The sequence below is a fragment of the Mauremys reevesii genome, linkage group 5 (genome assembly GCF_016161935.1).
Source record: "Mauremys reevesii isolate NIE-2019 linkage group 5, ASM1616193v1, whole genome shotgun sequence".
Classification (NCBI taxonomy): Eukaryota; Metazoa; Chordata; order Testudines; family Geoemydidae; genus Mauremys; species Mauremys reevesii.
The window spans coordinates 99,611,348-99,683,436 of NC_052627.1; the positions used below are offsets into that span (position 1 = coordinate 99,611,348).

Below are 72,089 nucleotides of genomic sequence, written 5' to 3' on the forward strand. Positions count from 1 at the left end.
AGTCGGCTGTAGGTATTTTGCCACCCCAAGCACGGCAGGCAGGCTGCCTTTGGCAGCTTGCCTGCGGGAGGTCCCCAGTCCCGCGGATTCGGTGGCATGCCTGTGGGAGGTCCGCCGAAGCCACGGGACCAGCGGACCCTCCACAGGCATGCTGTCAAAGGCAACCTGCCTGCTGCCCTCGCGGCGACCGGCAGAGCACCCCCCATGGCTTGCCGCCCAAAGCACGCGCTTGGCATGCTGGTGCCTGGAGCCGCCCCTGTTTCCAGGTAACCCAGAGGGTTTGATTCATTGTCCCAGCCACATTTACCAGGATCCTTCTCTGCACGATCTTTTCTACTTTCCTATGATTTTTAGCATCATGGAAACATTAAAAGTATGTATGAAGTTGCATAAAAATTAGTTTTCTGAACTTATCTCAAGTAATAATAAACCTAGCTAAACCAAGGGAAAATAATAGAACTGGTTAAAAAAGGGTAGGGGTAAAAGCAGCAAAGAATCCTGTGGCACCTTATAGACTAACAGATGTTTTGCAGCATGAGCTTTCGTGGGTGAATGCCCACTTCGTCGGATGCAAGACTCTTGCATCCGACGAAGTGGGCATTCACCCACGAAAGCTCATGCTGCAAAACATCTGTTAGTCTATAAGGTGCCACAGGATTCTTTGCTGCTTTTACAGAACCAGACTAACACGGCTACCCCTCTGATACTTGGTAGGGGTAAAGTTAGTTACCATGATGATTAAGGTGGAAGAGTCAGCAAAATACAGACCCTTTGTTTTTCTCTATCAAATTGTATAACTTGACCATTTTGATGTTGGTGATATAATATTTTATCATCTATTTATTCTTTTACCTTGTGGTGGGGTGAAACTTCATCATGGACTGGGAAGCTGACAATAGTCAGTGAATTACAGCACAGCTATAACTGATATATGTAAGGCCTGGTCTACATCTAAAACTTAGGCTATTTACCTGCATCGCTCAGGAATGTGAAAAATTCACGCCCCTCTGAGTTGTAGTTATACTGATCTAAGCTCTGGTATAGAGACCCCCGGGTCAATGGAAAAAAAAAATTCTGTTGACCTAGCTACTGCCTTTCAAGGGGGTGGATTTACTACAGCAATGAGGAAAAAAAAACTTGCACTTGTTACAGCAAATATCTGTGCTACACAGAGCAGCTGCAGCCATGGAGCACTGTGCTGCTGTAGTGCAGATGTAGCCTAATTAATTGCTTCTCAGCCATAGGGATAGGACTGGGAGGTATCAGATGATAATTTAATGAACACCTGGGCCTCATGAAAGGGGAGAGAGTTCAGTCTGAAGGAAAGAACCACAGAAAGTAGAGGTATTCCTGTGAAAGGGCCTGAGCCACAATGAGTGGGATAATGGACACCTCAGACATACACAATCTGAGGGGCCAGTGCTCAAGAGTAAGCTGGGGGAGAAAACTGTGGAGTAGCTAAGGAAGCAATTGGAGATAGAGCCCAGAAGATGGGCAGAGTGGTTTAGAGAATTTTTGGATATTACTTAGAGCTTTGGTTGCCCTAAAAGGATTGGATTTTGATGCCTCTCAGCTGGAGGGTGAGTTGAGCACAAAAGAAGATGACCAGCAGGAGGTCTGGGAAACAAAGATTCCAGCAACATCACATCTTGATGCCAGGAGAGTGTTCTGGTGGTGAGGAAAGGGCATAATACACCTATCAGTTATTGCTATTCATGTATTAACTATACATTTTTAAATAGCTTTCCCCCTACTTCTAAGTAGGCAGAGAGAGAGAGAGAGAGAGAAATATGAGACAGAAATTACACTCTTAGACTGTGATCATGTGATTGCATCCATGTGGGCATATCTTGCAACTGGATCAACTTGGAGTCCTTGGGCCTTGATCCACCAATACATTTTGTGTGTGGGCAGGGCCCTGTGCTCATTTGGTGCCCTGATGAGCACAAGGCAGGATTCAGGGCCCTAGATTGTAAGATGTTTGGAAAGGGACAATGTTCTTGAAGTTGTTTCTATTTAAATGAACATATAGCAAATTTGTTATTCAAGTATGTGAAATATTTCAATACAGGACTAGATATAAAACTAAAACATCAAATAGAATACTTTTCAACAGACAAATATTGAGAAATTGCTCCCTCTTACACTGAAATATGACTATTTTAGAATAACAGGAACATGATATTGTTCTGAAGATAGAGTATGGTGTAAGTTAATATTGTACCTTGAGTATAGTTGGCAGTGAATATGAGTCTTGCATTTTATTCACCTTAAATCAATTTACCACCTGAGCAGGCATAGATGAGCTGTTGTGGAAAAACCAAGACTGAATCATAGAAACGTAGGGCTGGAAGTGACCTCGAGAGGGCATAAAGTCCAGCCACCTGTGCTGAGGCAGGACAAAGTAAATCTATACCATCCCTGGAAGGTGTCTAACCTCTATTTTTAAAAGCCTCCAATGATGGGATTCCAGAATTTAACTACCCTTGTAGCTAGAAACCTTTTCCTAATATCTAACCTAAATCTCCATTGCTGCAGATTAACCCCATTACTTCCTACCTTCAGAGGACATGGGGATCAATTGATCAACATCCTCTTTATAACAGCTCTTAACGTATTTGAAGACTGTTATCAGCTCTCCCCACCAGTCCTCTTGTCTCAAGACTAAACATGTCCAGTTTTTATAACCTTTCCTTGTAGGTCAGATTTTCTAAGCCTTGCATCTGGATTTTTCTCTGGACCGTCTCCAATTTGTCCACATCTTTCCTAAAGTGGCACCCAGAATTGGGGACAGTACTCCATCTGAGGCCTCACAAGTGCTGATTAGAGCAAGACAATTACTTCCCATGTCCGACATACAACACTCCTGTTAACCTGGAGTATGCTGAATTATCCAAATAGCATAGGGGACATGGATTTTATTTGAATAACTAGGAGTTCATACAATTGAGAGGGCAGGAGCCATTAAGCCATTCAGCAGTAGGGTGTAGCTGCAGTCTTGTCCTCCTCCTCCTCCTCCTCACATTCCTGGCCAGGGGTCTTTGCTCTGCCCTGCTCACTCACTCCCTTGGCAGCAGAGTCGCAGAGGCCTTTCTGTGATGCCCCAGGATCAGTGACACCCAATCCCTGCAGGTGCAAGGTGTGGTGCAGAGAGGAGACCCCTGGCCAGGACTCTGCTCTGCCCCACCAGGACTGTAGTCTTCCCTGCATCTTGTGCCTGCAGGGCTCAGGTGTCACCAGCCCTGCAGAATTGAATGGAGCCCTCAGCAGCTCTACTGTGATGGCCCAACTCACTCGCTCCCCTGACAGCGGGGCTGCAGAGGGCTCCCTGCTGTGCTGCAGTAGCCATTCTGCAGCAGGTCAGACTCCCCAACAGCTGAGGACTCATTGTCACTTTCCTCCTCGCAGTGCTGACCAGGGCTCTCTGCTTTGTTATCTGGGCTTCCATTTTATCTGAATCCTTTCCTTGTCCCTCAATATGAGATACATGGGGACAGATAAGGGATTTGGTTAATGGACCTTCAGGTAAATGGGAAAATACTGTACACCTTATGGCAGTTCTCGAGATACCCAGAACTATGAGTTATTTTTGTTATGCCTGTCTCCAGCAAGCAGTCATCTTGCCTGTGGCAGCTGGATGTGAGCTCCCTACCACCACCAGTCTGCACCATCCAAGCACTCTCCTCTGGGCTATGCTATCCTTGACTTTGCATTGTAAGTTAATAATAGGTGCACTCCAGACCCCGAATCCCTTAGAAGCATTCCCCTGTGATATCCAGCCCCTGACACTAGCTGCTCAGAGAAATCTCAGATCCTCTGCCTCAAGGGAGCAGAGTACCCCAGATGATTAGTTTTACAGGGACTTTTGAGATGGAGTGTATAGGGTATGAATACAGGGATGTATTCTGACACAGGTACCTGGCAGTCCCATTAATTCTTATGGGGTAGAGGTCTGACAAATGAGCCTTTGCGACCTTTCTGTAATCTCAGATGCAGGTTCCAAGCAGACATCTCCTGTGACATCATGTTAGGTAGGCAGTTGGGGACTCCCTTCTGAGGGGGATAGAAGCATCCAACTACCAGCATGCTACACCACCACCACACCACAGCAGTGGCTGTGAATTTCCCAGCCTTGGGGGCAGGTGGCTCCTTCTTCTCAGACATTGGGGTCTGCTCACACCTCCTGTTGTCAGTACTATATACTAGTTATTCACTGCAGTGGACCTAGTTGGGGATCTCTTGCCCAAGACCAGCAACCAGTCTCCTTCCTGCCTGTTCTCCTTCCTCTTCTAATGCTGCTGTAGGAGGCTAGCATCCCAAGTCCCAGATTTTTCCATGTGTTCTGTCAAATTCTATCTAGCAAGGGCCCCCACAGGTGCAGACAGAGAAAGAGCTAGCAAAACTCAAATCAAACTGATCCTAAACTTCTTTTTGATGGGTGGGGGGAGTAGAGGGGAGATTTGTTTAGATGATTGTTTAAAAATGTGTCCACTGGCTTGCTGAGGCAAAAACACCATGACAATGTAAACATGGGTACAAATACGGAGCTTGGCTTCTTGTGGTAAACGAATGCACAGCCTTACTGTAGAACGAATAGGTACAAAACTAATAAGGAAGAACAGATGTAAACAGGATTTGCATAATAGTCCTTATGTGAGGGAAAGATGGGGGGGGGGGAGAAAGTAATACTCCAGTATTTTAAATGAAGGCTTTCTTAACTTACAAATTTCAATTGTGCTAACTTTATCTTGGTACCGTGCAAACATATTACATCAAAAACTAGATAAATGGATCTGTGATAACAAGAAAATGCATCATCTTACTGAATAAATTTAGAACATCTGTCTGGTAATATTTACTACAAACTGAACTCAACAAATGTGCTGTTAATGGCAATGTTAAATTATTTGTCATTTTCAGAAGTTCTTTGATACCATTTGTAGACCTCTGTGATTTTTTTTTCTTTCCAAATTGAATAAAGGCTGTTACTGGCAACAATTGATGAAGTTCACATGTATCAAAACTGTTCCTATACAGTTCAAACACTCTTCAGTTTTTCAGATCCACTTTCCCCAAAAGCAATATTAAACTAAGTTGCAATGTATGCTTTACATTTTATTAGACAACCCATACCAGCATAATATAGAATATATAGTAAATCTATGATACATCATTTTATATAGTTTTGTAGCTTTAGATGAACAGAGATCATTATAATCACATTTTCTCTTTCTTTAGAACATTCCCGTGTAATTTTGAGAGAAGCTGTAATTGAATTCTCATAACCAGAGAACCCCGGGAGATTAAGATATTAGGAATAAGAACATTGAAATTTGTTGACATATTAAAGTAAGGTACATGCAACAGTATATCTTATCTAGAGGGAAATATTACAAAACAATCCAAGTCAAACATTTATCAAGAGCTTTAGTTTGTTTCCATCTCCATTTTTGCTTGCATTATTCTGTGGATGCTTACATTTTAATTGTACTCTTCTTGCTGGTGTCCATCATGACAGATCATTGTTATCTGACTTAAGGGTAGCTAAACAGTTTTCTTTAGAGTTTGTGCATCTCCTACTTATGGATTTGTCTGTAGGGAACATTCTATTAGCATGGCATCTGGCATCCTTCCCCAGAAAATGTCTGGGGCCATTTCATAAGGCATTTACCTTCCAGGTGTAGGAAGAAATATCTTGTTTTATGTACAAATTGACATAAGAGAGTTGGTGAATAGAAAATATATAAAATATTTAACTGTACACGCATTTCAGTAGTGTTAAGACTACGCAAGAAACTCACAAACCCAGACATTTTATAACTCAGTGAGGCCTCAGACCAGTTCCTAATATGCCAGTTTTGATGATGGTTTTTGGTGAATTGGTGGCACCCTGGTCTTCAGCCTTAGCAGAGAGAGAAATTTATTTACTAGCATGGAATCTGAACTATGCTCTCATCTTTCAGCTGAAGGATAAAGCATGCAGACAGGTCAAAATAAAGAAATTTATACTGCTGCTGTTTAGGCTGTATGGGCAGTGTTATGGGTATTTTATTTGTTTGTTTGGGTAAATTGGGTGTGTTGTTTGCCTGGGGGAAATTGAAGACTTCAGTCCATTAATCTGGCTTCTTTCAGAAGAATGTAACAATTTTAAAAAAGAAAATCCAAAAATGTTAAGTCATGCCAATGCACAGTTGTTCACTACAGTAACATTGAGTCAGACAGGAAGGATCATCACTTTGCATTTCTACTTTTGAGAACTTACACTTCCAACTTTCACATTCATGTCCCTAATTGCAAGGGTGATATATTTGCTTGGTATTTTAATTAGTGTCTTTTCAAGTTGCTCATAGAATTAAACAATTGAATCATCAGTTCCTGTTGTATGAACATAAACCTGTATGATAGACATATTGTCTGGCTTTGTTTGAAAACTAATTGTAATGATTCTTTCACTGATTGGGTTATCTCCAAGCATACATTTTAATGTCTTTTTAGATAAGATAAACATGACCCCATTTTCTCTCACTTTCTCAGATCCTGAATAGTACACTGCATATTCATCCATTGTCATGAAATGACTCCCACCAGTCCATCACAGTTCTCAGATTCCTTTTATATCTCTTATATCTTTCCAGTTTTTTTTTGTCATGATGGTGAGATTCCTGTCATACATACTCCTCATATTCTGATGATTCATTTATGAAGATTCAGGTCACACCTTTTTTTCCCCTGGGTGCAAATACCAGGCACTCTGCTTTCTAAAGGATTTGGTACGGCACCATTAGAACAGTAACCTGTACTCTTAATGGCTGGAAGCTCCTCCCAGTATAATTTTGTCATGCTTTCTGGATTGGGGGTTTCACCCTCTTGTGACACACATGAATTCAAGCTTTGCCTTTATTTCCATGGTAGTTCTCATAGGAGAAAGTACAGAGGATAGTTTCCCATTGCGTTCCCTCTGGTTTGTGGCTGACAAATCCATCATTTAACTCTTCTTCATTTCTGCAATAATTTCTCTGCTGGGGTCCTAATAACATGCTCAGGTGCTCTGTCACCTGAAGCCATTGGCACTTCCCAAGGTTTGCCAAGTTAATTGAATACCGCTCTGCACTTGGCATTGGCCATTCATGAATGGTACCATCTACTGACATTATGGTAGCTGACTTTAATGCAGCCAGATCTGACCTTTCAACAGATTGTACCATCCACTAAAACAGTCTGCAGTATTTCCTCCATTTGCAGTTTTCTCTACCCTCCTATATACTACGGGTATTTCCCTACCTCTCCCTCTTGGCACCTGTAATTACATCACTCTCTCCATCTCTCATTTCTTTTCTATTCTATCTCTCACTTCTTTCCTCCCTATCATGTGACTTGCTCTCTGTATATTTCTTTGCATTCTCTGTCACTGTTGTTAAGAAGTCTTGATTATAATCATACAAGCATCAGAAAGCTCCCTAAAATCTTGAATACAATGTATTTGTGTTTTGAAGCTGTTATAATAGAACAAATGCTCACTACGCAGAACGTATTGTTTCATTATCCAGATACATTGCCCTAGTAATTAATTGAAACCTCCAGTGAGCCTTTGTCCTTTGCAGTAATAATGTTTTTATGGATCATTAAATGCATTCTCTAAGCCATTTCTCTCATAACCAAAACTTTGTTCAAAAATAATTATAACCAAAATCCTGGTGTTTTCCAACATTGACTCAGTCTATTGTGTCAGGGCAAGACCATACAAGGGCTCATTAGGCTGCTTTTCATACATTTTAACCAATAAAAGCACCATTTCACTGTAATTGTTTGATGTTACTATTTGAATCAATTTCTACTGCTTATACTTTTTTTTAGACTTTAATCATGCAAAGCATGATTAATTGGTCAGATGATTATTTGACCTGTACTCAGAACCCCAGAGAATGAAGCATTTTATTTTGTCATTTTTTGAGGAAAATCATATTTAGCCCTGTTGCATAGTGGATGATCTATGCTATATCTGAACTCAATCTACAGCAGTGGTCATAACTGAGGTTTTTATACTTTAGATTTCTTACTGTATACACTGTAAACAGAAACTAAAGAGTATCTTGGCAAGGTTCTAAACATAAACAATCTAATATCAGTTTTACAGCTCTATGCATCCCCATCTCCTCAAAAGAAACATAACATGATTCTGTACCATCTGTTGCATTTTGTATTCATTTTTGTCCCATCTCTTTAGTTATACTGTTGATCTGTAGGAAGCCTTTGGTGGGATATAGCTACCCTTCGAGGAAATATGGCCCTCTGCTTTATTTCTCACATGACAGGGTGCTTAAATTACAAGTGGGGAAGTCTGAGGGGCAGCACTGGTTCTAGGGGGTGGGCAGTGGGTCATGTTGCACCTCTCAGGATGGAGTTACAGTTAGAGGATGTGCACTCAGAGAGTTTGCCTAGAGACACCAAGATTTGGACAGTGCCTGGGCTCTGTTCACACTCTGGAGGCTTAAAACCCAAGGGATCTAGCACCTTGATTGCCTCTGTATGGCCAAGAAAGGTCACTCAAATGGATCTGAGACATACATGTCTCCATGTTCTCCAAAGAAGCAAAATGATATTTGTATCTATTGCATTTTATATTTAGATATTATCTATCCCATCCCTTAACCTATATTGTTCCCCAGTAGGCAGCCATTGGTGGGATGCAGCCACCCTGCTAGAAAGGACAAAAATCGGAGACAATTTTTCCAAATGAGATAATCTATAACAGTCCTTCCTTTTCGCTCCTTTCCTTACCCAGATAGCTGGTGTATGAACAGTAACTTTTCAACATCTGGCCAGACTCTGCTTCAACAGACTTAATCTTTGCCCTAACAATTGAATAATTGTCTCAGAAGAGCATCAGATTCTGTATGTTCAGTCCTTTGGATATTGAATTTACCTATGAAACCATTTATAATGAAAGTACATATTTTTTTCCTTTTGCCCAGTAGTGAACATAATTACCTAGCAACAAGATTATTCCTGTGGGGGGCTTCATTGTCATGCAAGGTGATTAAGAGGCTAGGGGCATAATTTATAAATAATCACCATTGTACCAATTTCCGCCCAGAACTATTAGTGTTCCACACTTTTTTAAACTTCCTTCATTTAATTACAGATAAGCACCGTTAGCGTGCACTAGTAGTAGAAAAGATAAAAATAACTATAAACATTATCACAATATACAGGAAAAACAGCTTTAAATCAGTAAAAATGAAGAGAATAAATAATCCCTTGAATTTATAGATTATGTTTAATGCTTGCTAGATTATTTCAATAATGATTACATTTGGTGAATTTTGTATAATCAAACAAATGTAATTGGATTAATTTTAATATATAAAATGACATGATTGCACTTTTCATGGAGTTGCTGGATACCAAATGCTAACTGCATTTTCCTGTTGCTGGACAGGAGGTATGACTTCTGATTGCCAGTGACTGCATAGTTACAAATTATCTAGTGACAGATCTTGCTGATAATCACAGAATCTTAGGTCTGTTTCTTCCAATATATACCAGAACACAGAAGGTCTTACTCCAGTTGTCCATGCCTATAAAGCAACTACTCAAAGTTTTGCCTTTCTGACCACATCCTCCTAAACAAGCAAAGTCGTATAATGCTAATATCCATTTGAAAATGTTAATGTAACACTTCTAATCAGTTCTCAAACCACTTTTCAGAAGTAGTTATCATTATCCCCATTTTACAGATGAGGAAACGGAGGCAGCAGCCCACTGTCAGACAGTAGTACAACCACTGTCTTCTGAGTCGCAGTCCAGAGCTCTATCCACTAGGCATCACTGTCTCCCCGTATGCTATGTAAAATATAAGCTATATGAAATATATAATGGGCAACTTTAAATATAGAATGGTGCCACTGTCTTCACATATACTAAAATCTTCCTCTTATGGGAAAACTGAATACCTGATGTTTCCTCAGCACACAGAGACACTGGAGAGATGTGGCATGAGGAACTGCAATCAGAAAACTTTACAGTACAGAAATGCCATTCTTCCATGTTAACATGAATGTATATAGAAACATCATAATTGCCGTAGTGTATCAGACATACTAGTTGTCTACTCAGGTATCCTTCCACCATTGCCAGCAGCACCTTCAGAAGAAGGTGAAAGAAAGTCCACTGTATGCTGCAGCAGCCTGGTATCTGTTGGGGCCCTGAGAAGATACAAGAACAATGACAATTAGTGAGAAGTGGGCACAGCAGTTGCTGGGTATTGTAGCTTTATGCGACAGCTAACATCTGAAATCCCACTGCTTGAACACATAGCTAGAGCCCAGGCTGCTTTGCATGCTCACAGCAGGGACTGAATTTTCAAAACTCCCAACAGCACCCACTCATCATTTGAAAATTCCTGTAGTTTTCCAGAATGTTCAGAGCTGAGGGAACTTGGTCTCTATTGCATGCCCAGATCTCCCTTTTAAAAACCAGACAAAGCATGAAGGACACAAAGCATGAAGGACTCTTGTAGAGTCACCTCCTCCATCCAGCATAGACACTGGGACTGCCAAAGTGTTTTATCACAAACATATTTCTATGATTTTCTATTATGTGATTAATTTTCTATGGATTTTGAATATGTGCATGTTCTGAATTTGATGTTTAAAAAGGTTAACTTATTATCCAGTATTTATATTGGGGGAGAGGGGACTATAAACTAATCCAAATATTTAGAATTTGGATGGCTTCCTGATTCTCGAACTAAGTACCATTATATCCCTGAAAATAAACACAACAAAAATGATTTTATTTTCCTTGAGACAATGAGAGCTAGGCTTCTCCCAGCTATACTCCTTAACTGTAGACCATTGCTATTGTCCATAATTCCCAGTTGGTATCAGAATTTAAAGGTAGGTTTAATGGGCTGCTGCATTTAATGTTTCATAATCACTAGCTTTCTGTATTTTACCACGTACAAAGCACCCTCACAGAAACACTTATCAGCTACATTTTGTTGACTTGTTTGATTATAGAAAATATGCTTTTGTCCCTCTATTTTTGATGAGTCAGCAGAGCGGCTAATCTTGGGAATTGAAGGGAACAGTAACTTAGCCTGTTGGGCTTCTCATATATACACATTTTTTTACACTAGTGTATATGCAAGATTCTAAACAATGACAGTTTTCTTCTGTAACCTGTCTCAGAAAAAGACAATTGCATTGTTATTATGTATGACACATGCACTTGTCTTGTTTCTCTATTATATTTAGATTGTGGAGTTGATGTATCTTTCAAGCTCTCTTTCTCCCACTGCTAAACTCATTCAGTCAAGACTCTCTTGTATTTTATAATAGTATTACTGGTTGTCACTTGTATGCCTTGGTATTTGAAGTAGTTCATCCATTTCATTGTTCGATTTCAAACTGATTATTTCTTGCTAGCTAACTGTCATTTTGGTCATCATATGCTTTTTTCCTCTCTGCTCATCTGAAATCTAAATCTTGAACTGGTTTCTTGGATTTGATTATCAGGCCTTAAAATTCAAGTTAATAGGTTAATATGGTCTAGAAAGCAGAGATTAGCACTTGGCAGTTCTGTTTAAACCCTCATCTCAGACGTACTTCTAAAACATGGTTGACTAGGTGAGGTGAAAATAAGTGTCTGAAGAGAAGCAATTGGTGACTGAACCGTTAACTTTCGCCGTGCTTTCTGTATCCTGGCTTAAGTCAAGGATAATTGTTGTTAGCTTTCTGAGGTACTGTAATGCTTCAAGATGTGGAATAATCCTTTTTGACACACACTATCAAATGCCTTTTTTTTAAAATCAATAAAATGTTATGTAGCTCCTTGTCTTTATGTTCAGGAAATTTCACTGTTAGTTGTCATACCACAAATATTTTCTTGATTGTTCTGCTCCTGGCATGAAACCCCACTTGTTGTTCTGCCAGTTGACTCTTGATGTGTGGCTTGAGTCCACATCATATCCCTCATAGGAATAATCTGGCTGGCATGGCTGAGATACATAATATATTTGTGCATTTTTAATATATAATATTTTGAGAAGGAAGTGAAAACAAGATTCACAGTCCCATGTTTGAGCTATGTAGTCATGTCATACTTGGTACCCTGCCTTTAGATTTATTGCATTCCCTCTGTGCATTTATTTCTGGGATCTTCTAGTTATAAATCAAGATTTCATTTAAAAATTGTTTTGAAAGCACACTATAGTTCCTTTAATTCTAAAATAATAATAATAATAATAATAAAACAAACTTAATCCCTCTGTGGATTTTACACTAATGTAATTGAGTGCAGACTTGCACCTGTTATTTTGTTAAAATTAAAATATTTCCAATCATATTCCCACTCAGACCTATTATTTTTCCTGATTTTTTATAATAAACATCTGACTAATTAATTCTCCTGTCCAGCCATAGCTTTAAAGCCAGTATTACTTAAACTGTTAAATAATTAAACAAATTATATATAAATGCTTTAATAGAACAGAGTTAAGCTTATAAAGTTGATACACATTAGGTGACCATGCCAGGAAACAGCTGCTTAGCTATGATGCATCATTGCAACAATGCATATATTCAAAATATACGTTGAAAGAGAAAAATGCCTTTGCGCTTTTCCCTTCTGTTTATTTCTCCAACACATCCTCACCACAGATGGCCACCGCAGCTCACTCAAACTGAACCACACTCAGTGTCACCTCAGCTTCTACACCCAATTTACCATGTATATAGTCTCTCCCTTTCTCTCAGAATCCTCTCACCAGTCTCACAGTGACTCACCCCTAGATGAGGGGAGATAAGCAAACTGGCTAAAGTTTTCTTCCTCTTCTACAGGCTCGCTTTTACTTCAAGAGCACGGCACTTCATGGAACAGCATATGTACATACATAATGATAACGAAGTGATATCGATGAGGGGTTACAATAGCAATTATGCTAGGTTGTCTCGGCTTATGCCTTCAGTTAAAAAGGACTTTTACGATTATCTGTTATAGTGCTATATGGTGACTGTCAATAATATCCCACCTTGAATTAGATGATGTATGATCCGGTATCAAGATAATTATATCAGATTGTCAGTCACTCATTAGTATTACTACTAGTAATTTATGCTAGCATGATACAGAAAACTTGAGTTCTGGAGGTGTGTTCCTGGTTTAACACTTCTGATCAGAGGCTCCCAGGCACAAAGAACATTTGCTGCCCCCCACACACACACACTCCCTGCCACAGGGTCCCAACTGCTACTCCTCCCCTTCCCCCCCCCATGGCCCCACCTCCGTGCCTGTCAGAATCCAGATGGCGGTAAGAGCTGCCCAGGGAACCTGGGCTGCTGTGTGGAGTCCTGGACCCTCCACTTGCCCTGGGCAGCACGCCCAGGTGGAGCAGGGACATGGGAACCCTGGCACTTCACCCTGGGCGGGTGGAGGGTCTGGGGCTCCCCACAGCTGCCTGGGCTACCTGGGTGTCTCTTACTACAGCCTAGAGTGACCATGCATTCCCTTTTGGCTGGGACAGTCCACTTTTTAAACTCTGCCACAGACATCCCAACTTTTTTTCCAAAAATGGGCATTTGTCCCATTTTCTCTTGCCAACTGATCATCAGCTGGGAGTGCCATGCAACAGTGTAGATAGAGGTGTGCACTGCCAGTGTAGAGTCAGAAACTGCTCCCAGCTGGCAGGAGAGTGCTGTATGTCGGGGAACCTAGATTTCTCCACATTTCCTCCCAGCGGAGGAAAATGGGTGGGAGGGAAGCAAGTGGTGACAGACAGATACTGCTCACCCCCAACATTCCTTCATGCTCCCTTAGGAGTCTGTGAAGAGGAGAGCGAGGAGCAACACTAAGTGCTCTGTGCATCTGGGTACTTTCCCCCTCTGTGCTGTGAGGGGAGCATCAGGAGCTGCTGCTCTCTTTTTTCCCCTTACGCAGTCGCAGTCCAGGTGGGGAAAGTCACCTGGATTCATGGAACCCTGATGACACTCCATGCTCCCCCCCCCACCCCCAGCCCTCTATGGGTTCACAAGGAGGAACAGCATTTGAGGGGGGAGTGAACAGCAATGCTAGCTGCTCCATGCATCAAGGTGATTTTCCCCATGTGGGTGCAGGAGGGGGGTTCAGGGGGTAGGGACAAAGGGGAAAGTGCAGGGGTTAGGGGTGTAGGAGGGGGTACGAGTTAGGATTGTAGGAGGGGGCAGGGATTAGGGGTGCAATGGGCACAGTGCAGGGGTTGGGATGCAATGAGGATGAGGAGGCTAGGAGTGCACTGTTTTCCCTAAGGCCAGCCCTGGGTAGGGGAGAGGCTTGGGACCGGGCAGGGTGGCAGGAGAGGAGCTCGGGCCACATCTGCATGGGAAGAGGCTCAGGCCAGATCCATGTGGAGAGGGGGCTGGGGAGAGGGTTTTGGGTGAGTGGCTCAGCCAGCTGTGTGCATGGGTGGGGGGAAATATACTCACCCAACTACAGCCAGGGTGTGATGCTGCACCCCATATTCTTCATAGTGATATCATTGATGTATTTTATGCAAGATAAGGTATGTAAGGTGTCATTGGAAAGGTTATGGTTTGCTGAATATGATTATCTTATTTGTATATATGTATCATTTTTGTATCCGAAGTTATGACTATTGACTATGTAGCTATTTCACATGTAGCTATTCCTGGCAAAATATTCTCAGTCTAGATGACTGGCTGGGAAGGGCCCATTTAGGTTATTAACACTCCAAACAGCCAATGGGGGATTGCTGCTGTGACTCTACAGGGACATGTGACCAGCTCACCTGACGCTGGACTTCATCTTGGGATGTCAGTATTTTTCCACTGATTGGTGTGGTAACCAAGCTTTGAAACAAAGGGTTCCCACTATATGCAAAAGCTATATCGCAGGGGAGTGACATCATCTAGGTTCTTCACTGACTCCCCACCCAAGAAGACTCCTGGAAACACCTGAGGGGAAAAAAGGCTGAACTGGTGAAGTGCTGGACCCAGACTCTTTGAAACATTTACAAAGATGCTGCAACTACAGTTGGCATTCCAGCCAGGAATATACAGAATGGAGTCCTGGTGGTACTTCCTCCAAAATCATCTTACCTGCAACTTGTTCTGCTCCTGCTAAATTCCATGCAAATTGCTACATCTTTTCCTTTAATATATATATATTGCTTGGGTTTTGTGTCAGTGTTTGCTGACTTGCTGGTGCCAGGTGTTACTATTACATGGCCATGTCCCTAAGGTGGGCATTTACTGCCACCCATAGACTTCCAGGTCAAAAGGGATCATTGTGACCATCTAGTCTGAGCTCCTGCACATTGCAGGCCATAGAACCTCACCCAACCACTCCTGTAAAAGACCCCTAACCTCTGGATGAGTTACTGAAGTCCTCAAATCAAGGTTTAAAGACTTCAAGTTTCAGAGAATTCACCATTTATACTAGTTTAAACCTGCAAGTGACCCCTGTGCGCTATGCTGCAAAGGAAGGCAGACTTCCCCCCCTGCCGGGGTCTCTGCCAATCTGACCTGGGGGAAATTCCTTTCTGACACCAAATATGACAATCAGTTAGACCCTGAGCATGTGGGCAAGACCCACCAGGCAGATACCTGGGAAAGACTTCCCTGTAGTAGCTCAGAGTCCCATACCGACCGTTCCATACACTTATCAAACTCAGTCTTGAAGCCAGTTAGGTTTTTTTGCCCCAGCCATAGGTTTCGACCCCTGAGTTTACAGATTGATTAAAAATCTTTGTTGTTAGGCTTGCAATTTCATGTGCTAGTTCCTTTAATTTTCATAGATGAAGGTTATCTGGGACCCCAGATTTCATACCTTTAAAATGTTGAGTTTGACTTCCACCTTGGATGTGCTAATCTCTACTCTCATTTAAAAATGAGGCAAAGTATTTGTTTAGGTGTTGTATCTCCACCCCATCCTCCGTGCTTAGCAGTCCCACTTTCCTCATTTTCTTCTTAGTTATATGGCTATAGAACCTTTTACTATTGGTTTTAATTCCCTTTGTAAGGTCCAACTTTGGGTTTTGGCAGTTCTCATTTTATCCCTATACTTTCTTACCTCCAAGAGGTAGCTTTCCTTGCTGATACCTCCCATCTTCCATTCCTTGTAGACTTTCTGCTTTTTATTAATCACCTGTTTGAGATGTTTGCTCATCTAGCTTCGTCTGCAAACCTTCCCTATCATTATTTCCCACTTGCTTGGGATGCAGGCTTCAGATAGCCTCATATTTGTCTTCATGGGAAAAATAATCATGAACAGTGAACACTTTGCCCTGGATAAATTGGGAAATATGTCTTCAATCATTGGTAGGGCTCCGTGACTTCTCGCGACCTCCATGACTTCTGCAGCAGCCAGTGTGGCTGACCCCAGGGCTGCCCAAGCAGCTGGCCACAGGGCCAGCTGCTCAGGTGGCCATAGGGAAAGCCACACCATCTGCTGCTGGAGTGGCTCCATAGCCTGCTGCTTGGGCAGCCCAGAAGCCAGCTACAACAACCTGAGCAACCATCCTGGGGGAAGCAGGAGCATCTGCAGCTCGGTGGCTCCCAGCAGCAGTCTTGGGTGGCCAGAATGGCAGCACCCTCCTCCCCCCAGGACTCCCTCCACCCCGGCAGTGGCCAGAGTAGCAGCGGGGCTGCTGGGGCTTCCCCCCTGATGGTGGCCAGCAGCATCGCCCCAGGCTTCCCCTTCCCCCCAAGATTCAATCAGGGTTATTTATGGTATAAGTCATGGATAGGTCATGGGCATGATTTTTTGTTTCTTGCCCATGATGTGTCCACGACTTTTATTAAAAATACTCGTGATTAAGGTTGTGATTTAATCATTGGTAATGGGTAAAGACTTCTGTTTAATGCTCTGTTAAATGATTTTTGGATCAGTGCAACTCCTTGGTTTACCTGAAGGTTCTCACCACTACAAGGCTACCAATCTACTCTTTGCTAGTTTCAACAGGTGTAATGATGCCTCCTCTTTCCAGGCTTGCCAACTCCTCCTTCAGTGGCTCTATCAAGGCTAATAGATCTCTGCATTTCACTAGTCCCATGGGCTGTACATGAAGATTTATTTCTAATTTCAGCTTGCTCTCCACATGTCATCTCCTTGAAATATGTTCTTATATTCTATTAGAATGCTGGCCAAGAAGGGCCATAGCGAAAGTTCTCCCTCCTCTCTCACGTTGAGGATGTCCTGGTATTCTAGTGTGATCAAATCCATGGCTTGCACAGCATGGCTGCCTAGCAATGGATGGTACTCCTGTGTATCAACAGATATCAACTTCCAGTGATAATGGGTAAATATTGGTTACTTATTGATAGCTTTTGCCCACTGGTGTCAGAATGGTTTTATTGTATGTCACCAGCACTCAGTCAAATTTTTGCATTCTGATATTAATTAGATTGATATTTTTTCAATGTTACTAGGACTACATTGCTGTTGGCTTCTCAATCTATCTGGAATTGAATTGGTCATTCATCTGATTGGTCATTTATCTAATAGTGTAACTGCAATATGGCAGTTGGTTGGCAGCCTTCTGCAGTGCATGTATATTAAAACTCTTTGTATCTGCTAAAGTCACGCTGCTGACTTTTTCGTCCTCCTTTTCATTTGAAAAGTCTATGTGCTCAATCACTGCATGAACAGCAGCTTTTTGTCTTCCTGGAATAGCTTTGGAACTGGGACCTAAAGTTTTTTGTTTCTCACATACTTTGTAACCTTGGGGGTTTAATACAAGCCTGGAGTGGCCAGTATTAATTTTTAGAATCCTTGTGGGCCCCCACCTGCTGCACTCGAAGTGCCAGAGTGGCGAATCAGCCTTGACACCAAGTAAAAGATAAAAAGGTAGAGATGGTAGAGATACTTTGAACAGTTACACATATGCTGGCCATTTTCTTTCTGTCTCTTATGTTGCTTTCCACCCTGGACCATGAAGCCTGCATTCTCGTTTGATCTGCCTCTGCCTTGCTTCCTGAATTCCTTTAGTTTGAACGCATGTAGCGGCTATCATTGTTTTGCACCTTTTTTTGGACGACTTAGCTGCATTTGCTATTTGGAGGCATTTCTTTAAGATTAGATCTGAACTTCACTGGTAGGCTGGAATCATGACCCACGAACAATGCTGTTTCTAAATACGGAATCTTTAATGTCTCCAAAATTGCATGTTAGATGGGTGTTTTCACTCTTATTTGCTTCTAACCATCTCTACCTTTTTATCTTTTACTTGGTGTCAAGGCTGATTCGCCACTCTGGCACTTCGAGTGCAGCAGGTGGGGGCCCACAAGGATTCTAAAAATTAATACTGGCCACTCCAGGCTTGTATTAAACCCCCAAGGTTACAGCTTTTCACTGACCTTGGCTTGATAAACACTCCCACCACCCAAGTGAAAAACTGCCTCCTGCAAATCCTGGAAAAATTCACTTGGGAAGTTTTCCCTGAGGCCCCTCGCCTTTTCCACCCCTCCCTTGGGGAAGCCAAGAAAGAAAACAAACAAAAGTGAAACCCAACTATCCACCAGGTAATTGAAAAACATATGCACAGACCTTTTAAGACACAAAACCAATTAGGTTTTTTAAAAAGGTAAATTTTATTAAAAAAAAAGAAGAAAGGAAACATCTGGAAAATCAAGCTATTGCTAGATTTTATAAAGCAACTGAAAAGGGGTTAAACACCAGGCATGGCTCCCTGGTGTCCAGGTTAACATTGCAAAAGAAAACAAAAATACCTGAACTTAGCACAGAAGAGATCCACAAGCCAAAATAAAGAAATAAACCTGATCACATCTATCTAAACATTCCCTGTCCCAATGAATCTTTCTAGGTATGGAAGATAATTTTTTCATACCTGGTTCAAACTTTACACAGCATTCCTGCTACCCCTGTTTCTTCAGCCAAGAGAGAACAACTGATACACAAAGGGAAAGCTTTTTTTCCCATTTAAAAAAAGTTCTAGCCACCCCATTGGCTCTTTTGGTTAGGTGCCCACTCCCCTTCCTTTAGCTGGGGGACTTTGTTAACCCTTTACAGGTAAAGCAAGCAGAGAACAGCCATGAAGAGGGAATTTATAGCTAACTGGCTGGCTGGGTGTCCATAAAAGGGAGCTATCCCCCATCCTCTTCATTTATCACACTTGGTATCACTTAATCCATGCTCTTGTTAATAAACATTTTTTTGCTTTCATTGTAAGTCATCAGTGCTGCATAATTTCAGTAAAATGTGTGCTTCTAGAAAGCAAATAGGTTGGAACGTGATACTTTCTGTTTTATAGGGTAAATATTAGGTTTACTGCTAAGTGGGAGGGACTGGTCCCTGCAGGAGGATGTTTTCAGAACTGGAAGGGTACTAAATGAGCCTACAAGAAATAAACATGATGTGCTTGTGTGCTGCTGGCAGGCTGTTGGGGATAAGAGCTCTGAACCAAAGCTTCACACCCACAAATCACCCAGGGTTACAAGACAGATGGTGACTGAACCTCTTACTGGCCAGGGTAAATACCAAGACATCACAATTACCTGGTTTTTGATTGATAAGAAGAAAGCAGCATGGAGCCATTACAAACCAGACAATAGAATGTCCAATTTCCAGGAATCTCAAAAGTTTTATACAGAATGTATAATTATAAATTTGAAGATTCTGAATTAAAGAGCAACAGAAACCTGTGCATTACACAAAACACGACTTATTACTGAATAAAATTTTTCAGCATGTAAGCCTTTGTATTTAGACTATAAAATGGTGATGCCACTTTAAAACACTATGTTGGTGGATACTAAAGAGATTCTTTACGAATACACTGAACATATATGCTGTAAATGAATGCATCTAATAATATCACCTAGTCAGAAGTATCCTCTGATTATTTAGATTTTTGCTGTCTTCTTTAGGGTGTGAAAGGGAAAAAAAGTACATACAATAATTACATAGGTGGTATTGCCCTGAAACGCCTCAGGAGACTGCCTTTTTTTTTTTAAATTAAAATAAAATGCTTGATGTTACTGACTCAGAACCACTTGCCCCAGAGAGAAGTATTTAAACCTCAATATTTTTACCACCACTTTTTTTTCATACCAGGTGTTTAAATTAGGTAATAGTGTTCATTTAAAACACCTTCCTCCACACACAAAGGAGTTAAACAAAAGCATTGATTTATGATGAAAGAAGAAGTCTGTTAAAAGATGGGTATTTTCACAGATTAACTTTCTGAAATATTGTAATACCTACAGGGGTAAGTCATTTTTCCCATATGAAAATTCGTGTATGATGTATAGTATACAATGGGAATAGCCAACAATAAAAAGCATACAGTATTGTACTGTACTGATGCTATAGAGAAAGCACAGGTGGAATGTATTATGTTAGGAATAACATAGGGCGTGAAGTTGTGAGAACCACACATCTTGAGTACAGAATGTGACAAAAGGCCTCCAGGCACCTGACAGTGAGGATGCCAGAGATAATTGCACTCTGAAGTTAGCTTCAAAAGTGCTATTTTTCGCTTTGAATGAAAACACTGCTTTCCAATGGGCAAATAATTCCAATTTGTGGGTCGTTGCCACTTAATCATTTAGCCTGGATTCTTAGTTTGATTCTGCCTTCAGACCCATGGGTTTTCTAAGATATTAATGAATAGGTCCACCCTGATATCTGAAATGTGTGTTTGTGGTTTCAGCTGTGCACTCCTTTCATAATGAATGAGAATTAGCTGTTTTTGCAAATACCAGTACACCAACATTTCTGAGTATCTATTGTAAATTAGCACTTGAGAACAAAATCAAGTCCTTCTTTTTTTTTTTAAAGCCTAAACATTTGAAGGAGGAGGAGTCCACTCCCTTTCTTCTCCCTAGATTTTACAGATTCATGGCCCATTGTTTCATACCAGCAGAACCTGGTTATAGACAAAAGCTGAAAAACATGCAAAAGCACTGAAGTATTCTACAAGAAAACACCAAAAGGTAAAGTCATTACATCTGAAAAAAAAATCAGATTAAAACTGATTGGGCTTTTATAGCCATTTCCAAAGTAAGATTTTTCCTGTAGAACAGCAATCTTTAATTCTCTGTTTTGTCAGTATGCATAATAAACTTTGCAGTTTAATCACCTAACATACTAGTGTACCAGAACAATCTATCTTTGAGTGTTTGGGGCTAACGCTGTAGTAGGTTATATGTATCTTGTATCTGTTGTGATTTATTTTCCATTCGTGGGATATTTAAGATGAAGTATCTCTCCCTGCTTGCTGCAATTTTTGTGTTGATTTTGTTATGTACTATTAAAGCATATATACTTGCTGTGTGCTTTCCCAAGGAGTCTTTACTTATGTTTGGGTTTGGTACCCTCAGTATAAAAAGTGGATGATTGTATGTAGAAAATATCACATAGGGCCCTATGTTCAACCTTTTTAACCAGGATTAATTTCACCCTTTTACCTGATTTGCAATAAGTTCATTTTCTATAGAGTAAATTCAGCTGACACAAACAGAACACCTACTGTAAGTGTTGTATTTTATTTTAGCATGATATAGAGCACAAACATGTATGATAGAATAATGGTCTAATATACAAAGTGTAAAATGTAAGCTTGGAAGAACAATGTAAATAATGAGTAAATCATGCATGTATAATACTAGTCTTTAGAGAGGTAATATACCAAGACCAGGATATGCAATTATATCTTTGAATAAACAGTGAAACTTCACTCTGCTACTATTTGTTGGATCACATTGTTCATTACTTACATATTTTTAGGTGACAACCAGGTACTCATTAAGATGTTTGCAGAACCTGAGAAAGATTCAGTGATTTCAGCACAAATGCTTATTCAGGCAAAAATTCATACTAGACATATTTGTACTAATCAGTATATGCAATTCATTCTTCACCTGTTTTTAAAGGTTTCAATCAACCAATAAGGAAGCAGAACCAATATCATGAATCAATTCTCTTGCCCTGTTCTTGCTGCTTTACGGAGGCTATATAAAGCAGCCAGGCAGATGCCCTAAGGGGTAGCTGAGGATTCCCATGGAGGAATCCTTGGATGGCACAAAGCTGGTGTACTGGCTTTATGCCACCCTTCCTTTACTTCCTTCCTAAGGGGGTGGAGCAGAATACTCCATTAGATATTAGGTCAGTACAGTGTCTGTTTGTGCTAGTGTACCTTAGAACAGCCTTGCTTGCCTTAGGTGATCAACTGCCTATCTCATGATTAGTGAATATTTAAACTGAGCTGGTGAATGCCCTTATATGTATTCACAGAAACTAATTAGTTTGTGAAAGATTTGTGAATAGAAAATAGGAACAGAACAGAAGTATTAATCTAAAGGAATAATTAGAACAATGTACAATGCTGATGATGACAGCTTCTGCTCGCTAATGATCCAAAGCGGTGCGGACTGATGCACATTTATTTTCAACATCTGTGTCAGATGCCACCAACAGACATTTCATTTTCTTTTTTGGTGATTTGGGTTCTGTAGTTTCCGCATCAGAGTTGCTCTTTCAAGACTTCTGACAACACGTTCTACACCTCATCCCTCTGAGATTTTGGAAGGTATTTCAGATTCTTAAACTTTGGGTTGAGTGCTGTAACTATCTTTAAAATTCTCATATTGCTACCTTCTTTGTGTTTTGTCAAATCTGCAGTGAAAATATTCTTAAATCAAACAACATATGCTGGGTGATCAGAGACTGCCCTAACATAAAATATATGGCAGAATGTAGCTAAACAATGGAGCAGGAGACATACAATTCTCCAAGGAGTTCAGTCACAAATTTAATTAATGCATTATTTTTTTAAGTATCATGAGCATGGACACATGTCCTCTGGAATGGTGGCCAAAGCATGAAGGCCAAAGCTAATCATATAAATGATTAGCATATCTGGCATATAAATACCTTGCAATGCCGGCTACCACAGTGCCATGCGAAAACCAGTTCTCACTTTCAGGTAACATTGTAAATAAGAAGTTCGAAGCATTATATCCCATAAATATAAACAAACTTGTTTGTCTTAGAAATTGGCTGAACAGGAAGTAGTGCTGTTTTTGAGTTCAGTTATGTAAAAAAAATAAATCCTATATTTGTAAGTTGGATTTTCACAAAAAAGAGATTGCACTACAGTACTTTTGAGGTGAATAGAAAAGGATTTAGTTACTCTTTTTTACAGTTAAATATTTGTAATAAATACTACTATAAAGTGAGCACTGTACACTTAATATTCTGTGTTGTAATTGAAATCAAATTTGAAAATGTACACAAATCCAAAAATATTCATAATTTAAATTGGCATTGTTTAACAGTCTGATTAAAATAGATTAATCATGACTTTATCTAGTTAATTTGTTCTGCATTAATTGCTTGAGTTAATTGTGATTGACAACCCTACTATTATTCCTACTATGTTCAGAATGAGCAAACAAAACAGGAACAGATTTGTTTGTGAGTTTAATGGCAGGCACTGGTATGAGCACTCTTTATTCGAGTCTAAATGAACTTTTTGGAGGCTGGTGTTTAAAAGTAAGGCTGAAAACAACTGTCAATTGTATAAGCTAGACATTATAGCCTTTGTAATGGCAGAACCATTTCAAACAAATGACTTGCTTGTGGTATGAGTGTCTTGAAGAACTGCATGGAAAACCAGTTCCCCCATTTCTGGAAAATTTGATATTTTGAAAAGATTACCAGTACCACAGGGGGATGAAAATTTAAAAAAAAAATTGTTTGTTTGGTGACGCAACAAGCCAAGAAACTCTAAACAAAAAAACAAACCCATTGTTGATTTTGATATAGTCAAAACTTTTTAAAACTATAATTAACTTAAATTTTGAACTAAAAATCATTTCATTTTGAAAATATCAAAAGGGTTGACAACATTTGACCTTTTTTCAAAACATCTTTCAAAATTAGACATTTGTCACAACTGACCCTTTTCCATGAATAACTTCAGTTTAAATGACTCAGCATTTTCCAGTGATAAAACATTTAATCAGAAGTTTCCCAGCCAGCTCTTCCTGAAGGCCCTCTGTCAACAAAAGCCCTTCAAGTTAATGAAAGGAATGATTTAGATAACTCTACTGATCTTGAGCAAGTGTTGTGAGATATATGGATGAAAAGCACTGAATAGGAGCTGATGATGACTATTACATGTAGTAATTGTGTACTAGTCCTGGATTTGTTTGTGACAGAAAGAGTCACTGTATGTAGAGTGTAATAAAGGCTAGAACAATCTTAATACATTCAGGAAAAGGTCACATTGTATTACATGATCCAGTACTGAATCTACTTGCTTGAAAGGAAGTTAATTAGCCAAATGTTAGATTGTAGTAGGAAGGGACCTGTAGTCACCAACACCCTAAACAGTACATTTAGGGTAGCATTTCAAATGCCATCACCGTTGGCCAAACTGTTCCCATTGAAGCTGAGGGCTTTTGAAAATCCTATCTTTAATCGCAGAGAACCTTAAGATCTCCAAGAGAACTTAGGGTTGCAACTCAGCAGGCTAACCACTTCAGTAAATTTCTGATTGTATGTACCTGATAACGGCTATTTCACTTTAAAAAATTACCTTGCAGATAAGTAGAAATGGGCATTTAACCAAGAGAGATTTTGGATGACTATCAACAAAGACACACCCATTGGTATGGGTGAATGAGTTTTGCAAACAGGCATATTTTGATGGCAAAGTATTTAAGTACAAGTGTTTTGCCCAGCCAGCACTACTGCTAAATAAATCACATTACACTCTCTGCTACAAAAATGTAAATGTTAATTTTATTTTATGACAGTTGGTCAGATTCATCCCTGGGGTAACTCCTTTGAGATGACTGGAATTATCCCAAGTATAAATTGGGGGGGGGGGTTGCTTTTTTAAAAAAGGTTACGTTTTCTCAATTTGCTTAGATCTTAATAAAAACTTATTTTAAACCCCAATGTTAAATCTTACACTCAACACTATAAACTAATACTGTTAAAGTAAAATGAGGAAAAAAATACTATTAGTTTGTCACACTGCTCTACATGCTCCCTCCTGGCCATTCTGGTGATTAGGTTCACACGGTCAATGCCTCTTCCTACAGTGCATGCCATTTTTCTGCTTTGCTTCCTCAGTCTGCAGCCTCTCTTTTGCAGGTCACTATACACATTTCCCCCGTCCATAGTATGTCATTTTTTTAGCAATTTTAGTCTATTTTCCCATTAATTGCCCCATAGTGCCAAATCTTTAGTAGCTGGCGGGGGAACCGGGGCATACACTCAACTCCAGGTTCTTAGAGACCCTGTAATCAGCAGTCAAGATCTGTTCCCTTCTAAATCTTCCTGCCTTTCCCTGTGTCCTTTCCTTACCATCTGACACTCCCCCTCTCTGGGTTTGCCAGCCTCCCAGCTCCCTCCTCCCAGGGAGTAACTGTCAGTTATCTGCCTCTGTAGCCTCTACACATGCTTCTTTTCTCCCAGGGAGTGATTGCAGACTTTCCCAGATACCCCATTTGATTCCAATTTCCTGTCTTCATACATCCAGCTTTATACATCCATTGTTCCGCTTCAGCTGGATTCCCTCCTTGAGTCAGGGGATTGTTTAGCCACCTGATTCCTCTCAGCTGTGGCCTGTGGGGTTAATTTGCCCCCTTTTCACTGTACATTAAACTTTTTCACAGGCCGTGTGGGGTGAACAGCCCATATCATAGGCCAACTTGAATTTACAATATAACAAAGGTCTTTTTTTTTCCATCTTCAGAACAATATATTCAATTTGTGCTTGTGTATAATCAGATGAAAGCAGATAAGAGGAAAAATGCTGCTGTACTTTGCCTCCAGCCCTGTAGTGTTTATATATTTATTGAAAGGACAATAGGTCAATGTTATAAGCCCAGGAAAATCTATTCTTAGCAAGTTATTAGGAAACACCACTTAGCTGAGGGCCTCCTGAGGATTACAAACCTACCAGTCACTAGGACAAATCTAGAATATAATGACAAGTTTGAGCCTTCTGTGTATACCACCTCCTCATTCACCTTCATTTAAATGCTTAATTATGTCTGAATACTGTGATTTTTAAAGGTTGCAAAATGGTATTGAATGTCCTACAGACACTTCCTCTACCAGCTTTATTCTGTAAAATACTATATCATTATTCCTTTAAGTTTTTTTGTATGCAAACCAGCCATAGGCAAATGTTATTCACTTCTTATCTCTTAAACTGTTTCGTGACTTATCAGATGTGTAGTCCTAGCCAACACTTGTTAAATGATCAGAAAAAGGGAATTAACTGACAACTTTCCTTGTCACAAGTGGGGTAAACATTCTTTCCAACCTCTCTTAGCTTTCATTCGCCAAAGATATCATTAACAGTAAAATGTTGATTAAAGATAAGCCTTCTGAAAAATTATTATAACCTAGCAATGTATTCAGGTACCACCAAATACCAGGAGGTATAACAAAACACCACTGAAGGGCAATATTCTCATTTGTGCCACCATGCTCACTCATTCATGCAGATGAGCTTGTAATCTATATGTAGACAAATAACAAATTTCAAAGAACACAAAACATGTACTATCCAACCCTCTCAAGCAGTATGTTACAACTATTTTTCTCAAAACTAGATGTCATTTATAATACAATGCATAGAATTCTAGAGAAGTTTAATAGGTGAGGAATAGTCTTTCTATCCAAAATGTTTGTAACTCAGAGGTAGCTTCTCCCCAACATCCAGTTTCCAAACTAAATATCCCTATTGCCTTACAAATATCACTTCTTCCTGACATGTACTAGAGTGAAAATTAAGGAGCAAACATTGTTGAATAATATTTTTATATTTTGATTTGATCTGTTAGATAGAAAATTGTGGCACATGTACAATCTATACAACATTAGTCATCTAGAGCTGAATAGTTGCAAGATAAAGGGGCAAGCCTGAGGGAAAGGGAAATAATACAGCAGAGTTCTCTTTCTCCCTCTCGTCTCCCAACTAAATATTTGCACATTTTGGGTACCTTCTCCTTGCAGAAGTGGAAAGGAGGATTGAGTTTCATCCAGTAAAAACTGTTTTGCAATGCAAGTCCCTTGTACGTTCTTTCTTCAGCAATATGAAAATTGAAGGACATTTGCCTAAATGTGGTGAGCTCTAGTTTAAAAAAAAAAAAAAAAAAACTATTTATAAAAATAGAGGTAGGATGTCATAAGCTTCCATAAAATATCTAAACCAGCATTTTCTGTAGCCTATTACATAGCAACTTCGGTGTCTTCCCTTACTGGTCTTCCTCCCTCAACAAAGGAAGTAAGTGCCTCTGTTCAAGTAGATAGTTAACAGTTAAGAAAAACTATTTTCCAAAGCTGTAACTGTAGCGGGGTGGTCACCCACTCCTGTCAAAAAGGGCTTAGAATAGCCCTTTAGAGGGCCGTGGCTGGAGGGAAGCAGCCCAGGCTGACTGGGGAAGCAGCCTCAGCTGTGGCCATGCCCCAATCAGGGCCCAGCTGGCCCTTATAAGAGGGCAGTGGGCTAGGCACAGACAGACACTCTCTCTAGCCTTTGAGAGGGAGGGGTCTGGCTTCTGGGGAGTGTACGTGAGTAGGAGCAGGGCTTGGGGAAGGTTAGAGGAGCTGGGGAGCTCTGGCCTGGAAACCCCCCAGGCTGCAGGCCTAGTATAAGGCCAAATAGGTACTGGGGTTACAGGGTGCAGCCCAAGTAGGCCAAGGCAGCAGGTCCAAACCCCCCTTGCTGATGACTAGATGGGGACTGGGTAGTAGCTATATTCTGAGCTGGGGATAGGGAGTGGGGGTTCCCCTGGAAGGGGAAGACCCAAAGACTGAGGGGTTACTGCCAAGGGGCAGCACCCCAGTGGAAAGGGGCACTGGGGTCCAGGAGGGTAGTGAGACAGTAGCTGACAGAAAGCGTGCTGGAAGCTAATTCCTTGAGAGACCAGCAGGAGGTGCTGCAGCAGCGAGTCTCACACTGTGACAGTAACCAATACATACTACTTAACCACTGATTTCATTGTGTGCTTCACAGACAGTGATACCATTGAATGGATTTCAACTTTGCGCCCATGCTCATTGACTTTGCTTAAATAGTGTAGTATATAGAACTTTGGAAGGAGGAGAGGGTGTTGAAATAAGACTAGACCTGTAAAACAAAATTGATATCTAAATCTTGAAACCAGACAGGGAAATTAAGGTGCTGTTCTAAGTCATTAGTAAAGTACTTTAATTAAAGCTGCATATGGAAATTTCAACATCACATGCCTATAGCCAGTTGGTCATCACTCCTGCAAAGATGTATGCACATGTTAAATTTTACAGGTTGTGAGTTCAGCACAAAGCTATACAGGTGCAGTTGTTGCAGGAACAAGACCTTAGTTAGGTTGAATTTTGAGGATGAAATTGATTTTAAAAATGAAAGATTATGATTAAAATGGAAATACTTGCAATTAATTCAGTTTTCATCCATAGACTATCTTTATTAAATATCTAATCTGCCTTCTAAAAAATGAGGAGCTAATTATCCATTATCTTTACTTAATTGCAATGAATTATGTTAGTCTTTGATTTAAAACTATCCCAAATACTTCTGAACTTTTTATTTGGTAAAACACACTTTCTTATGTAGTTAATACATTCTAATTGAATTGTAGTCATGGAAACCATTAAACTGTATACTCTGTCTAAATTTTTGAATCTATTCAATTTTTGGTATAATATACTTAATTCTTACATACTGCAAGAAATATTGTCATAGGGTCACATTTAAAATAGTTTTAATTGCAAGCAAATAATTCTGCCTCTGGCACATTCCATGCCATGATCACACCATTGTTTCAATTTGGAATTACTTATCTGTAATATTGAGATTTGTTCATAATTCCGTAAGAAAATAGGCTGAAAATGCTTTGGGATAGGTAAATTGGGTTAAATTCTGGCTTTTTTTAAAGTCAATGGCAAAACTCTTTGGTTTCAGAGTAGCAGAACAAACTCTTTGGGTTTGTCTACACTGCAATAAAACAACTGCATCTGGCCTATCGCTGCTGATTCAGTGTCAGGCTGTGAGGTTATAAAATTACAGTATAGATGTCCAACTTCAGGCTGTGTTTCCCTGATCCTGGATTCAATTTCATAGCCCCACCGGCCAGAGCCATCCACAGGTGTTTTATTGCAGTGCAGACATAGGCACCAACTCTGTGGGTGCTCTGGGACTGGAGCAACCATGGGTGGTGGGGGGCAGAATGGTGGGTGCTGAGCAATGTCTCCCACCCGCCAGTGGCCCTGCCAATCAGCGCTTCCCCCTCCATCCCAGCGCCTCCTGCCCACTGCGGATCAGCTGTTCCGTGGTGTGTAGGAGGTGCTCGAGGAGAGGGTGGGAAGAGGGAGCATGGGGTGGGGCCTTGGGGGAAGGGGTGGAGTGGGGGTAGATCCTGGGGCAGAGCGGGGTTTGAGCACCCTCCAACACAGTAGAAAGTCAGGGCCTCTGAGTGCAGACATACCATTAATGACTTTAAAAGGCCCAGGCTTACATACTTACCACTGAAAATGGAGCTATGACACTTTACACTACTATGCACAGTACTTAGCATACTAATAGGGTAATATTTCTTGGTACACCTGTCTAATACATCTATTTAAAAGGGAAAGAGAAGCATATAATGTACATTTTAAAATAGTGTATGCAGAAAATTCCACCACACTAATAATGGAACCAAATATAAAGGGCCTGATTTTCATAAAGGTTGGCTCTTGGTGTGCATGTATCTGGATATCTACTGCTAAACACACAGTTATTGCAATTATGTATCTAAATGCATTTGAATGTCCAAATGTCTAGCTGACCTATGCAGTAGTAATAATTGTGAATACCACAGTGTGTAAATACACAAGCACCTGTATCTCTATATAAATAACAAAATAGAGAGAGAGGAAGAGAGAGAGTCATACTCCAAATGGCACAGAAAGAGTGGTAATTCTGTGAAGTGGATTCATTTTCAAATAGCTAGGGTTTACTTCTGTAAATGTAACTCCCATCTCACAAAGAGCAGTCCGTAACCATTTCAAACTAACACAGCTAAGAGTCCAATAATTAAAGAGCATTTACATGAATAATGGTGCCTTTTAACATGCTAGGCAATTAATAGTAGACACTTGAGTTCTTCTGTTTTAGGTGGGAGGTTCATTAGTTGTATTCAAGTGGGTTTCCTTTGGGGTTGTAAAGCAGCCACAGTTTAAGAGGGCAACCCACTTGACCAGTTTTCAGAACCACACTGCTAAAGCATGCTCAGTTTTTAACATACATAAGTGACTTTTTTTTTTATTAAGAGATTTAGCAAATAATAGTTAGTTGGAATGGTGTTTCATTATGGGAGAAGGTACAAAAATCTGTCTAGCGGTCTGAAGTTCTTGAAGTTCTGTGACTTTCAAATTGAGTAGGCGTTTTATCCAATATTTCTATTAAAAAAGTGTACATTTTATAAGCAGACTGGCCAGGGGTGTGTGGCAGGAAATAATTTTGTGTTCATGGCCACGTTTTTTTTGCCTAATAAGGATATAAACCAACCCAGGAGCCTCATCATCCCTGATCACTTCAAAGCTGTAGTAATATTTGATTCAAATGTATTCATTCAATCTTTTTAACATGTTATCTTTCGGGAGGGGGGAGGGTGTTGGTTTTTTTGCACCATCTATAAATAAGACCTGGTTTGATGATCATCGCTCAAGTGACCTCTTCAAAGTCACGCAAAAAATCTGGAGCTGAGTTGGGACTAGAACCCACGTCTCACGATACTGTGCCTTACTCATAAGACAATCCTTCCTCCCAATTTAAAGAGATGGGCTAATCTTTTACTGGGGTACTAGATCACCTAGGAAGGACAAAGGAAGATATTTAAAATATAAGTATTTTTTTAAATAAGATATTAGTTCTAAATTAAGAAAACATCTAATAGAATTATTTTAAAAAAAGAGTTAAAACTCCATTCTTATCCAAATTCAAAAGCTGAAATAGATGCAAAGAATCCAATCATCACTTTAATTCCAAAATTCTTCTATTCCTTCCTAACAGAAAGAAGGCAAAGTGGACACCGGGAAGCAAAAAGGAGTGAGAGAATGAAGAATCCCTCTCTTACTCCTGCTGTATCTCTTCTTTGCTCCTATCACTGACCTGAGTTAGACTGACCTGAGTTAGACTGATTTGCATGTGAATGGAAGTTGGGGTTGGGCTCAAACCTCAGTCAGAACCTGGACTTTTTGCGCAATATAGTCATAGCCTTAGAAGCTGTATTGGATCATTGGATGTTTCCCACCCCTGGCTGAGCAATAGAAGGAACAGAGGGAATTCTGTAGGATTCATGTTACTGAAAATAGCATTACCCCTTATTTAACTCCTACAAGAATCCTGAATAATCCCACAGGTAGAGCTCAATGTAAATGATGGGTGCAATAATCAAATGCTCAACATTGATATACTTCTCCGCCTACTGAAGTAAACAGTGAAACTTCCTCTAATTTCAGTGGTACCAGAGTTAGTCTAGTGCAGACGACTATGAAAAATCCCACCCTTGATGCTTAAATATAATAATGATGAGAACTGTCTCATATTAAAATGCTTATTTCATCCCATTGCTATATGGAACTTTTGTATGCATTAGGCAACTCTTCCCCCATGCAGATTTGGAAGTAAAAACCCCTGCAGATATTTTCAAACTCCCCTCAGAACATCTGCTGTCCTTGACAATGACTCACCTCACCACTCCAAGTCTGTCCTCTCTTTTTCATGTAACCCGTTAATCCATTTTCTCTTGCAGTAATTGTTACTATTACAGACATTCTGTTAACAGAGACCACCTGGGGATTACTATATGGCAATATGTTGATAAGGCTTACGTTCTGTCACATCGTGTGAACAATCTTCAAAACTTTTGGATGCATGTTCACTACATTTTTCTTGATGCTCTCATCTTATGTTTATTTTCAGTCTCACCTTGGCTTTATTTTTATGCACTTCATGGTTGTTGTACATTTTGTTTGTTACTTTTTTGTTTGGTGTTCAGGCAAAGCCTAAAGCTGTGATTTTCCCCCCCCAAGAGGACCTAAGGGAGTTAAACACCCAGCTTACATGAGTCTTTTGGAAAATGCCACAGTAAACCATGTGATACCTGATTTGTTTTGAGTTTTAACTATCTATTTTCATAAGAGTTTGTTTTTCCTTATATAGCTCTTACCAGCCATAGATCTTTTATGCTTTTCTGGTAGAAAAGTCTGGATTTAATGAGCCTGGATTCCCTCCCACTCACCTGCCCATCCCTATATCCTCCCACTCTCCCTCTATGCCCCCAGTGTATAAGTAACTCCAATTGATGTATTTCTGGGGAAGAATGGGGCTGATAAGTCTGCTTCCTCTCTAAGGCTATGTCTACACTACCACTTATGGTGGCAAAACTTTGTCGCTCAGGGGTGTGAATATTCCTTCCCCCTGAGCAACATAAATTACTCAGGCATAAGCGCTAGTGTGCACAGCACTATGTTGGTGGGAGAGCTTCTCTCGCTGATATAGCTACCACTGCTCATTGGGGGTGGATTAATTATGTCATAAGGAGAGCTTTCTATGGCTACATGAGAGATCTTACAGCAGCGCAGCTGCATCGGTGCAGCTGCGCCAATGTAAGATCTCTAGTGTAGACATAGCCTAACAGATGTTGCTCCAGTAAAAAATATTACCTCATCCACCTTGCTCCTCTCTAATTATACAATTTCTTATTGTAATTTCCCATTGGTATGGCTCCATGTTACAGTGAATTAAAGTTGTGAAAGTAACAAATGCACCTTGAGGTGTTGTGATGCCACCTCTTACTTTCATTATTTTTCCTTTATTTATTATTTCAGAAAGCACATTATCATGCAACATTTTTAAAGCATTTTCCAGACCACAGACTAATTGACAGGAATACCTACTACATGAATATAGAAGATCTTTTAGTTTGTTACCTAGAAAATTACTGTATATACTCATTCATTAGCCTGTTCGTTTATAAGTCAACCCCCCCCAAATGGATAGGAAAAAATAGCAGAAACTGTATGACTCTTTCATAAGCCGACCCTATATTTCAGGGATTTGGAAAACGTTGGCTCCCAGCCCATCAGGGTAAACCGCTGGCAGGTTGGGACATTTTGTTTACCTGGAGCATTCAGAGGTACGGAGCCCCTCAGCTATGCAGTTTTAAATCATCAAATTTTGGTGTATATCCATTTATAAGCCAACCCCCACTCTTTGTGTCACTTTTTTACCAAAAATATTTGGCTTATGAATGAGTATATATGGTACACTGCAAGGTAACCTTCTAGCTCAGGAGGAGCACATTTCTCAGTCTTATTTCTGAAAGATCTGTAAAGTCCAGTTAGAAGGTTTTTGGCTGCTTACATATCCATTTAAATAAATGCATGTGAGGTGGGGAAAAAAATCGCCCCCTCCCTCAATGTGGAAAGAGATATGCAACAGCTTTCTATCCTAAGTTGTTTGTCCAGTGTGTGGAAATTACAAAAACAAAGTTTATTAACTACAAAAGATTTAAGTGGTTACAAGTGATAGCAAACAGATCAAAGCAGATTACCTTAGTAAATAAACAAAATCGCAAACTGAGCTTAACACAGTAGATAGGTAGGATATGAATTAGCAGATTCTCAGTGAGTGAGTGATAAATAGGCTGGCAGATTCTTAAGGCACAAGCTGCCTTGGCTTTCCCAGGTTTTCAGACATAGGCTAGCAATCCCTTAGCCTGCGACCATCAATTCTCCCTGTTCAGTCTTTATTCCTCTGGTGTTTCCAGGTGTGTTGTTATAGGGAGAGTGAAGTAGCATCATGATGCCATTGTCCCCCTTTTATATCTTCTTCTCACTTGCTGGAAAGCTCTTTTGCTGTGACCTGGGTCAAACAGTTCCCGTTGTGTGGTGCTATCTCTGAGAGGTTTCTATTGTACACAGTTCCTGGGGTAATCCTTGTGCTTGTGTGCATTTCCTCAATGAGCCATTAACATTGTTTGGCCTTTTTACTATTGTATCTAAAAGGCTGCTTGTGGATGTTTTCAACCTCACAACATGTTTCAGTAATACATACATAGCCAAACTTCATAACTTCACATAGGACAATAGCACATACCATCCAACGAGATATTAACGTCTAGAGGATCAAGACTTCTAGAATGATGCCTTACAAGACATACTTAATAGAAAAAATAGCCTAATTACATGACAATGGTGAATATTTGGGTGCCAGGGTGTCACAGAAAGTACACAGGAATCAGAAGACAAAGGGTTTTTTATGTTGAAGACTAGAGCTTCAAAGTAACTAAGTATCAGATATAAAACTTTAAAAATACTCTGAATCTCACTCATAGTAGCCTCTCTATTTCTTTCTTTACATTTGGTCTGAAGCTGTACTATTTTCTTTAATAAAATTTACTACTGAAGATCTAGCAACAGGGAAACAAATCAGCTTGTTCATTTAATCTACTGAGCATTAGTGATTATTTTGAAGTTCATTCTAAACTGCATAAACACCCAGACATTCAGATTCTCATCCATAGTTTGTCCATATCTTTTTTTTTGTTTGTTTAGAAATGATGCTGAAGAGACCTTAAGAGAAGTTTGACTATAAATATTTATTTATGCTTCCGCTTGGCTGAAGCTAGGAAATGCAGAGATACTCACACAAGGGAAGAGTAAAAAAAGTTTAGATTGTATTCAGTTTGAACTATTGGTGGTAGCTTAAATTGTTTTTTATCTATATGGGATTGCCCATCTTTTGTGGTAGGCAAAACAATTGTAACTGTGACTTGCTAAATCCTTCATCCTGCAAGAAACAAGGATACTTCTTAGAACGAAGCTGCTATATCCTTTTAGCTAAAGAAGGCTTAATATGCTTACAGGGTGAAATTCAGCCCTGTGAAGAGGGCAGTATTAGATCTCAGACCATTGAAGAACACTAGAAAAGCCCTAATTTGGTGATTTAAGAGTGGCTTAAATGGTACATGTGCAGTGGGCTAGCCCAAGACCTGGGCTGAATTTAGTCCAAGCAGAATTACTTTGTAACAACGCATGGCTGAATTTTCAAACAGGAGAAAAATGCAATCGGATACTTCAGTATATGAAGTAATAAGCATGAGGGCACCATAAACCCATCAATTTCAGAAGGAAAAATGTTGAAAATGTTCAGCTGCAGAGAATGTCGGTGAAGTCCCAGCAGTAAGTGAATGTAAGAGAAAATGCACTGGCTGTGTTCCATCTGCATTGTAAACTGATTGTGCCATTGACATTTACAAAAATGCACAGTTGATAGGAGATATTATTCTTGTGAAATTAAAAGCTTCAAGGCCAGGTCACAGGGAAGACGCCAATTTTCTGCCTCTGCTAGTGAACTGCATCCACCCAAAGAACATCATCGTCTCTATGTCCACAAGAAGGAGTTGCTCCCAGATATCAGTTTCAGATGTTGTGCCAACTGGCTAGGAAGTTAACAGGAATGAAAAAGCACCACTTCCCTTGTCGTTTGCAGACTGCTAAAAAAGAAAGGATCCTCTGAAAGTCTCAGGGAGCAATTGCCAGCCATTTAGTCAGTGACCCAGATCCTACGCTGCAGCCAAGGAGTTCTAGTGCAGGCCAGCAACTTTATCCTTTCTACTGTAGTGATCAGTGTACACCAGTTTGTATCTACCAGTGTATTTTCACAAGTTAAATAGCTAAAACTTTTGAAAAAGGCTGAGATTCTTATTTATATTTCTTGTGGGTTTTTTCCCCCCAAGTAAGAGGATTGGTTGGGCTTATGGCTACACATTTATTTTCATTATTTTCTAGTGGCAGGAGAGATCAGTGTTAACTATGTTTCTTCAGGATTCTAGTCCTCTCTACAGCTACATTTTTACAGCCATGAAGAAAGATCTTTTTACATAAAGTAACATTTGATTATTTCAAAGAAAACAAACCCAGTTTATTCTGTGTAGAAATGACATTTCCAAATCAAATGTTTTTTTTTTTTTTACGTTATCAGGACTTATTTTTGTCCTTATCCTGACAGAATCTGAATCAGATAATAGAAGCCATATGGACTCTAATACTAGTCTCTCTTACCTCTTCAATGAAGCACATTTCTCCAGGAGAAAACAAATACAAAAACGTAAGTTTGATGCTCCTGGTATCTCTCTCCCAACTCACTCCTTCCCCCGCTCCCCAAAAAAACCCTCATATTAAAATACCAGAGGTAAAAACTTAGAATTTTTTTTAAAGCAATAGGAATACAAAATTTAAAGTAGATCTCAGATGTTTGGGCTGCGGGACATTATGGTCCCAATCCTTCTTTCACTGTAGTTAATGGGAATCTTTCTATAGACTTCAGTGGGAGCAGGATCAGACCCCATATGCGCAATGGCGTTTTGATGTATTACACTAATGCATCATCCTATGCAGCTCTTTGATGATGTATTGCACCAGTGCTTTATCAAAGTGTCATATCTCTGATGAAGGTGTAGCACCTTCTGGCAATGGCCTTTTATGAAGACTGCTCTATTGTAAGACTTTAAGGAGAAATATGAGACAAAGGGGAATATATTTCAGAAATATACTGCAGGAAGGAAACACTAAGTAGTAAAAATAAGGAACAATTAGAGAAAAAGTGCTCAGAGGCCTTTAGCCTGGTAGGCTGCTGAAATGCTAAAATCTAAGGATCTACACTTTCCCATGATAGCTATTTGGCTGGTGTTGATCAGAAAAATATGAAAGAAAAATGGTCAAGCCTTACAACAAAAATGCATTTTTTTCTTAAATATATAAGAAACAAATTCTTAAGTTAAGCTAATAAAGGCTAGGATAATTCATGTTACCAAAGTGCCCATGCAATATCTCTTTCCTAAGTGGGTTGCATGTACAATATTATGCATTTGGAAAGTCAAGCTAATACATTTGACAATTGTATACAGACTTTTTTCAAGACTGGGTACAAATGCAAATTATATACGTTCATATTTTGGAAATTTGAAGACTGGGGAATGGAAATAAGTTGGTGAGAATGTGATTATATGTAATCAATAGGGCAAGATTTACTTTCCTTCCAACTTTTATATTTACTTATACTACACTTAAGTGCATATACAGATGAAAATGAGTCACATTAGTATTAACAGGTAGAATGTTCAAAAGCATTCCAAGTTGGTCTTACTCTGCTTCCATTGAAATCAAGGTAAAACTCTTTCACTTCAGTGGGAGCAGAGTTTGGTCAATGTTGAGTGCTTTGGAAAAAAACCCATTACAACTATTAATGCAGTTCAACATCCAGAAGAAGTAACGTATTTACACAAACAATGGTGAACTTAACAGATTAAATAAAGTTCCAGAGATTTCCAAAAGATCATTTACAGCCTGCGTCTGCTGCCCTTAGTCACGTTGAGTAGTACCTTATTCTTCTTGCAGTGTCATTGATTTCAGTGCAAGTAAGGGTGGCCTTTAGTTTGCTGGTAGATCTTTTTTTAAGGTGTACAGAGAGAATGGACAAAACAATTACACTTCCTCTTATCAGGTTTTCACATAAGGTATTATTGAATATAGTGAGAATAAGTTGTACTTTGAGAGGCACACAGTGCAGCGTCAGAACTGGAGATGCTTCGTCTGTGCCAGCAGGTAAAGAAAATCCTTGGCCTCTTTAGGGATATTACCCCCACCCTTCCTTATGGGCATTCAGTCTCCTTGTGGGTTGGAGGGCTCTATGTAGCTGATTGCTTGGACAGAAGGATGCAGCCTAAGCCAGTTGGCTTCTGCACCCCCAAGGGGAAGGTTTATAAACCTTATAATTCTGTGCAGGGAAGTAAAGCCTCTCCCCACCCCCTTAGGCTTAGAGTAGGATAGGATTTGGGGGTTTTGAGGGCATCACACTAGTCATGTTTTGGGGCTGGGCAGGAATTTTTCCCTCACTGCCAGATTGGCCTGAGCAGCATGTTGGGAATAATCTTCTTGGCTGCCCAGGAACCTTCTAGGTAGGTTAGGTTGTAAAATTCATGATGTTCCAATTTAGCAGGTGTCTGGTGCAGGTATCCATTCAATATGCGGTGTACAGTGCTCAGATAAACCAGAAGTAGATTAGCAGAAGGCATCTTCTAAAGAAAGTGGTGCTGGGCTTGAGGCTCCTAATGTCTGGTACAGGAAAGAGACAACACCTCTTCTTCCTGCACTTTGCCCTCAAATGTGGGGAGGGTGGAAGTATCCCAGCAATGGTGCAGGCTCCTGGTGGAATGTGGGGTGGGACCGACAGCAACCCAGGTGAAATAGTAGGATGGAGGGCTGATAGAATTCCAAGTGGAATGGGTTACAAAAGGAGGATGACCTGCCCTGGATGAGCTTTTGCTGGATAGCTCCCAGATGTACTACTTAATAAAGTTGTGGGCAGCTGGGACAATGACAGAATGCAAATAATGAATTGTCTTTAAATAGTGGTTGTTGTTTTTCATCCAAAGGTCAAACACTTAAGATTTCCTTTTGGAATTACTTTGCAAGTGATATCCTTGAAACTCCTGCTGTCTTTGACAAGAAACACTTTTATAATTTCTCATGCAAATCTTACTGTTTGCAAAGAAGCATTTACAATCTATTTTAAAGTATTCTCTTAAATAAGCTTACTAAATCAAATTAGCAACATACATTTATTTCCTGAGTGCTGCTAATATTATGAAAGGTACACTTTAACTGATGATGAACTAAAATTGGCTTTTTGAGACTTGTTTATTCATGTAGTAGTTTAGTGGTATTTGGTATGCTAGTGTATGGTATAGTGTACTGTATGCTATGAATATTATTACATACTTTTATATGTACACTAATAAATGAAAGCCCTAATTTTGAATGGACCACTGCAATTTTTTAAAATTTATTTGTTTGTATTTCTGAAGTTTTAATTTGATAGTATTTGGTATGGCATGCTTCAAAATATCAGATGTTTCATATGTATTCAAATGTATTACAAAGTTAGCCTAGCTTTGTCTTGGCTTGTGGTATTTATTTTGTGTGTTATAATGTAATGGTTTAATGACATTTATTATGGTGGGCTTTAGATATTATACAATTATATGTATGAAAATGGAAAATAGATGTAGCCTAATTTTCTCAGAGCTGGTGGAATTTATTTTAGTAGTTTTCTTTAGTGTGTTGTTTTCAAGTAATTTTGAAAGAAAGTTTGAACATTCAACTAGCAAAGTGAAAAGCCAGAATGAGAGTTACAACATTATCTGCAACACACACAAAAACAGGATGAAGGATGGTTGAAGAGATTACTTTTATTTTGGTTCTATATATCCAGCTGATACTGAGGATAAAACAGAAAAGCCAATGCCTAACTCCTCAAGATTCTGATGCCTAACTCTTCAATCTGGCCTATTGTAATCAATGGAGCTACTTACAAAATAATGTACTATTCAACAAAAATAAGACTGTGAGGTCTGAGTGATGCTGAGCATAATCACCTGGTTTTAATGGCAGAGGGAGTTGAGGGTGCTCAGCTCATTGTAGGATTGAGTCCCATGGGAGCCGACTCTAGTCCATGAGAGTTATGTATCCATTTCTGGAAATAATGTGTATTATAAATATTTTTCATTTCTAGGGTAAGGAGAATTTACCTGTGTTCTTTTTTAATAGTTTCAGTGTTTGTTTTAAAAATATAAATGCATTAAGAAAATTATAGAAACAAGTAATTCATAATTATTTTCATTTGGCATAATGTATTTTAATATCGCATAACTAGTGCCAAAATAGAGATTAATGCGTGTGTGTTTTTTTTGTTTGTTTGTTTGTTTTTGTTTTGTTTTCTGGTGATGCATGCAAATCTGTCAGGTTCTTGTGTAATATAAATATTATAAAAATGTAATAACTGTTGTCATCCTGATTCTGTTCTCTTTTGTAATTTTGTTTTTTGTGATACCCTACATATTGGGTCCAATTCTCCCCCAGATATAAACACACATAATTTCCTCTGAAATTAGTGGTGAATCATATTCATCTATCTGATGACAACATTGGTCCTTTAATCCATTATGTTTTCTCAGATGATTAATATGCTAATTTCATAATACTGGATATCAGTTAGCTATATGCCCTCTCCAGCTGTTGCAAGTTAACTTACCTTCATTTTAAATGACTGTATTTGTTTTGTTTTTGTTTTATAAAATTTAATTTTTTTATTACTTGATTGCCTAATATGATTTAGTTCTCCCATATTTTATACCAGGAAACTGTAGATTTTTTATGCTGTTTTATGATCAGTGTAGAGAGGTAAACAAATACAAAAAAGACCATTTAAAAGGTATGCAGTGGTGGTAAAATGCCCCATTAACCAAAAGTTCTAATGAATGTAAATTAATTTGGCACTGTTCAATAACAGGTGGTTTTTATTTTTAAAGCAATGCAACTTTCTGAATTCTGAAATCTTTTCTAGCACATTAATATTGTTTGTTTATTATTTGTATTACAATAACTCCCAGAGATCCCAATGAGGATGGAGGCAACTGACAATGTAAAAGGTTAAAGATAGTCCCAAGAAGATGCACGGTTGAAACTTCTCCCTGGTCACAGTAGGTATAACAGATTTTGGAATGGGCACAATGTCCCTTGACAGACAGAGAACTGGCATATGCATCAGGTTTGAGTTTCAGAAACTTATTTGTGTTCAGGGTTGTTGAGCTTCTGCACCTATCGTTAGGGATATGTCATTCCAGCTCAGACATGAAAACTTCAAAATAGTTTCTATCATATTTTACAGAACAAACAGATTTTGATACTAATGAACTAGAATCATGTGGGTTTGGACATGGTTAGAAAGAATTTGTACCACCTCGTGTACCACTTTTGCACAATGGGGGAAATCTAGATCACAATAGAAAGGATTCCTTGACAAATCAGATTTTGGCTATATTGTGTCTTAAGATGGAAAAGACAAATGCCATCTATATACTTGTGCCCCAAAAGCTTTTTATTCTGAATTGAGTTCTTGTGCGATACACCTTTATAATATATACATACACACACACACACACATATTCATCAATTTTAAGTATCAAATTACAGCAAAACAATGCTTCATTTATCCTGAAATAGCTTAATCGCAATTTTGACAGCAGTAGGTGGACATATCCCACAATACCAGTGTATGTTTCATTAACTCCCTGTCCCTTTTATAAATAGCATGCAGTGAAAAGAAAAATAAATAAATAACATTCATCACAGACTCCATTAAGTTCAAATGTATGCTACCACAGTGCACTGCAATTTCTTATTTGTGGAAAATCAATTCCCTTTTTTACTAAAAAGTATCCACTAAATGGCATTATGGTTCAGCAACTGCAGCATTCATTAATTTTTTGCTTGATATTAGAAGCAAACAAACCCACAAAGGTTCAATTCACATCAGAGATTTTGTTGAAATTTTCTGACTTCATCTTCTAGTCATTATATTAGTGTGTTAGTCTTTTTCAGTCTGGAGGTCTAATCATAGCAGCCTGAAAAGAGGTCTCTCCATATTAATATACAGTTGGGCAGTTGCAACACCACCATACCTCAACTTGCTAAAAAAAAACGTGAATTAGGCCTCAGGACACATAGTATATAAGAATGAAAATTGATCTAAGCATATGTATTAATATATTTTAGTACTGAATAAAAGGAAAGGTGAACCAATTGTATGCCCTCCTCCTACCCACCTTCTCCTTCTGTTTCTTTCTGCCTTGTATGAAGATTCTTCATTCCTGAGTAGTATTTTGTGTTTTCACTGTGCCATAAATAGAAACAATGATTTACAGAAATTAAGAATATGTCCTTTCCCCCTTTCAATGCCTATATCATTTTTCCTCATCTTGAGCCTTAGAAATTACCAATTTGGGTCATAGTGTTTATCTCCTATCAAGTCCTTTTGACTATAAAAGCAGCAAAGAATCCTGTGGCACCTTATAGACAAAGGTGCCACAGGATTCTGTGCTGCTTTTACAGATCCAGACTAACACGGCTACCCCTCTGACTTTTGACTATGTACTCTGCTGTTCCATCTAATATTTACAGTATGTAGTTTGCCTTTGTAGGAATATTTTGTTTTTCAGCCCTCTCAAAAGAAAAGAGGGAAAACAGTTATTTATCTTTGGAAATCTGTGTGTTACTTTCTTTGGTGAGTTTTCCATCTATAATTTGGCAGTTATATGTAAATGGAATTAGATTGCAGAGATGAGGTGTAGCACCAGGCTCAGTAAGATTATTTAAAATGAGAAGTTGCTCGTGCCGTTATTCAGGCTTGATGTTGCATATACTTATGCACGTTCCAGTCTCTATAGACAGAAGTAGTTCCATTGACTCCAGTTCGAGCAGAGTTATACCAGTGCTGAGCACTTTTGAGAATACCACTCATAGTATTTTTAAGGCACTGGGCTGAAGACTCATCTTCTATCCTTTAATAATGTATAAAATGACCTTTCAATAAAACAATATAATGAGACCAAACTGTGATTAATGCTACTTCAATTCCAGAACTGAAGTTTTACTCATTTGAATTAATTGAGATGCTAGGAGTTTCAGTGATTAAGAACAGTGAGTTTGACTCTTAAATTCTTTATTTTCCTTGGCAGAATTTTTTGATATTATTATTATTATGATGATGATGATTTTATTTTATTTATTTAATTTATTTTGTTATATTTTAAAATCACAAAGGGGTCTTTTTTCTTTGACTTGCATAAGTATTTACTCTTCTTGGTGAATGACCTCCTTTGTTTAATTCAGTTTGGAAAGTGTCTTCCAATAACAGACTATACTGAACAAATAATGAAAAGTATGTAAAAGTACTTTAGAATCCAGGAAACTAAATTTCTCGAAAAACATTTAAACTGTTCCTGAGTTTTATACAAGTTTTTTCAAACATATACAAAAGTACTGAGTTAATCCAAGTCTCAAAGCTCTGCCCATTTGCAAACATCATGACATCTTCTGGTTAAGTTAATATCATGCCTTCATTTTTGATACTGAGGATATGAACAGCCATCTGCACTGTTTAATTTATATCACATCATACACATCATACTGACACTTTGATTATCACTTCTGAAATCTGTTTTTTTTTTAATTGGATAGATTTTAAGGGACAAATTTACAAAAGGTTGCTTTAATCTGCATGTGATATTCACAAAGGCCTGTTTGCACATACAGAACCTGGTGTTTGCCTGTCCAGGTGACCTAGGGGCCCCATCCTGTAAGCTTTACTCATGCGAGTTATTCATGTGATTAAGGCTATGTAGGATCAGGCTTGTACATACTGATGTGTGCGCATTTGTGAGATCATAAAAAAGTGTATGCAAACAGATGTGCTTGCAGATATTGTAGGCATCACTAAAATTATCTGTAAAAATGTGACCTTTGTATAAGCTGCTTCTTTTTTTTATACCTATTCAATAGTGTTTGGGTGTTCATGAAAAATTTTTCAAGGTTGTTCCTTATGAGATAAACTCTTCATTCAAATGTTTGGTATGAGGCAAGGAATCTTATTCTGAAGGGTTTTAAACATTTCTAAAAATGAATTTTATTTTCCCTTTGAATTTTCAACGATAATGGAAACAAATCTTTAAAGCTGCAACTCATCAACCTAGACAATGAGTAGTCTATGTCAGCTAACATTGGAGAATTTAGCTACAACTACCTTTCAGCATACAGACCTGCATTTTGAAAATGGCAATATCATTTATAAATGCAGCAACAGTCAAGAAGTTAATTTTGAATCACTTGTGACTTGCAACCACATATAGTATCTTTGGGAACCATATTCTATTAAGTTTATGGTTTATGTATCATTGTGAGTCAGAGATTGTGTGCAACTTTCTGGAGAAGGATTATCCCCATTCCTGGGGACTAAAAACAATGGTGGGATAGGGTGATTAAAATGAATCTCTCTGCTGTAAACACCTCCAGAGAGGCACTACCCCCGTGGAGGTTTGCATATACTGACTTGGACTGAGTTTTCCAGAAACCATCAGAAAAAGAAAGGTGTTTTGTTGTAAAAAGGCTGAGATTAAACTAATAGAGGCCCTTCTTTTGACTCAGCAAATGTACAAGACCTTCTGTCCAAGGGAAAGCAACCCTGCGGAAGGGTTGGAAAGACTGGATTACTACAGCACCATAAGAAGGATGGGTTACCTCTGGTAAGCTTATAGCATGTTTATAAGAGTGTTTATTGATTTTGTATGTTTCCTCTGTAATGCTTTTACTCTAGAATAAATGTATTATGTTTTGTGAAGGCTGGTTGGTAACTGCTATACAATGTTGTAGTCCCTGAAGAAAAATTAAGAACAGGTGCTGATGGATCCCTGTCAGACCTGCTACAGAAATCACAGTGAAGAACAGAGGGAACAGAGGGCAAGCCTAAGTCCTAGTTTGCCCAAGAGAAGTGGATGCTTGGAAGCTTGAAATCTCTAAGTGGATGCACTGTCAAAAGACCAGGGCGGGGTGGGGTGGGGGGTGTCAAAGATGTAGCTAAACCTGTAATTGTGACAGAACTGTAGGGTAATGGCCTGATTTTCGATGGTGCTGAAGGTCACCTGTTTAGATTGACTTGAAATTTGCCTCTCAACATCAGAATATTGCCTTTGCAGCATACCAAACCCCACAAACAAACATGGCATCATGCCACATCGAGAATATGGCAGGTACCAACCCTAAACCTGACCCAGAGGAGTTATCCACTCCAGGAAAACCCACCCAAGACATGGGAGATAAGAAATCCAGTAACTGTTTCACAGTTGACCTAGAAGGGTCAATGTTTCAAGACATGGATGGCAAAGAAGTTTGTCAATATGTGGAGGTGAATAACCAAGTAACAGCATTTAGTCTAAAACACTTTTCCTGAAATATACAGAGGAGACTAAAGTCATGTTCTGCTCTGCATCTTGCTTTCAAAAAAAAGAAGTGTAAACTGTACCTTCCTGGGTTCAGCCACCCTTGAATTCATGTTAAATTATTTCTTCTGGTTGCTAAATCAGCAGGGAAACCCTGTTAATTTTTGATGTTGGGCTCCCATATTGCTGGCATCCCAACTGAATTATAGGAATGTTGCAAAGTTGTGATTTTAGAAAAAGAGGAACTGACAGTTGTAGACTGAAACACTGTGTGTACCACCTTGGGTTATATGGAGTGAATCATGGTCATATGGCAGTTCCAAATTCTTAGCTTGCTATTCAGCTTCTGAATCTCAACCCTCAGGCTTGAGACAAAAGAGCAGGGATTCATTATGAGTACAAGTCTTCTGGGGAAACAGGCATGTTATTCCCATTCTCTTCTAAAAGCATGTGTTACAATAGAGCTCCACTCTTTAATTTGTTCTTCCATTGTGTGTCAGGTGGCAACTCCCAGAGCTTTAGAATTTGGAGAAAAGATAACGCCATCCCCCAAGTATGTTGTACAGTCAGTCTCATGGGAGGAAGTATAACAGTTCCTTTACACCCTGTCGCTGCTTTAATTTTGCAATTCACAGCTTCTGTTTGTAACAACCTCTGGCTAATGTTCACTCATCTGTAGAGAGACATCTCTGTAGCATTAAAGTCTCCAAGACTGAGAATCAATTTCTACTGATGCCCTCAGAGAAGACAAAATTCCTTCCTGTAAATATTGTTCTCTGAAGTTTTAAGTTGTAATGGATTGACAATGACCCCACCTTCTGCCCTAAGCCTCAGGATATATATTTGTATATTTTAATTCTTTTACTTTTTGCTTGAAAAAAAGCTGAGGACAGTTAAGGATACTAAGTGTCCCACCAAAGTGTGGGAAATAATATATAATGATATAAAACAATTCTTATTGGGGTCCAATATGGCTGGTATCACAAATTATGACCAGTACTAGAGGTAGGCTCTGAAATGTCAATGTCATTTATACATACATACATATATACAAAAAAGCATCTGTCTATACACACTATGCACCCTTGCTGTAGTTTGAAATAACAAAATTAATGCCCAAACATAAATAAAGTGCAGTATCACAATTCAGCATAACTCACTACCAGCAACTCCAGCAACTCAAAAAGCTGAGTTTAAAAAGAACAACTTTATTTTCAAATATAATACAATACTTGGTGTGAGGTATTTTTAAGCTATGAAATCCAGTGTCCTTTGCAACGTTTGCATATTGTATTTGAACACATGATACTTAGGAGAGTAGGTTGGTAAATTCAATGAGAAATAGAAACAAATGTTCATGAATGTTTTCTGTCTTGCATCTAGCTCTGCTACTTAGATCTTAATGCTGAAGGATTTTATATTATCTTAAATTAGCTAAAGTATTAGTTAATACTTACCAATATATATGGTTATGTCATTGTCAACGATTCACTGGCAAACCAGAAGGACATATCTAGTGGAATCTCTTTGAGGTTTGTCCTGGGTCCAGACTAGTCAATTTTTTAATGACTTGGATAATGGAGCGGAGAGTATACAGATAACATTTGCAGATTACACCACACTGGGTGAGGTTGTCCTTTTGAGGACACGATTAGAATTTAAAAGTACCTTAATAAATTAGAGAAGTGGTCTGAAATCCACAAGATGAAATTCAATAAGGATAAATGCAAGGTACTACACTTAAGAAGGAAAAATCAAATACACAGCTACAAAATGGTGAACGGACTAGGCAATAGTACTGTTGAAAAAGAGCTAAGGGTTATAGTGGATCACAAATTGAATGTGAGCCAGCAGTGTGATCAAGTTGCAAAAAAGGCTAATGTCATTCTGGAGTGTATTAACAGAAGGAGTGTCCTATGCAAGACATAGGAGGTAATTGTTCTGATCTATTAGGCATGGAGAAGATCTCAGCTAGAGTAATGCCACATTTTAACACCTATGTGGACAAATTGGAGAGAGTCCAGAGGAGAGCGACAAACATGATAAAAAGGTCTAGAAAATTGGACCTATGATGAAAGATTTAAAAAGTGGGTATGTTTAATCTTGGGGGGGAGGGAACTGAGGGGAGATCTGATAGTCTTCAAATATATTAAGGGCTGTTATAAAGAGGACAGTGGTCAATTGTTCTCCATATCCACTGAAGATAGGACAAGAAAGAATCATCTTAATTTAGGCTGAGTATTCAGAAAACCTTTCTATTATGATAGTTACACACTGGAATAGGCTGCCAAGAAAGGGTGGAATCTCCATCACTGAAAGTTTTTTTTAAGAACATATTTTTTTAGAACAGATAAGACAAACCTGTCAGAGATATACATATTATTTTATGGGGGCGGGGGCACAGGGACATGAACTAGATGACCTTTGAGGTCCATTCCAGCCCTACATTTCTATGATCAAACTGGTAGGGCCATGATTCAGAACTGAGTATAGCAGCAGCAAGCCCAAAATACGTAGGCAATGTAGGCACAAGAAGGATTTTCAAAGAGGTTGTATGCTGAGGGAGGGCAGAGAGATAATCAATATAAATAGAGCACAGCTTCTCTGACTGTTAAATGAAAGGCTGCCTATTAGAGATTATAAGCACCCAATCCTGCACCTGATTGTTCCCCTGGTGGAAACTGTGCACAGCTCTTGCCCTTCTTGAATTGTGGAATGAAATTGGGTGAACCTGAGCCTCTCCCTGAATCTATGCACTGGGAGGAAGGTCTGGGTTGGAGATATGCATTATTCTCCACTCCCTCCCACCACATGGTTGTAAATCTGGTCTCTTTGTGCTGAGGAAATCCACCACCTCCCCATCATCCACCTTCAAGAGAGGTCTTGGGGGCAGCATCTGGCAAAAGAGTCTCTGATAACGTTGTTCCCAGTGGAGCCCAGTTGCTAGGGAACTGTAAATATAGGGGGTCCAGATTCTAGCCTGAAGGCATAAGGTCTATGTGCATATGACTCTTTTCCTTCAGGGGATTCCATTATTATTTTCACAGATGTCAGGAATCATCAATGATGAGAGGAAAGACCTGCTGCTGCTTCCACTGAAAGAAGCCCTTCCTCCACCTGTACAGGAAAATGGAGGGAATGCCATGAAGGGATATTCAATGTTTTACTCCTTCTATATCCCTTCCCACACTAGGGCACAATTTCACCCCTGTAGCTAGCTTTGCAGCTCCAGAGATGACTCAAGTGTTTGGGGCTTCAGTTAGAAATGAGAGTGCTCAGTACCTCACAGGACGTACTATGGCCCTGATCAAGCCACATATTTTCTTGCAAATATGTGTTAGCCTAAAATGTGCTACATGATCTAGGTTTTTAAATAGTCTGTGAGCCCTCTAGTGGGTTTCACTGTGTTCTATATTGGTAGAAGCCACCTGAAACCAGTCAGAGTGTCAGTAGTATGTATGTAGGTCCTGCATATTTTTATGTAATTAGTAAATACAGTTATTTAGGATCCAACTATGGCTCTGTAGTTTCTTTGTATTTTTTTTATGTTGTATAAGGAGCAAAAGACACAGATATAAACCTAATTGTCCTATTAATTGCAAAGGGAATTATTCCAATTTTACAAATTCAGATTGAATTTTGTTATTTTACAAAAATATAGTGTGATAGTTGATACATTATTATTTTTATTTGATAAAAATAAGATATTTATTATTGTTATATGTAGGCAGCATAAGTTTTATGATTAATATTTTAATTTAATACTATTAATTTTCTTTCTTAAAGGACTCAAGTTTTTTAAAGGATGTGATAAGTAACTACTCTATTGTCACTTATCAAATTTTATTGGGCTTTGGAATATTAAATACCTCCAACCTGTATTTACAGCATTGCCAGAAAAAGGTACTAAGTGTCTAATCAATTGATTAACTCATTTTTCCCTAATAAGATTTAGACCACATTATAGAATTTAACATTTTATTAAACAAGTGTTTCCAGGCTGAGATCTTTTTGCCACGTTGCCTCCAAGAGAATTTTTATTGCTTAATCCTAAACCCTTGAAAATAGCACTGCTAGCAAAGTTAAAGCAACATTCACACCAAAGCAGCATGAGTGTGTCTGTGTAATGCGCACAATAAAGACCAACACCATTTTCATTGATACAGACTCCCTTTCACCCTCATAGAATTTAAGTCCAAGGAAAACAAAAGGGTAAAGAAACATAATCTGACAATGAAAATAAATGTGTGGGTTTTTTTAAATTTGCCACCCCCCTCTTCCCTGTCAAAAAGAGCCATTGTATATAACAATAATGAACTAAGAAACAAAACATCTAGAAAGAAGTAGGGCTAAATTGCTATGGGAGTGATGTTGAAGAGCCAGTGCACTCCCCTACAAAAAGTGAAAACATTTTATGCTAATATTATGTTACTGAAAAAAAATGGATGGATTAAAATTCAAGGAAATGAATGATTTGTAACTTGATCTATTGATCACAATGACATTGACATTAATCCTAAGGAGAGAAAGTGCTCACTTGCCTCAGTTAAAACATGCAAATCTAGGCAGCAATGACAAAAACATCCTCACTGTCTAATTTGATGAGCTCTCCTAATGGAAGTGTGTGAATGAAAAAAATCTATTACCAAGAATATCTAGGTAATAGATATGACTGTTGTAATTCTGCAATTGTGTCATTTAGAATCATAACAGCTTTGCATTATCCAACAGGAGTAAACAGCATAGTTGCTATAACCATCACATTACAGTATGTCTCCACTGCAATCCAAGATGTGTTTGCAGCACAGGAAGACATACAAATGATAACAGTTAAAAATAGCAGTGCAGCTGTGGTGGCATGGGATATAGTGCTGGCTGTATAAGCATGCCAGGGACTGTAGTGATAGATATTTAGGGATGTATGTACTAGCATTGCTAGCCTGGACTGAAGTGTGTGCTGTTGCATCTACAATGCTATTTTGAGCTGTAATAGTGTGGATAAAGTTAATGCATGTATGTCTACCCATGCTGTAATCATATTGTAGCATAGAGGAAAAACAGACTATTGTGTAGATCTTTTGGTGTCTGGACAAGAATTATTGATGGGAAAGTCAATGAAACTCTACCTATTTACACCAGCTGGCTCAAAATCACTGAGGAAAATATTCAGTGAACCTTTTGGACACCGTTCCAACTCCCACAGAAGACTATGGGAGTCTTTCCATGGTCTTGAATGGGAGTTGACTCAGGCCCATAAAGAAAAAAATAATAACATCCTAAATCAACAACAGTGAGTTCTTGATCTGAAATGGTGCTTCAGGGGAGTGGTACATATGTTAGATTGTAAGCCCTCCAGAAGATTGTATCTCCTTTTCTAGGAAGCCTACAAAAAAATTAACAGCTAAGCTACTGGTGTACTGAGGCCACAGCCTATCAGGATGACTAATATCATAGAATTGTTCCCTTGTACTCCGCATTTGATCTGTCCATCTGTTGTCTCTTGTCTTATATTGTACATTTTTGGGGGCAGTAACTGTATTTTTGTTCTGCGTGTACGGCGCCTAGCACAGTGGGGTCCTGATCCATGATTGGGTCTCCTAGGTGCTATGATAATACAAATAATAAATAAATAAACTCTGCTTGTACAGTTCATATTACAATAGATTGTCAACCTCGAATGAGACCTTTGGAAATTATTATATAATTTATATTACAGTTATTTCATTCTTGCCACTTTTCTGAACATCATCAGAGTCAAAAGTTCAGAAAAAGGTCAGGACAAAATTGACTTTGTGTTAGAGAAGTGGGATTTTTATTTAATCTGAACTGTAGGAATAAATTCTACAGGTAAATTATAGGAAATGCAATATCTTGCCCAACAAGCAGGTTCTCTTTTTGTGTAATAAAATAATATTTAAAAAGTCCCTCTAGAGCTAGGATCCAAAAGAGGGCTTAATTAAACTTCTTACTTTATAACTGCTCAGTACTAAAGTGAGAAAGGACAGAATATGAGTGGGTTCATCAAAACATCTTCATTGCCTGCATTTGTAGATGTGTCAAGACATCCAGATTCCCAACCTCAAATGACATGCAGGTTTCTTTATTTAAAAAATGGAAACATTTTATCACCTTCTGCCTCTTAGCCCATTCTGCTTTTATCCCAGTTTTCAGTGTGCCTGGAATGGGCTGAGTTTTTATATTAAGCAACCCTATCAACCTTTCACTGCCAATTATGCTTCCACACATGACCAGAGTTCACTGCTGATTTCCTTGCAAGGAAAACATGAAGTCTGGGTAGGGGAGCTTTCTAACCAGAATTTTAATTTCTGTTGAATATCAACATGTAGCTCTTATTGATAAACATATGGTACATACAAGAAGTCTGCAGGGATTAGCCCATATCCCTTAGATGAATACTTAGTAAATAAATGAATAGGTCCATTACAAAAGCAGCTTTGCCTCTCCTGGACTTGACACCTCCTCATCTATTATTGAGAGTGGACTACATCCACCCTTATTGAATTGGCCCTGTCAACACTGTTTCTCCACTTGTGAGGCACTCCCTTCTCTTCATGTGTCAATATATTGCCTGCATCTGTAACTTTCACTCCATGCATCTGAAGAAGTAAGGTTTTTTACCCACAAAACCTTATGCCCAAATAAATCTGTTAGTCTTTAAGGTGCCACCGGACTCCTTGTTTTTATGGATACAGACTAACATGGCTACCCCCAGATACTTGTTTATTATTGTTATTTAGGCTTTTAAACTTTGGGTATTGCAAAAAAGTGAGTTTTTAGGGTAAATTTTAATGAGGAAGTTGTACTGGCTTGGCTGTGAGCAGCAGTAACCTGCCTTGTATATTGCAGAATAAGGGCAGGTCCATACTCACCGCGCGGGTCGACGTGGTGAGTTCGACTTCTCGGAGTTCGAGCTATCGCGTCTGATCTAGACGCGATAGTTCGAACTCCGGAAGCGCCATGGTCGACTCCGGTACTCCACCACTGCAAACGGCGGTGGTGGAGTCGACGGGGGAGCCGCGGAGTTCGACCCTGCCGCATCTGGACGGGTGAGTAGTTCGAATTAGGGTACTTCGAATTCAGCTACGCTATTCCCGTAGCTGAATTTGCGTACCCTAATTCGAACCCTCTTTTTAGTGTGGACCAGGCCTTAATCACAATATTGTGGAAGAGGGAGAAGCTGTCTATAGCTTCATGTTCCTTAACTTCCTCCCGCTTCTGGCTACTTATGGCCTTTTATCCATCTTCAAAATTGACTGCATAGCACTAGCACAAGAACAGAGGGAATGCAAATAGCTATCAGATGGTGAGAATGTAAGCTAAAACTATTCAGTCTAAGATACCTTGAACCATGTTCCTTAAAATATCTGTATTTATGCACATAATTAAGTTGCCTAATTTTTAGAGGTAATTAAAATGACCTTATTACATACTACCACCTCTTGTAGCCCCCTTCCTATGTATTCTCCACATAGAATCCTCACCCCAGTTTTGCTACCATTTCCCACCTAAAGCAGAAGAGCATATAACCTCTGAAGTGAAGTCGATAACATATTAAGATATCAACAGGAATTAGCAAAAAGCCACCCAGATTAAAAAAAAACATTAGTAACCAAAAGCAGCAAAGAATCCTGTGGCACCTTATAGACTAACAGACGTTTTGCAGCATGAGCTTTCGTGGGTGAATGCCCACTTTGTCGGATGCAAGAAGCATCCAACAAAGTGGGCTTCTTGCATCCGACGAAGTGGGCATTCACCCACAAAAGCTCATGCTGCAAAACATCTGTTAGTCTATAAGGTGCCACAGGATTCTTTGCTGCTTTTACAGAACCAGACTAACACGGCTACCTCTCTGATACTTGATTAGTAACCAAACACACAAATAGGCAGAAGCATGGAATCTAAGAGACTTTCTCTTGCTGCATATTCTTCACTCAGTCTGTGGTGACAGCACAATCATTTCCAAAGCAACCAATTGTGATATCACAATAAAGGATTATAACTTCAAGTACGGAACAAGTAATAAGAGATCAGCTCTTGAGAAACAAAGATCTGGCTTTCATGCAAATCTGCTTAGTACTATAATAAATATGGGAAAGAGAAATTAAGACTATACTTAAGCAAGATAGTCTCTAAATTACATGATTTTTTTCCCAAGTTTCCTATGTCTTCAATTGGTAAATTGTTAATTTTTAGCCTTTTACTGGGTAATTTTAAAGAAGTCAATGTATCTTTCTGTTATCATAATAAGTGTGAACTGTCTATCTATGGAAAATCTAAGCTTGGCCATGCCTTGTTAAACACATGAATAATTCCATTGAATTTCCTGCTTTGGCACCTATAAGTGGACATTTCAAAGAAGTCTGAGGATTTTAGGTGCATGGAATAATTTGCCAACGATTCTAAATAGTACAAAAGTAAATTACCTTTTATGGACTGACCTGCTGCTGTCTCACAGCTATGAGAACTAGGCTGCTGGAGCCTGACACTTTATTTGCTATTCTCATCTCTCAAACTTCATTCCTTTGGAGAAAAGGCTGACTCTGCTTAGGGAGTTTTTTAAGAAACCACTTATAACATTTCAATTTGATACACTGTGGGCTGAAATGTTTTTATGTGACAATGTTCAGAGGGATGATACTGTACCTTGAAACCATTCCAAGAAGGACTTTCCATGACATATTCTATATATAATAGGCATGAAGATGACTGCATTTTATTAGCCTGATTTTTGAGCTTTGTGTTTATAGGTATTATATTAAGTCTGTACCACACTAGGCACTGCTCTTGAATGAACTTGTGGGGCCATGGCCTACTAGTTGTATGGAATATTATGTTTTTTTTAAAAAAACAAACCTATATTTATAATTTTTAGATGGTAAAGACTTGTGTTGTTATAAATATTAGCTGTGCCAATAATATCTCTGAAACACTGCAGTCAAAATGAAAACATTTGGACTACCATTATGTTAATAGTTGCAAGGCTGATGGTTTTTAGGAGAGGTAAACAAAAATTGTGTTTAGTGTTTTAATACAATTTATACTTACAAATCATGATTAATTCATCTCATGATGGAGTCAGTATTTTTCAAGACTGGGCTGTACTGTATTACACTAGTGGATGATCAGATTTCCAAAGTGAAAAACTGCTGTGACCCCATGAGCTTTCTCTTAGTCTTGCCCCATTGCTCACCCTGTTCCAGTCCTTGTCTCAGTTTATGATTGGGAATTCCATTTGTAGAGTTCTATTGGTATTGCCGTTTACCACTTATTTATACTTTTAGACAAGTGTCACACAGAGTATCAAGGAGTATTTGGAAGGAATTATAGTAATGTACAATGTCTACTTGTAAATTTACCTCCTCTATGACCTTTAAGAAAATGGAGTAACAGTTTCAAAAGTTTCTTAGAGAGTTTAGAGCATAATTCATACTGAAAATCAATGGGAATTAGCATCTAAATTACTAAGACACTTTGTACTTAATTTTGAATAGCATGTTTCCTTATTGGTTTTCATTGGGATACCAGTCAAGCAAGTGCAAGGATGAGAAGAGTTGGGTAGAGATTATAAACAGTTGTTCAAAAGTACTGTGTAAGTGTAATTCAAAAATGGTATCCTGTCTGAGAAGAAAAAACAAACATAATGATAACTAAAATGCACACACTAATTTCATATGGGAGTATCTGGATGACAAACCTTCAGACCACACACATTCAGTTTAGACTTTTAAGTTTGAATATGAGTTTTGATAGTATTATATTATTGAGAATGTAAGGACTCTTAGTAATAAATAAAGTAATAATTGGAGATATACCAATCTCCTAGAACTGGAAGGGACCTTGAAAGGTCATCGAGTCCAGCCCCCTGTCTTCACTAGCAGGACCAATTTTTTTTTGCCCCAGATCCCTAAGTGGCCTCCTCAAGGATTGAACTCACAATCCTGGGTTTAGCAGGCCAATGCTCAAACCACTGAGCTATCCCTCTTGTAAATGTGCAAGTTATAATTTAATGCAATTTTAGTTACACTCAACTGTGTAGTTACATCTTGATTAAAGTCATTATTAGAGCACACATAATCACATGCTGAAGTTTTTTTTTGTTTTCCCTTTAATTTCTTTTGAGTTAAGGATCAGTTGGCTTTATTACTAACTTTCACTTGGATAAGCGTCATAGATAGTGGTCTTACTACATGGGTTTTATTTACATGTTTATTATCTAGGGGAAAAAATGCATAGTCAATTAAACATCAGCCCTCTCTACTCAATAAAATGCTATTGGATTTCAGAGAGGCTTGCACACCCAAACTATTAAAAGAAAAGTTCTGCTGAACTGATTATCTATCATCTGTATGGATCAGACAATTACATGCATGTTAAACAATTGTCTACATCACTGTGGCAACATCCTCTTGTGCCTTGTTGCAGCTTGGTATGATGGTCTTAAATGGGAATTTGCTTGATACATGTCATGTTTTAAGTAATCCAGTTTTATTTAAACAGAATTTTTGTGAATAGCACACACTTTTATGCTAAAAAAATTTTGTGGTGTTTACAAGGGAAACGTATTCTGTTTTAAGTTCAGTGACTGATAATGCATTTACTAGGGCCTTAGAACAGAGAAGGATGAGTGTGAAGAAAGCTGGCAAAAGGACATGGGGATATTTTTCAGAAATATATGTCCCAGCCCTGCAAGTTCCTCCTGGTATGTCCCATTGAAGTCAATGACGTTGCTATGTGGAACTAGCCATTTGGAACTCGTTGTAGGATTGGGGCTGTATATTACAATGCAGCTTTATAAAAATATCCATGTACAAGCACACTAGAGACTTTTAAATATAGTTCTTCTTTGTGCTTTCTAGAAAACGGTCTTAAATATTAAATTCCTCCATTGCCATAAAATAGAAATGCAATAATACTACTTCTCACCCCAAACCATCTGTTTATGTTCATTTCTGTCAACAAATGTCTCAGCAATTTGCATTTAGCCCAAACTGTCAGTTCTGTCTGCCAAAATGTAATAGCATCAGGTGATTGTAGTACCTCTTCTAAGTAATAGTGCTAGAGTAAATTTTCACTAACAGCATAAATGACTCAGAGTAGCAACATCTGTGTGTATATATAGCTGTTAGTTGAATAAATGTAAAAAAAGATATCTTGACTAATGTATGGACTTTAATTTTTTAGATATTTTTGTAACATAAAATATTATTTTATTGTCATAATTCAAAATCAACACATTCTTATTTCTCTCTTACAGTTTCCCCCCTCTGTATATTAAATGTGATCGCCACATGATAAGCTTATTACTTTGCAGCTCTTGCGGGTGTAATAACCCCACCACAGGTTTTCATCAGGGTTTGAATCTAGTAACTTCACCACTAAAGCAGAGAAATCTACCACTTGTGCTAAAGAGTAACTCCATCAACTGATAGGAGCAGTAAACCGTTATCCTGAATGAGGACTATCAACTAGAGAAGGACACAATGCATATATTTTACAAATTACACAAGCACAAGCACAGTGAGTTTCACCTCACAGAGCTGTAGCAATAGACAGGAAAGGACTGGTTTTGACTCTGCTGCAGTAATTACATTCATATATAGATCCCATCCCCTAGAGGGGTACTTTGCTAAACTGTTAAAACAGTGTTAGTATTTCTCACCTTCCATTTGCAGCAACACCTTTTATTTTAATTTTCCATCTGTTTTACTTTTTCACTCCTTTTCCAGGATAGTAATGGGAATCTATGAAATCATGCAGCCTTCAGAAAACTCATCAGACAGCTTCCTGTGCCATAATAACATTATTCCATGTAATTGTAATAGTTTCTCCACTGTTGACTTCAGCAATAATGAAGTCCATTGCCTCATTTTCAGTGCCATTAGATAATGAGGCTTTCTGCAAACTTCATGGAGAAACCACTGATTTGCGGGTAGGGAAACCAATGACCTGGTACTCACCAAAAGCACTTTATTGGTGGCACAAGAGCAGGGCCATTTATCTATTTGATTATAAAGAAGCAGATTAAAATTGACAACATTCTGTTCTCTTGATGTCAATGTGAAGATCTGCGACACCTGTTATTGGTCTCTGGACTTGAAGTTGACGTATAAAATAAGTCATGCCTGGACATATTTGGTTCTATATCAAAGTTTCAGATTGACAAACTTGAATGGTTTTATAATGTATTTTAATACATTCTCCCATTCTTGTTCCATTTACCATCTGTTGTCTGCCGATATGAAAGGATTCCAAAATTAGCTTGACATAGTTGGCCAGATCCACTTAAATATCCAGATTCACAAATAGAAGGAAATGTGGAGATACTTGTATTTTTTTTAAAAATTACCAAATGACACTTCAATTTTTAAAAACAAAATTAAATGCTCATGAAAGGTGCTGGATTGACAGCTCTATGAAAGGAAGTTATTGTTTTATTTAAAAAAATAGGATTGGCATGGGCAGCACCAGTGCAAAACCTTCCAACATTACCCTACCTCAAACTGGATTTAACAGGGACCATTTTGGGGAGGGAGGTTGTGCACACTCCATTTCCAATCATTAACCTTTCTACTGATATTGCCAACATAGATGTCTGTTAGGTTCCACTGTGGTACTTTTAGTTTGGTCTGGGACACCGTTCTCTGTGATACCAGTGTAAATCTGAAGTAACTCTATTGGCTTCAGTGAAGTTATTCCACATTTATACTATGCAACAGAGATCAGAATTTTGCTCATGAACTCATAATTCATTAAAAGAAACAACGTGAAAGTATTATGTCATATGAAGTGGTGGTGGAGGTGATGTTGTAGTAATTCATAATATCAATAAATGTTTATTCAGTGCCATAGCTTTGCATAGCGCTTTTTGGAGATTAAAAAAGGGATTTAAATTCTAGAGTTACAGTCTAAACTAAAGAACTAGAGCAAAAAAGTAACCTAAATAAAGGTATAGGGAAAGGGTAAAACAAATAAAAATAGTGCAAGTCTCATTATACATGGAGCTGATCATACATGCTCTGATACTTTAAAATACTGACTGGTATAAGCCAGAAGGGACCATCTAGTCTGATTTCCTGGATAGAACAGACCCTAGAACATCCCCGAAATAATTCCTAGAGCATATGCTTTAGAAAAACATCCAATTTTGATATAAAATTGTCAGTATTAGAGAATTAATCATGACCATGGGTAAATTGCTTTAATGGTTAATAACTCTCACTGTTAAAAAAAAAAAAAAAAGCTTTATTTCCAGTCTTAATTTGCTTCGTTTCAACTTCCAGCTAGTAGATCGTGCTATACCTTTCTCTGCTAGATTGAAGAGCACATAAAATTTGGTCCCCATGTAGGTACTTATAGACTGTATTCAAATCACCACTTAATATTTTATTTGTTAGGTTAAATAGGTTGAGCACCTTGAGTCTAGTTAGGGCAGGAGCAGTACACAGTCCAGCAATGTAAGTGAACAGCTGAAAGCATCAAATACATTAGTTCTGATGATATACTTGGAGGAAAAGTACATGGATGCTTGACATATTGGAAGAGGGTTAGCCCCTCAGGCTACCTTTCCAGCTGTGGAGCAACTTGAAAAAAATGCACATACTCTGTTGCTACAATGGTACTGGAGGCTGTGCCTTTAAAATGGCAGAGCTACCCAGACACAGTCTGGGAGAGGTGCTGTGATGTTCTTGTTAGGCATAGCTAGCTGGACCCACATACAGAACAAAGAAGAGCTCTTGCAGGCACTGAATGATCATTGAACACCACCTACCATTTGTGTGTAGTCCATGTTTAAGGCAGGTGTATGCCATGGGAGTGGTGTAAAGTGGGCTTAACTCGGCCAAGAATCTGACAGTATTTTTGCTTTTCAGTTATGGAGCCCATATTCCCCATTTCAGCAGCATGGCTGTGAAGGAGCTGACTTCTTTCTTCCTTAGAGAACTGATTAGTTAGAGAGTTGACAAGAAATCCCAGGTATTTCTCCTCACTTGTCTTCCCATTGGAGAAAGGGTGTGTCACTCAGAAAGGACTACATGGTGTGGGCTGGATGCAGCTCATATAAGGTCCATACAGAACATGACCTCATGGTGGGGAGGTACATTTAGGGAGTTGTGTGTTGACACTAGAGTTTGCCTCATATGCAAGAATTGGTCTTTATCTCAAAGGAAAGAAAGTACACTAGTCTTGGTACTAAATGAACAAGGCTAGAGGGTTGTGTGGACTTCGTTTACTGATGATATTAGAGTTCTTTTGTTAAACACATGATATATGATACATGTGTTCACCTTATTTGTTCCTTTTGAAGCTACCATGATTCAGATCCAGAGTAAAACTCTTTGAGTGAGGCTCAGCTCTGGGTCCTCAAATTCAGGTACTGCCAAAATCCAAAATATTTTAGGATTTTAGGATTTGGACCCAATTCTGCTTTCTATAGGAATTACTGCCACATTTATTAATGTTTCTATCTTTTAGTAAGAGCAAAGGTTAAGTCAACCTCTTTGTTAACAAAACTTGTTTGTGAAAAAGTTCAAACCTTCCAAGTTCCATTGGAGACTTTTAGGGGAGTGGTAGCACAGCAAATTAGATTATATGCTAGCATTTTCCCAGGCTAAGCCTTTGGCCAGTACAAACACTTCCCTGTTTTGTAATAATGTCACAACAGATAGTTAGTACTGCCATTCTTAATTTATTCTGATTCTCAGGATGACCTTTCTAAACAAATATTCCTCTAAATGCAGCCAGCTTACTTAGCTAAATAGAAGTATCTTGCAGCGAGGATTTGAAACTAATGTGTACAGAAAAATTGCATGGAAAGCCCAAGGAAAATAAATGAGAATCTGTTGATGATGATGACGAAACCTATCGTAGGCTGTTTCAAAGTACGATATTCAACAGGACCCACATAAACCTGTTATGTCTGAATGAACTTTTCTACAATTATTTTGAATTGAGAAAAATAGACCCCTTACCTATCTAATTTGTTTGATTAATTAAAACATGCCACCAGTATTGCTTTAGGGATGCAGCCTTACTTTTTTTTCTAAGTTCACTTAAGATTATTCGCTTGACTTTTATAGCATAGGCAGGAAGAGATTAGAATTTTCTGCCTGGTGTTATAAAGAATTTACCTTCATTTTGAGGCGTTTAAGGCATGAAATGTTCCAAACTGTCAGACCCAGTTATAGTAACATGTTGAAGAATGCAATGTAATATGACAGCCAACGTAACCAGGTGTGACATGTCATCCCCATAATACATCGAATTTAATAAGAGTTTTTATTTTAGACTTATAAAATAATAAAAAGGGTGTTTTTTTTTATCTTTTATCCTACTGGATGTATTTGTAAGCAGATACAGAGGATGAGAGTTATGCTAATAATGACATGCCTCGGGCTTGTTTTAAGGCACAAGGCCAAATTCAAGTCCCTTCAAACCATTGAAAAGTGTGGGCTTCTAGTCTAACTTACCTCATCCTTGGAGTATAAATTACTTTTACAAAGTACCTGAACATATTTACAACAGGCTAATGAGTTCCAACTTAGTTAAACATGGCATGTACACAACCAAAGGCTTCATCACTCCATCATGATTATTAACTATCATAGTTATTGTATAGCATCAAATGAACTTTAGAGATATTAAGAAGACAAGCTCCATAACCCGCAACATTTTCAAACCTGGGTGTCTAAGGCTAGGCAGCTAAATTCATATTTAGGCACTTCAGAGGTGCCATTAACTTCCACCAACATATCTGATACTGGAAGCAGGGTATTGGGCTAGATGGACCATTGGTCTAATCCAGTATGGAATTTCTTGTATTCCTGAATTCTGGTAAAAATAGAACATACGATCTTAGAAACTTACAAACTGGATCAAATCAGTGGTCCATGCTGTCAAGTATGAACATAAATATTGAAAATAAAGAAAGCAATACTGCTAGAAATAGCTTCCTTTAAATGTTTTACTTTTAGCAACAGATCTCTCTGGCTTTGTGAACAATAATATTTAATCTTTCTTGGAGCTGCTTGTCCAAATGACTATGATTTAATAACCAAGTGCAAAAGCTATGTTCCCTCAGATTGGATCCAGTCAATGTTTACATCCATGCAACTCATAAGTTTCAGTGATAATGTAAGGCCTCCTGTAAGGCAGCCAACCACACACACACACACTCTCTCTCTCTCTCTCTCTCTCTCTCTGAATTACTGACATTCCTGCCATGTGTCAGTCATCTGAACTGACAATCACCCATTTTCCCTAGCTGTCACTGATCCCTGCGGAAATGTTACTCATAATCAGAATTGAAGGGAATAAGTGAGGTTTCCCCTGAAGGTCCATATCCCAGCTAAACAGAGCTAAATGGGGAGGGCTCTGAGTTACTACAGAAAATTCTTTCCTAGGTGCCTTGTTCGTGGGTCTCACTCGCATGTTCAGGATCTAGCTGACTGCCATATTTGGGATTAGGAAGGAATCCAACCCTCTGGCGGTGGGAGGGATTACTTTCCTCTGCAGCATAGGGCACAGGTCACCTGCTGGTTTGACCTAGAGTAAGTGATGGATTCTCTGTAGCTTGAAGTCATTATATCAAGATTTTAGGACTTCAGTAACTCAGCCAGAGGTTATGGGTCTACTACAGAGTGGATATGTGTGGTTCTGTAACCTGTAATGTGCAGAAGGTCAGACTAAATGATCCTGGTGGTCAATTATGGCCTTAAAAATCTATGAGTCTTGACATGTAGGTGGAAGCATCTTAAGAGCCTCAGATGGTAGATGTTAAGAAATTTCCAAATATTATTAATATATAATTATTACACGAGGAGGCAGACTGAATAAAAAAAAATCAGGCAAAATTCTTTTGAGGAGTTTCATAGAAGTTTGTAAGTAGGTGACTGACAAAGTGAAGGAGTGGAGAATGAACAAAGGTATAAGAAGGAGAGGAGGAATGAGGAGGGTAAGAGGAAGTTGTGCGTTAATAATGAGAGAGGGAAAATGGAAAGACTTAATGAGGAAAATGGGTGAATGGAAGAGGAAAAATGACTAGGAAATAGTTGTTTAATAATTGCCCTAGATAGCTTGTACTTCCAGGCTACAGATCACAACTGAAAAGGCAGTTTGCCCTCACTACAGAATTGGAACAAACATGGAGGTCAGCCTTCTAAGATTCAAGTGACACTGATTATATGGGGAAATTCTAATCTCAATAAATTAAATATTAAAATTTGTCCTGAATCCCAAACTCAGTTATAGCAAGAAGGATGGCTCGGTGGTTGGGGAAATAGACTAGGACATAGGAGGCCTGGTTTAAATTCCCTTCTCTTTCCTACATTTCCTGTGAGATCTTGAGCAAATAACTCTCTGTACGTCAGATTTAAATCTGTAAAATGGGGATAATGATACTTCCCTACTTCACAGAGGTGTTGTGAGGCTAAATACATTAAAGACTGTGAAGTGCTTGAGATCTATTGATTAAAAGTACTATATAAGAAATAAGTGTTTTGTTATTATTAATTACTAAAGCTGCAACTTAACTTTCTATTGAAAATTTTACTCTTTTATATATTTGGAACAAATAAGGAGTTCAATGGGAGTACAAGCTTATGTCTAGGGCAAGAAGTTGATCTTCTTTCAGTCCTGTTCTTTCAAGAAATAGAAAATTTGGAAAGTTTGTCTTAGCAGCACATTGGGCAATATCTCAGTTTTATACTTGCTGTGACAATACACAAAGTTATAAAATATCGAGCTAGGAAAGGTGCCTTACCATAGTGATTGAAACGGCTGTCATAAAAGATCACACTATAAATAGTGTCCTTTGTATAAGCTCTTTTGTATAAGAGAAAAATCTTGTCCTTCTCCAGTTTAGTAGGCTCAGGCTTCTTGCATCAGACAATTATGCAAGTCCACAGGTATTAGAATAATGTCCTCTGCTGGCAGATCACTCAACTATTTTATGAAGGGGGTTTTCAATATTAAACACTAGTGAAGAGAAGACAAATAAAACATCTTGTTACAATTGTCTTTTGCTGTTTTTTGCACATATTTTCACTGCTACACAGTTTTTTCCTCTAAAAAAATTTCATTTCCTAAAGTGTCAGTTGAGTTTAGATTATGCTATTAATATGCAACCTTCCTACCTGAAACATTTTACAAGCAATACACAGCATCTGGACCTTGTAATTGAAAGTTTTTGATGTTTGTCACATTTTTGGAGTCATGTATGGGTCAGTAATCAGAATCCCGACATCATCATTTACAGTGCACACACAATTAATCATCTCATTAATTATGGAAAAGTCACTGCAGAAGCTAAAACATGGGTCACCTGTTTCTAAAACAAACATTTTGCCCTTGAGTTGCAGAAGTAGAAACTCCATTAGCTTCTTATATCCTCCTGCATTTTGTTTCTCTCCTAACTTCCATAGAGAGAGAGAGAGAGAGCTGTGAAAACAGAGCCCAAAATGGGAGTCAATATAAAAATCTCTGAGGTACAAAGACCCATCATAAACATCCCTAAGTAACTTCAAATCACAAGCAAAGAATTAAATAGCTTCCAAGAGAAATCACTGCTAAGACCAGTAATGGATCTTTATAGTTCAAAGCAAATGTCAATAGCACTGTTTGACGTTTAATTAGTTCAGTCAACTGTGAAGGCTTACCATCTCCTCCCCTGCCTGTTCATTTGCTAGGTTGTGAGGATACCAGTGATAATTGAGAAAATGGAAAATAATCCTGTTGTTCTGTAAATTAAGAGATTTGTCCTAAAAGTCCTAAAAGTCCCAAAGTATGTTTAAGAGGACAAGTCCTACTTATGGAACACAGGTGTCTTTCCTGGGATCACTTTCTTTTGTAGATGGACTGGAGACCCAAATTGGTATTGTATACCCTATTAATTGGCAGTCTTTTTTCTCTGTCATGTTTAATTCAGTTTAAAATGACAAATAAAGAACCTACCCTCCACTACTGAATTTATGGGAATCTGCCATGGTATTTCAGGTTGTTGTGCTAGAGTGCCACACAAACCTTGCACAGAAAGCCTTGCTACAGAATTTGTCAAGCTTTATCATCAAGTACAAGGGGCTTGTGTGTATGAAAAATTTTCAAACATTTTTTGTGATTTTTGTCCAATTTCTACCAGCTATAATGTCCATGAGAACCCAGTCCTACATAGCCTCCCTCATGAGAACAGTCCTCATTAACTTTAACTGGACTACTCACATGATTATCCTCAAGAAAAAGGCTTTGCAGGACTGAGCCCTATATTTGTGGTTTTATTTTGTGTTTCAGTCTGCCAGAAAATTTTGCCACTTCCTGGATCTCTGATGTACAACATAAAACCTTCTGCAATAGTATGAGGGTAAAAAAATTCCTTTGAGAATGTTTGTTTGTTCTCTTCTTATCCATAAGTAAAACTGACATTAGTGATATTTCAAGTTTACATTTCTGACTTCTATATCTCGGAGTGGGGAGAGGGAAATCACACAAAATTAAGTGCAACAAGACTAAAAACTGGAAATAATTTTTTTAGCAACAATATCAAATTGCTAAATTGAAGCAGTAGGTCTTGAATGGTAAACATTTTACAACTCTCCTTCCATCCTCTCCTCATAAGGATGAAACTAATTACTTTATCTTAGTAAAGGAGAAACTACAGTATTTCCCCCAGGTCTTCCTCAGTGCAAAATCAGATTATTTGTCTCTCTATGGTCTCTGCTGGAGTTTCTGAAGATTTAATCTGATACTGACTATTCAGTTATCAGCTAGAAAGCAAATTAAAAAATAATAATTTTCATAAAACTAGTGTCATCTATATTACTTAGATTTATAAGTCTAGTGATTCTAGCAGGCTTGACTTCAATGGAGCTATGCTAATTTACATTAGCTGATGATCTGTAAGAATTCACAATCCTTACACATTTTTCTTGCTTAGGAAATAACAACTAGATTTTTTTTTCTTGCTCTGGGATATTATGAACAACATAGTATACTTTCACGGATATGTGGATCAAATCTTTTTTGTTGTAAATTTAATTTCTTTACAAATCCTTCAAAATTAAAAATATGTGCAGTCATGCAACTGCTTATGCCTTTTGAAAATAATATATTTTGTTCCTATTTTAAATGAAGGAGATGATACTCAAGAAAGTGAATAAGAGGCTCAGACTGATCTGATCTCATTCTTCTCTAGCGTAATTCCAGATGTTTTTCTCAGTAGAAAAAAAAATGCAAGTATATTATTTCTTTCCCCCTGAATTAGAAAGTACCACAAGAGGATTTAAATTTCCAAGCCAAACTTTCTTCAATTAATTAAGAGATTGGTTTACCAGATTAAGGGAAATACAGATACTTTCAAACATGTATCTATCTGCCTATTTAAAGGTAAATTAACCATCTTTGCCCTGATTCAGCTAAATACTTAGGTACTTACATATCTTTAAGCACAGGGGTAGTCGTTTGTCCTACATTTCCCTTAATCTGTTTGACTTTATTTTATTAATTTACATATTTAAAGTATGGTCTTAAGTACTTTGCTAAATCAGCGCCATTATGGTAAGAAGTGAACCTATTCTTATAAGTAGCTCAAACTACTTTCTTTAAATCAAATTGTGCTCACATCTTTACCAATTAATATACCAATTGACTAAATTAAGTAAAGTACTCTACCTCATTCCCTCCCCTTTTCCCCCCATAGTACCACCAAAATAATTCCTCTGGCTTTCTCCATGAGACTCATCATGTCTTCCAGCTGCTTCCCCTCAATTTGCCTGTGCCTGCTGACTGTTCTGCCTTAGCCCTACTCTTCATCTAAACATGTGCAAATAAAGGATCTGATTCTGCCTTGCCTTTATGTGAACTCATAGGCATAGGGTTTTGTAGGCAGAGTATGAGGACAAATGTCCTGCACAAAACACACACATAGTGGGCCATGGAAAGGAAGAGGGTCTATTGGTGGGTATAGCTCAAATGGAACTAACAAAGGAAGAAGTAACCCCATAAATATGTTGGCTGGAAGTGTTGTATTTTGTGGTACAATAACTATATGCACTATGAGTAGGAAAGAGGTTTTAATATTGGTAATAGATGTCGTAATTAATACACCATCTAGTTTGCAATACACATTGGATTTGACAATGTCAAAGGAAAACAAGAGTAAAACAAATGGAAGGTGAAATCTGGGCCTCATTAAAGTAAATGGCAAAACTCCCATTGATTTAAGTGCAGCCAGGATTTCACCCACAGAATGTATCAACACTAGGAATACAAAAAAAAAAAAAAAGGGGGGGGGGTGGGGAAACAAGAGAACTCGGGACTAAAGGCCAAGGAACTTGCATTTGTTTGTGGGAGGGCTTCATTTTTTGGAGGTTGAAACTAATGGGATTATCAAAATCACACTATGAATAGTTATTAGCAGACAGTGAAAATAAATTTGAAATTGCATATACTAGAGGCACTGTGTATCATGTTTTGATTAGTGAGGATTCAGTCTCTTATTACAGTCAAAATATTCCTGGTGACCTGTTATTTAAAGTTATGAGAGGATTGATCATTCCTCCTTTGTAAAGACCTACAGCAGAGGGTGTTGGGAGAAGGGAAAATCAGCAGGACTCACCCTGCTGAGTTTCCTCTGACATCTTTCATTAGTGGTGGTGGGGGAAGAAAGGGCAGTAGAGCTTGCACATCCTTTGGCTGGAAGAGCAGGGGAGAGATCATTGGGATTTGCTGCCAAGTGGAATGGCAAAGCACTAGCTCTGAAGCACCGGAAGAAAAGTTCAAAACAAATGTTCCTCTCCTCCACTCCTAATCAGCATGGCTCCAATGAATCCGAGATAAGCATGTTGATGTGGAACCCCAAGTTTAAGGGAATTCCTCAGCAATGAGAGGTTAAAACAAACCAACAAACAAACAAAACCCCACCCAGGTTCTGTATTACTCTTTGCAAAGTTTCCCTGTATTTTGAGTATTATGCATCTTCCACCAGCCTCCCTTCTCCTAGGAGCAGCTTCCAGACTCTGCTGAAAGCCTTCCACTTGGTCCAAGAATTAAGGAGAGACAGTTGTATGCACTCTTTGACACAGCGTATCTGGGGGAGATGTACAAAGATGTATGTGGACCTAGAAGAAAAAGTGTGGCGGTATTGAACACTCAGAGTATGTCTATACACCAATTAAACACCCAGGGCTGGCCCTTGTCAGCTGAGTTGGGCTCACAGGGTTTAGGCTGTAGACTGTAAAACTGTGGTGTATTTTTAGTTATGTGTTTGCCATGGTACTAAGCAGGCTGAGGTCTCTGTATACCAACCTGATCCTAGTTTAAAGTTGTTTAATTTGGACAGTCACTAAGTCATGGTTTCCTTTGATTTTTTTGATATTCTATCAAAACTAATAGACTAGAACTTCAGAAATCTCTATTGGCAGGACAAGGGTCCAGATCCTGCAAATACTTATGCATATGTTTAATTTTACTACCATAAGGTGGAAATACTTTCAGTGGTAAAAACTAAGCACATGTATGAGTATTTACAGGACCATGGTGTTAGTGTTTGAGTCTTCAAAGTAAAAATGCTCCACAATTTGAGATACTTGGAACAAGGATGATGGGTAGTTTTGAATAGAATCTTGAATTGAATGGGGAGCCACTGGAGTTGCTAGAGGTCCAAAGAGGTATGGTCCCACTTTTGTGTATGTGTGAAAATAGCTGCATTTTTTTTCACATTCTGGAGTCTGGAGAGTTGAAAGGTGATAGAAAAATTGGTGCTTTGTTCTGTTTGCTCAAAGACTCTATCTGCTCTTCTGACTAGAATGTCAGGCTATCACTTGGACACATTGAAATACATTCACAAAGCTTGATTCATTATTAGGTGCCCTGCTGCCTAGTGGAATTCACCACCCCAGGTTAGGCACCCCAGGCTTTGCATACAATGGATGTAGAGAGTTGGATGCCTAAGAAAGGGATTCAAAGAAGCCAGCACACTGAAAAGACAGCTGCCTACACAAGTCAGTAGGAAAGTCAAAGAGAGGAGTGAGACCTATGCCCTACACTTCTAAGGTAGCTAGGTGCCTAAATCTGTTCCAGAGATAGGTGCCTCTCTCTACTCAAGATTCACAGCTATGTATCTTTTCCTCGAGTTAGGGCAGTCCTGGCTTGGGTGCTTCTCTCAGGAAAATTTGGAACATGGTTCTGAACCCAGCTCTCCCACCTCCTACCCGAGTACCCTAACCCCTGGGCTAAAGGGTATTATAGGGTAGGATGCTCTCAATCTCTCCTCTTGAAGTTGTTCCAATTTGTGTGAAGTACTTCAATATTAATGGGAGCAGCGACTGGAACTCAGGAATTTGTAAACCCTGGGCTATTTGCTGTAAGAGAAGACCATCCCCATAACATCCTCCTTGGCTGTCTTTTGGGGGCAGGGGTAGGCATACTCTGAGCATACCTACTGGAGTGGGCCCTTCAGGCAAGATAGGCTGTGGAACTCCCAGTTTGTGAGTCTGATTGGGACTTAGGCATGAGTTAGATGCCAAGAGGCTCAGATAAGTCAGTTCTTAGGTGACTGTATCCTGTACCCTTCGGTCTGTAGTGTGTGTTTGTGTTTGGGGGTTACTTACTGTGTTCTGAGCTTGTGTTTGTCTGTCTGGTTGGTTGGTTGAAGGATCATGTGCTGTGGCTGGCAGTTGGAAGCTGTGAGCTTCAAAGTAAGGTTTGAAAGCTAGAAGCCTCTGTTAATTGGCTGAGCCTTAGTCAGTGGGCGGGGATATCAAGAAGGCCAGAGATTTATAAAGCAGTGAGCAAGCAACCAGGGAGCTTTGTGAACAGGGCTGCTAACAGGGAGTTTCACAAGAGAGTTTGGAAGGGGAGTGGAAAGGGGGCAAGGTTCACTTGCCATTCTTTAAAACCTGTAAACTAAACTACAATCAAGAGGTTCTTGATTTAAACAAAACCCTTTCATTAACTTAGGTAGCTGTCAGAGGGAATGCAGGCAGAAGCCCAACAGCAGAGTGGGAGCTATCCAGTTGATTGAGCTGAGTGCAGCATGTATGATTAAATGTATACCCCAAATTAAAAAACACAGTAAAAAATCTAAAAAAGAGCCACTGTGGCTTAACAAACATGTAAAAGAAGCAGTGAGAGATAAAAAGGCATATTTTAAACAGTGGAAGTCAAATCCTAGTGAGGTAAATAGAAAGGAGCATAAACATTGCCAAATTAAGTGTAAAAATGTAATAAGAAAAGCCAAAGAAGAGTTTGAAGAACGGCGAGCCAAAAACTCAAAAGGAAATAACAAAATGTTGGTTAAGTACATCAGAAGCAGGAAGCCTGCTAAACAACCAGTTTGATGATGATGATGATCAAGACACAAAAGGAGCGCTTAATGACAATAAAGTCATTGCGGAGAAACAAAATGGATTCTTTGCTTCAATCTTCATGGCTGAGGATGTTAGGGAGATTCCCAAACCTGAGCCGGCTATTGTAGGTGACAAATCTGAGGAACTGTAACAGATTGAAGTGTTACTAGTGGAGATTTTGGAACTAATTGATAAACTTAACAGTAACAAATCACCGGGAACAGATGGCATTCACTCAAGAGTACTGAAAGAACTTTAATGTGAAGTTGCGGAACTATTAACTATGGTTTGTAACCTGTCCTTTAAATCGGCTTCTGTACCCCATGACTGGAAGATGGCTAATGTAACACCAATATTTAAAAAGGGCTCTACAGGTGATCCCAGCTATTACAGACCAGTAAGTCTAACGTCAGTACCAGGCAAATTAGTTGAAACAATAGTAAAGAATAAAATTGTCAGACATATAGAAGAACATAAATTGTTGGGCAAAAGTCAACATGGTTTCTGTAAAGGGAAATTGTGTCTTCCTAATCTATTAGAATTCGTTGACGGGATCAACAAACATAGGGAAAAGGGGGATCCAGTGGACGTAGTGTACTTAGATTTCCAGAAAGCCTTTGACAAGGTCCCTCACCAAAGGCAATATGATGGGGGCTAATTTAACTACAACTAATCAGGAAAAAGATCTTGGAGTCATCGTGGATAGTTCTCTGAAGACGTCCATGCAGTGTGCAGTGGCAGTTAAAAAAGCAAATAGGATGTTAGGAATCATTAAAAAGGGGATAAAGAATAAGACGGAGAGTATTTTATTGCCCTTATATAAATCAATGGTACGCCCACATCTTGAATACTGTGTAAATATGTGGTGTTGGGGATTTTTTAAACCCTCCTTATAACCCATGCACAAGACCCCAAGACTCTGTCTCGCAGGCCCAAGTGAGTTGGCTTGGCTTGGCATAAGCAATAGGCCTAGCATTAAGTTGGCTTAGCATAAGTAACAGTAGGCTACTATAGACCAAGTGGAAAATTTGTAATAGTATAATATGGCGTAATTAAAGAGGCCTATAAAAAAGGGGAACCAACGCCTACTGATAATTGTGAAACATGGCCTAGTATAACAGCATATTAGCAATGGAAAATTAATAAAAAGTCTTGTACAATGTAGCCGCACGTAGGTGGGCGCACATGTAGTTGGGAGGGGGCTTGCTGTGCAACTCTATTGGAAGTAGTTGTATTGGGCAATTTGGTAAACAATAAGGCGTTATTAACAATTAAAATCCAGACCCCCACCCATAGGGTCAGAAGCAAACTGCATCCTAACCCCTGCCTTTCAGGCCCAGGTCTGTTAGCAAAACCCAATTGCTATATAGAACAAAGGTTAACTTCTGCAATTCTTGTCTGTCTATATCAGGGGCATGAGGGGGGGGGGGGTGATGAAGAAACCAGAGAAAGGGGAACTGAGGGAAGCTCAGCTAAAATGCTGAGCCTTATCCAATGCAACCGCAAAGAAGGGGTCTTACAGGCAGGCAGACTACCAACAAAAACTGCCCAGAAACAATAAAAGGAAACACCATGTATAAAAAAAACTGAAGTAGCTTGCAAATGTCACAACTGATACTCCCAAATAAGGGTATTTTAAGTAAATGCTAATTTGCGGTTTTAAACTTTATAAGCTTGGTAAAATTTGTAACAGGCAGAGGGGAGTTTTAACCCTCTCCCTGCATGCATGCTTGTACTATAATAAAAGTGCCTCAGTGTGTCTGACCCAAAATCAAAGGCGTGGTCAATTTTTCCACGACAGTGGTCTCCTCATTTCAAAAAAGATATACTGGCATTAGAAAAGGTTCAGAGAAGGGCAACTAAAATGATTAGGGGTTTGAAACGGGTCCCATGTGTGGAGAGATTATAGAGGCTAGGACTTTTCAGCTTGGAAAAGAGAAGACTAAGGGGGGATATGATAGAGCTATATAAAATCATGAGTGATGTGGAGAAAGTAAATAAAGAAAAGTTATTTACTTGTTCCCATAATACAAGAACTAGGGGTCACCAAATGAAATTAATAGGCAGCAGGTTGAAAACAAATAAGGAAGTTCTTCTTCACCCAGTGCACAGTCAACCTATGGAACTCCTTGCCTGAGGAGGTTGTGAAGGCTAGGACTATAACAGCGTTTAAAAGAGAACTGGATAAATTTATGGAGGGTAAATCCATTAATGGCTATTAGCCAGGATGGGTAAGGAATGGTGTCCCTAGCCTCTGTTTGTCAGAGGGTGGAGATGGATGGCAGGAGAGAGATCACTTGGTCATTACCTGTTAGGTTCACTCCCTCTGGGGCACCTGGCACTGGCCACTGTCAGTAGACAGGATACTGGGCCTGATGGACCTTTGGTCTGACCCAGTACAGCCATTCTTATGTTCTTATGGATATTTTGGTGCCTGGGACGTTAGGCACCTCCATGGTTAGGTGGCACATGAGGAATGGTTTTATGAATGCCAGGGTTGCCTAAATAATGAATTACAGGAATAGTTAGACTCACACAGGGAATGTAGGCACCTGTTTCCTTAGTTTTAATACCTGCTGTAAATTTTCCCCACTCTTTTTATGTCTCATTATTACCAGAGCAGTTAAAATCTCAGTGCAGTTGTTGTAGTTATTTTGAAATGCATTTGGCAACTTTCACAGAGTTTTTTCAAGTAGAATCAAGGATTCAAATTACATCAATAATATTTGTGATTTCAAACTAGTTTCCCTATGGAATCCTGAACCTTCAGGTTCCCAAACAGGTTTCTTCTAAATCTCTTGTTCTTTTGTGAAAGCAGCCTTTGCTTTTTAGCTGAAAATCATTTAATTTTCTGTTGACTGGTAAACATCTG

General features: G+C 38.8%; 2 long non-coding RNA genes across 2 annotated transcripts; both read left to right on the forward strand.

The window, feature by feature from the left end:
- Window positions 1-20,828: 20,828 nt before the first annotated feature.
- LOC120407039 lies at window positions 20,829-32,062 on the forward strand. Its single transcript, XR_005599759.1, has 3 exons — window positions 20,829-20,951; window positions 22,473-22,546; window positions 31,037-32,062. It is a non-coding gene; the product is annotated as an uncharacterized LOC120407039 (long non-coding RNA).
- Window positions 32,063-36,042: 3,980 nt separating this feature from the next.
- LOC120407040 lies at window positions 36,043-48,283 on the forward strand. Its single transcript, XR_005599760.1, has 4 exons — window positions 36,043-36,139; window positions 40,482-40,571; window positions 44,074-44,171; window positions 47,912-48,283. It is a non-coding gene; the product is annotated as an uncharacterized LOC120407040 (long non-coding RNA).
- Window positions 48,284-72,089: the final 23,806 nt, after the last annotated feature.